Below are 72089 nucleotides of genomic sequence, written 5' to 3'. Positions count from 1 at the left end.
AGAGCAGATAAAGCTGATTTTGTCTTATCTGCTCTACTTTGTTGAGAGATATGAACAGAGAAGTCCTCAGGATCCCTGATAAAGGACATCTGAGAGAGGCATTGAAAGCAAAATGTCCTCATGGAATCAGTTCACGTCTCACACATCCTTACCCTTCTCAGCTCAGAATGCACCTGCCTGACTATGTCTGCAGTAGGATCTCTAAGAGAAATTCTAAAAAGAAAAGGGAGAGAGGGAATGTCTTTGCATCTCAGCTGAGAAGAACGATACTGTGTAATTGTGTTCTTCGGTCGTGGCTAAATCCAGGCTCTTTTTTAACTTAACAGACTTGGCTGATCTGTGTTATCTAACAGTGTGTCTGAGAAACAGGAACACTTGTTGTCCTTATTCTGTGATAGTGCCCAGATGTGCTCAAATCAAGAGTCAGTGTGGAATCCATGTCCCAAGACATGGTTTGGTTAAAAATCTAGTGAACAAAGCGGGAACAAAGGAAAGAAACTCAAATGTTCCCAACCATGTTGCTTGACTGGAGCCTGGGACTCGACGGATGAAAGAAACTTAGAACAACTTCTGTCCCTAGAAGATCAGGCACAGAGGAGCCAGTCTGTGGGATGGTCCAGCTGTTTCCAGAAAGGGGTTCTGGGCAAGTAGAGTTTTTAGAAGTGTTTTTTACAGGATGTGAAATTTCCAGGGAACTGGGCTCATTCTGTAGCAGCAGCTGTATGATGGGAAATGACCCATCCCTTTCCAAATTTGGATGCTGGAGATGAAAATTAAAGTTGTAATTTTTTAACTGAAAGAACCCCTGGGGACAGTGATGTAACAGCCAATTGATAGATGTGAGGGTTTAAATAGCCATGGCCCTAGGGAATTATAGCCATGTTGACACATTGAAAGATGCCCCTTTCTCTTTGACTCAGCATGGGTGAGCACCCTAAATACAGAGACTATTCAGCTTTACAGGAAAATCCTAACGTATGCATACTGAAGGGTAACAAGCCTTGGCAGACTGGAAAATTCTTCAAAGAGGAGAGCTTGCTAATGAAACTACTGAGGAAGAACTAAGGAGGAGAGACGAAATGAATGATTTTCCATTTTTCAAAGTGAAAAAGCAGTCAGAGGTGACTTTATACTTACACCTTTATCCCCAGTGGAGGAGGGGAAAGAACTGGGATTCATTTAGGAGACATTGCACTGAATTCCAGCTCTGCCACTTTGAGCTGTGTTCCAAAAGGCAGGTAACTCAACTTCTCTGAGCCCATTTCCAGATCACTGAAGGTAATACGGATAGTTGTTCTGACAAACAGGTGATTTATCTGGAAACACTGTGTAATTTGTAAAGAACATCAGAACGATGTTAATATGATTGTCATTATTGTTGCTTTGAATTTCCTACTTTTGATGGGTGTGCAATCAATACCTAAGTGAACCCAATCTAAAGTGATGAGCCTTGTCCAAGAGGAGGGATGTGTGTAATCTGTGTACCCAGAGAAGTAAGGGAGCTGGCTTACTATTCTCATTTAGGTTAATTGTATGTGTCAACTTGCCTGGGCTACGGGATGCCCAAATAGCTGGTAAAACATATTTTCTGAGTGTGTCAGGGAGGGTGTTTCTAGCAGAAATTAGCATTTGAATTGGTAAATATCTTCCTCATCAATGTGAGCAGGCATCATCCAATCTACTGAGGGCTTGAACAGAACACAGAAGTGGAGGCAGGGCAAATTTGCTCTCTGCTTGAGCTGGGACATTGATCTGCCCTTGCCCTTGGATGTTGGCACTCCCGGTTCTCGGACCTTTGGACTTGAACTGACATTTGTACCATTGCCCCCTATTCTCAGGCATTTGGACTGAAACTGGGACTTTCAGGGTTGACTTCCCTTGGTCTCAAGCCTTTGGGCTCAGATTGAATTTTACCACTGGGTTTCATGGGTTCTCCAGTTTGCAGATGGCAGGTTATGGGACTTCTTGGCTTCCATTATCCTGTGAACCAATTCCTACAATAAATCTCCTCTTATGTGAATCTCTATGTAACCTACTAGTTCTCTTTCTCTGGCGAACCCTGGCTGATATACTCATGTTACTAGTGACCAAGGATAGAGTTAACTAGCCTCAAATATCATTTAATCTCTGGGCAGTATTGCAAGAGGTATTGGAAACCCAGCAGAAAACCCTTTCCCCACAGCTCTCCTCTGTGTGCAGGACTGGTTTCTCTATCTAAGAGGAAGATTGCAGATGAGTTGGACAGAGAGAGAGAGAGAAATTGCGAGAGAGAGAGAGAGAGAGGAGAAGGGGAAGGAGAAGAAGAAGAGGAGGAGGGAGGAGGAGGAGGAGGAAAGAGAATAGGAGAGAAGAGAAGAGAAGAGAGAAAGTGCTACAGGGGTCAGAGGATGGAGATTTGCCTCAAACTACACAGAACAAGAATAGGACTTCAGTCTTGGGAGGGGCAGCAGGGGAGTATGATGCATGTGATTAAAGTCTTCAAACATGTGAGTAGCGTGAATTTTGTTCACCCAGTTTCATGTAGGTCTGTTTATTTGGCATGTGAAGATAGGGCAATTTTAGAGCTTGAACAAACTTTAGAACAAATCCTTAAAATATGTGCATGCACAGAACACAGATTCAGAGCCCCATCCTTCTTGCCCGCTAACTGATCTCCTTGCCAGTTACTTCTCATTTGATTCACCCTTCATGCTGTAGCCCCAGATATACCTCCAAAATGTACATCAGATCAGGCCAACCCCAACTTCAAATTACGCTTTTGTGTAAGTTTACCAAAAATTATGTATGTGGCTTTCTTGAGCTGTTTACAAAGAGAGGATGATAGAAGAAGCTGAAGACAAATATTTTGCCTCAAGTGTTTTACCACAGGGTAGAGATAAGACCGTACCAATCAATGCTTTGCTCTAACCGTGAACGTAGCTAATAAGTTACCCTAACGTCTAACCTTCACAGTGGTCCTGGGAGCTAAAGAACAGTGGAGGGAAACCTTGAGTTTCTTCTTCCCTACATTTTCTTCTTTCTCTTGTTGACCTAACGGACCTCAGAGCCAAAGCTGTGGCCATCCTGACGTTATGCCTACTTGCTTTAGAGAAAGAACCTGGATATTAGAGAAACCCACCTGTTTATGCCATCATTATCCCTGTTTCTTTGTTACCTTCCACTTAGGAGGGAGGATTTGGGGCGGGGGGGGCGGTATTTCGCTTCCTTAGGCAGTTACAAGCCTGTCTTGTTGCCCTAGAAGCTTCTGACACACATCTCTTCAGAATATCACATAACCACAAGGCCACAAAGCACTCTAGGCTGAGATTTAGCCATGATTCTATCTCTCGTTCCAAATTAGGTGCAGCCTCCTCATCTGAACAGGCTCATCGGGGAGCTGAACGGCGGGCATCAGATCACAGCATGGTCCAAGTAATACCCCGTCAGCAATGCAACATGCCTGAAATTTGCCCGAACGCTTTAACAATAATTTGAGCCCCTGCCCCACGTAAAGACATTTTACTTTTCCCAAAGAAATTGAAGCCTAACTGAATAAGTCACACCTCCATGGAGAATTTACTTTCTTAACTAGGTACAGAAATATCTTCTCTTTCTGTGTCTTAACTGCGCATTGCTGTTGTTCTGAAGCTGGACCTCGGGTTCTTGGTGAGAGCTGGTGTGAGCTCTGCCGTTTTAAACGTTCCCTACATTTGTCTTCCCCCAGCTGTCAAGTTCTAGAAGATCTGAATAAGTTTTGTTATTCTGATGAAGCCAAAACTCTGCACAAGTTATATTCATGCCTGTCCTTTGTCCCCTTCGACTCTCCTTTCATTCTCCTCTGTCAAGAGCTTCCTTCTTTCAAGCAGATTCAGCCCGCAACTCAAGCCGGCTGCCTCCACGGAACTTCTTCCTCCTCTACTGTTATGTTGGGCAATTCCTTCTATTTCCTGGGTTGGAAGGTGTTTTCTCTTTCCCACAAGTTTCGAATACAAAGCAAAACCTGTTTCTTCAAATTATTTGTTCTTCTTGGGTTTCTGATATCTCAGTTCCAAAGGTCAAATGATAATTAACATTTTCCATACTAAATCTTGAAGGCTTTCTCTTCATTTCTGAGATGTTTTTGGCTGCTGTGAACAAACTCACATTTCTATTGGTTGCCAATTTCCAATTTCTTCTTTTGCTATGTTTGAACCTGCATTTTGAGTCTCTGGAATTCACAAGCATCATTCAATGTTTATCTATTGTTCATTGTGTAAACTTAAACACGTCTGGTGCAGGGGTCTATAGAGAGACTGTGGCAAGCTACAGAAGTTTCTAGGTGACTCCTGCCTCAGGTGTTTCCTTGGCCCTGAATGGGGAAACTGATGAAGAAAATTCCTGAAGAAAGCAAAAAGAATCCAGAGTACAGGCAAATAAATTGGTATTTAATAGGAATTAGGAAATCTTCTTATTTGTAGCAGGACTGACAAAGAAGAAGATGGATTCAAATAGGTTTGTGCGTTTGGTATAGGAAATTTGAGGACATTTGTGTGCCTGCCTTATTTGTTCCAGTGATTTACGGAGATGATCATTAGTTGAGAGTGAGGAGGATTATGAGAGGCAGGAGGTGATTAAAAGACAGAGAAGAAGATATAAAGGAGTTACTTGGGTTTTTTTTTTAATTATTGAAGTATAGTCAGTTTACAATTTTGGATCAATTTCTGGTGTACAGCATAATGTTTTAGTCATACATATATGTACATATATTCATTTTTGTATTCTTTTTCATTATAGGTTACTGCAAGGTATTGAATGTAGTTCCCTGTGCTATACAGTATAAACTTGTTCATCTATTTTATATATAGTAGTTCATATCTGCAAATCTTGAACTCCCAATTTATCCCTTCCCACCTCTTTTCCCCCTGTAACCATAAGATTGTTTATCATGTCTGTGAGTCTGTTTCTGTTTTGTAGATGAGTTCATTAGTATCCTTTTTTCTTCTTTTTTTTTAAAATTAGATTCCACATATGAGTGATATCATATGGTATTTTTCTTTCTCTTTCTGGCTTACTTCACTTAGAATGATGATGTCCAGGTCCATCCATGTTGCTGCAAATGGCGTTATTGTGTTCTTTTTTTTTTTTTTTTACTGCTGAGTAGTATTCCATTGTATAAATATACCGTAATTCTTTATCCAGTCATCTGTTGATGGACATTTAGATTGCTTCCATGTCTTGGCTATTGTATATAGTGCTGCTATGAACGTTGAGGTACATACATCTAAAATTAATTTGACTTCATTCAAACAAGGACATATAACATATCTTGAGTATCTGTCTTTGTTGATTTTGAGTCATACCTGGTACTCCATGATAGAAAAGTCAAGTGTAATGAGAGGTTATAACAAAAGACCACGTTTCCAATGGGTGGTCAAGGAAGGCCTCTTTGAGAAAGTGACACTGACGGTGAAAATTGAAGAATACCTAAGAGTTAACCAGCTGAAGAGGAAGAAAAAAGTTTTCTACATTATCTTTCTCTTTCCATAATGAATTATTTTTATTAAAAAAAAATAATATCCTCAATTAGTAGAGAAAAACTTACTATGATGGCCTGGCTAAAAAATGCTACTACAATTTACTAGCTATGTAATCCAATGTAAATTACTGAAATTGGGCTTTAAAAACTTCCATTTCCTAAAATTGAGATACCAGCACCACCAATGGATTACATACAGTGTATGTGGCTGTGCATAGACCAGAGTTCAGCACATAGAGTTTTGGGGCTACTGTGAGCTCAGTCTGAAAGAATTCAAAGTGAAAGCAGCAGTCTTATCTAATTAATCTTCTTACTAGGATTTTGGATTGACGAAGTCTGTATAAATTCCTTGAATCTGTGGGGATTGTCTTCACTACCATCATTAAGGAAGCTATCAGTAAGCAAATTAGAAGGCAAGATTCAGTGACTAATCCTACAAATAATTAGTATTTTCATTTTCCAGAGCAAATTAATAAATCTAAAAAACACTCACATCTTTTCCAGGCATTCAATCAGGCTTGATGATTTAATTTAATCTGCTTGTTCATTTTTTTTTAATGAAAAAAGCAGATTTTGTATTTTTTTTTTCCTGCCACATTGAATTCATTCAGTCCTTTACTCATTCATTCAGCCAACATTTACTGAACGTCTACCATGTGCTGGGTCCTTGATCTGTCACAGTGGAGACATTGATGGTAATATCAGTCTTCCCGTTGAGATGCCCGTGTTTTGTGGGTAAGAGAGGTGCACACAAGCAGAAAATTTCAGAACAGTGTGGTAAATACCGTGGTAGAAATATGCACAAGGCATCATGGGAGCTTCAAGGAAGGGGTCCAGGAGAGAATGGGCCAAAAAACCCTCCCCGGAGACAGAGAGGTGTAGTGTGTGGGCTGAGCTTTACAGGATGAGGAAGTTTGTCAGCTGAGGAGTGTAGCTGATGCCAGAATGTGGAATGACTCCCTTGGTTTAGCTCACGAGTCAGCATCCTCACTTGGCCATGATGATGCATTGAGGATAACTACTAGTTCTTCTTCCACCCTTTCTCCTCCTCCTTCTCCTCATCTTCCTCCTCCTTTTAATTCTTCTTCTATTAAATTTATAATTATTTTGAACAGTTCCCTAGTAACCTAATTGCAAGAAATGACACACCTTTGATGTAGCTTCCCAATTATGGCCCAAGGCTTTCCAGGGCATTTTCTCACATTTTTCTCTAGAAGACATTTCTCAGATTCTTCCACTAACCCATCCACTCTTCCCAGTGGTCTCTTTGAACCCCTCATGTCTCTGCCTTTACCCTTATGATGTGATGGGACAGCTTCCCAAAGTGCAGACTTGATCACAACCCATCCTCATTCAAAACTACGCACTTGCTTCTCATTACCATAATCTGGGTCCTGAGCAAATTTCCATACCAAGTCCTCCTCCCTCTGTGGGCATGAAGAGAAGGCTCAATGTTACCTTCCACTGACAAACTTACTGCTTAAACTGTTCACTTAAAAAAAAAAAAGCTTTACTCCCTTTTCCTGTATTACACACAATAAAATATCATCCTATAAAAAAGCCCCTTGCTTTTATTCCCATTTGTCAATATATCCTGGAAATTGTTCCATATCAATTCATAGAGTCCTTTTGTATGTTGTTTCAGGCTGCTTAGTACTTCATTGTATCAATGTAATTCATTCAACCAGACCTTTAGTTATGAATATTTTAGTTTCTCATCTTGTGCTGTCACAATCAATGCCTTAATACATAATCCTGGGCATATCTGAGGAGGTGTATGTTCTGTGTACTTGGAAGTGGGCTGGATTGTCAAGGGGTGAATTCATCTGTAATCTTGCTGGACGCTCCTCCATAAAAGTTTATTTCCTTTTTCAATCCCAGCTGTCTTGTATGAGAGAGCCTCACAGACTCACCAAAATGAGTCTATTGTCACACTTAATGGCTTTTTACCAATCTTACAGTTAAGAAAAAATATCTCATGAAGTTTTCATGTATTTTTTTCTTCTTATCAATGAAGTTGAGCATCTTCTTTTGCAGTTAAGCTACATTGGCTTAACTTTTTTTTTTTGGTAAAATTTTTTTTTTCATTTTTTCTACACTGTCTTTTTTAATTTTGTCCATTTTGGTGTTTTTCTTGATTTTTAAGAGTTCTTGCTATATTTAGCAACTTAGTCTTTTGTTTGTGATACAGGTTGTAAATATTTTTACATACTGTATCATTTGCCTTTGCTTATGTGTGTTTTTTGTCTTTTAAAGATTTATCTTGTTTCTGTGTAACCAAAGGAATCAGTATTTCACCTTATAGCTTTTAGATTTTGATTCATATTTTAGAAACTTGTCCTACCTCTAGATTATAAAGAAAAATTTACACATTTTTCCCTGTAACTTGTATAGTTTCATTTTTAGATTTGGTTATACTGAGTATAGTTTGAAATTAGAGCCTAATTTTACTTTTTCTATGTGCTAGCTAGTAGTCGCAGCAACATTTCATATTTTTTTATTTTTGCAAAAGACAGCCCAGTGGAAGAATATATTAGGGACTGGATATATTAGGGTAGGGATAGGTAGCAATGCAGTGGAAGGACTCTGGATGGGAATGAGTATACACTGTGTATATAGTTTCATATTATTTTGATTTTAAATCATGTAATTGTTTCATATATTCAAAAATTAAATCAAGACAGAAAAATCAAACCCTTAAATTGAATATAAATCAAAACAAATGAACCTAACCATATCAAATTGAGAACATAATTACAGAGGAGTAATTATTTTAAGTAACTTCTGAACAGAGTGCTCTAACTGTACTTTTTTGGTTGAATGCACTTTAAAGCAAAACAAGAAGGTATGCAAACACAAAGGTAATCATGCCAAAATTACAAAAGAACCAGGTTGATGTACCTCCCACTGGCCAGACTTAGGACAAGTTGAGCATCTAAAAGAATAGTGACTCTAATTGATTAAAATCCACTGAATGAAATTACCCATGAATCTACTGTCATACAAAACCCAAAAGAGTGAAAGGGAAGAAAAGCAAATAAATCCCTTGTACCAAAATCTAAAACTAATAAATGGAAAAAATATGGTATAATCATAAAACCATTATTTTGAAAACTCCAGTGTAAGAATTTAAGGCATGTACTATCAATGCGTATTAAACCCACCACATGAAAGTGTTTTGAACAGGTTATTCATATGGTGGCAAAGGATCACCAACAGTTTACTGTTATAGTTGCATGGAATAATGAAGTGATACATAAAGGAATAAAACTCTGCATGCTTCTGTTAAATTGTTCACAAAAATGGCTCATTGCTGCCTTCCCTGTGCCTGCCTCCCTTTGCAAAGTGACTTTGCAGCAAGTGCCATCAAGAGGTTGTGTCTATTTCCCCACCCTTTGAGTCTGGAATAAATTTGTGACTTCCTGTGGGCAACAGAACACAGCAGAAGTCGTGTTCTTCAGTTCTGTGCCCAGGTCTCCAGAGGCTTGTGTGTTTCTGCTCACTTTCCTAGATTTCCACCGTGCCATGAGCACATCAGGACCAGCCTACTGGTGGATGAGAGACCACAAGGGCACAGTTGGTCCAGCTGTTGCAGACAAAGCCCCAGACATGTGAGGTCTGTATCAATAACCTGTAGCTGGCCACAGGTGCATGAGTGAACCTTGCCAAAAGGCTTGAGCTGAGCTCACCCAGAAGATCTGCCCAGCTGAAATTCACACTCCTACTTCTAAGCTAATAGATTTGGAGGTGGCTTGTTACAGAGCAAAATCTAACTGATTCAGACCTGAGCCTAGGAGTGTAGGGACATTGGCGTTAGGACAAGGTAGCTGGAAAAATGATGAGCAATTAATCAAAGCTGAAAAATTGATGAGACAATGATTATTGAAGTCTGGATAAATAAAGCTCTATGTTATGTAGTAGTGAAACCATTGTAAAGCTGTTGCCTCTAGTAGCTTGGAAGGTTAAAAAATATACCCAATGAATGTATTATTTGGCTTATTGTAGCTGCATATAATCAGGAAATTCAAGGGATACATAAGCTAAAGTAAGAACTATTTAGTCTGCAAGTAGAGTTCAGAGGGAATATAGAAGAACTGGGACTTAAAGGGTTGGAACATGAAACGATTTCTTATCTCTAGTCTTCTCAACCAGTGAAAGATTCTTGAGATAGAAAACAGACTCCGTGTATAGAGCAAATCTGGAGTATGCCCCTAAGATCCTTAATCAAGATGTCTGAAAGAATAAAGGAGACATCTAGAAGAACCTCTCCAGCTAGAAACATGATTTACAGTCATCTAAATGACATTTTCTCAAAGAGACTGCCATGCCCAGAGTGTTAGGAGTTAGTTAAGACAGGAGCATGTCTTGAAATCAATTGTGGGTGTGGCTTTTCCCAAATGGAAGAAATGGGGTATATGGAAAAACCTATACATTTTAAGAGACTTGTACCAGCAGAAACACCACTAGCTGAATTCAAAGGGACTCTGAATTTATAAATTGCACAGTGACCTTTGGGCCTCCATGTTTCCACAGGAAAGAAACAGGCTGAAAAAAGTTACTCCTCCATAAACACAGGCTATTTCTTGTATCTCCAAGGGTGAAGCCAAGAACCCAGAGGGCAAAGCCATTAGCACTGAGAATAATGAATTTGTGGGCCATTAGGATTAACAGAGGACAATGGAGTAGAGGCCAGTCCCAGGGAGCAGAACTAGGCTGTAATCAAGAAACATTTCCTGCTTCCATTTCTGAGGATCTGATAACATTTGTTCAGTGGGATTTCAGAATTGCTGTGGACCAGAGGATGCCATGTACTCCCAGTTTTTCCCTTTAAATGGAAGTATCCATTGTGGTCTGTTTGATTTTCTGTCTCATAATTATTTGTTGGCTGTGTGAAGGCAAATAACTTGTACTGGATGTATACCAAGGGAACCCAAACTTTAAGAGTGAGGGCCTGATTACATGAGGTTTTTGGAGGTGTCAGGTGGGAATGAACTTTTTTCATGTAGGGATGTTGTGAATAATTTTGATCAGAGGGGAGACTGTGGTAGATTATTTACAAAAATGGCAACAATTATTCTTCTTTTATATTCATGTACCGTTGTTTCGTTTTTCCCATCAAGATAATGAAGTTTGTTTCCCATCCTTTTGACTTTGGGCTTCTCTGTGTCTTGCTTTTCCCTGTAGAACCCACTACAATATCAATGGGCTAGTTGTGAACCCAGGTCTTATGAGGACATGCATATTTCTACTCAATCTCTTGAATCCCTGCCCACTCACGAGAACAAGCCCAAATTAGCCTACTGGGTGATTTAGAAACCACAAGGGACAGGGTGAGCCCAGGTAGTCCAGCCAAGATCCCAGACAGGTAAGAGAGCTCAGCTAAAAAAAAAAAAACAGAGCCATCCCACCTCAGTTGACCCGAAGCTGATTGCAAATGCTTGAGTGGACCCCATTGAGAATAGCTGAGCCAGGCCTGGTTTTACCAGAACATCACAACTGACCTACACATGCATGCAGTAATAAACGGTTGTTGATTGAGCCATTAACTTTTGGGAGGCTTTTTCATGCAGTAAAAATCAACTGATACAATGCTAAATGTTGTGGAACAGAAAGGCAAATAAAAATATGTGTTCCAGTTGGTATGACTGGTCAGCAGCATCAATTGCCAGCATCTACCTTCTTTGGATATTTTAGTATTTGAGACAAATAAACCTCTGTTTATTTCAGCCACTCTAAGGAGGCTTTTCTACTACTTACAGAGGAATTAATTTCAAACAGATACATCAGCTTTTTCTGTCCCGGGTGCATTTGCCTTTTTACTTGCCCTGAGCAAATGCATCTAGATTTATCTAATGTCTTTCTTAATTCATAGGACAAAATAAGATCTCAGAAAGTAGTTATTGAATGAATTGGTGAGTGATTTGCCACTTAATACTGATGATCTTGGAATCTTTGTCTTCATCAAGTAACAACTTCTGGGCTCCAGGTCAATATTTCCAATGGTCTCAGAGTCATTAAACCTTTAAAAAAAGTGCTTCTCTCAACCAGGTCGTCTCATTCAGTTATTAGTTTTCTGCCTCTTTAAAAACAGGAATTTGATGTATTAGGATACTTACAGTGCAGGTTCAGCCTTTTTGTTTTCTTGAATAAAACTGCAAGCAAATTTGTCATTGCTATTAGCATCAGCACATGTGAGTGGATGAAGTATTTGAGTAGAACTCTACATTGTGTTCTGTCAGAGTTACTGGTTTCACTTCGTTACATTCACAGGCTTTCTGGACCTCATCCATCAAATAGGAGTATTATATATTAATACACTGGGACCAAAGGGGTTAGCTCCAGAATTCTGAGTGCTTGAGGAATTAGAGCCATGTAATGCGTTGTCTCATTGTTACTTTCTATTTCTTATGTTCCCACTACAGCCACACACTAGGATGGGAGAATGTTTTATTATATCAAAAAGACTTTCAAATTAGACAAAAAACACAGAGAAATCCATCATAACCAAATTCAACTTTATTATTTCCTAAGGCGTTTTTGAACTGAGAAAGGCATCTCATTGTAATGGTGGGAGGCAGGGACATGGATTTAAAGAAACTCGGGCAAGTCACTTAAACTTACTCCCTCTCAACTTTCTCACCTGTATAATTGGGTTGATAATAATCTATTCCCTTTATGGGGACATTCTGAGAATGAAATGGACAGGGAAGTACTTTGGGGGTTATGAAAGACTATGAATGAGAAATTGTTTGGGTGTGTGTGACCTCACAAAATACATGTTCTCTACCATATGCCTTCTTACATCTCATGAAGGTCTGTGTTGAAGAAATGCCAACAGTTAATGACAAAAAGATGTCATCTTTTCCCTAGAAACTTTTTGCTATAAATATTGAACATATGAGACTTGAGATATTTGCTAATATCATGGTCATTATTATCTTAATTATCATCAATGGTTTTGTGTGTGTGTGTGTGTGTGTGTGTGTTTGCAAGTCTATCTTTTCTTCAAAGAATATATTTGCAGGACTTTAAATTCCATTTGTATGTTGCCATGCCTAATTACTAAATCATAGTATTGGATAATCCTGATGTGGTTTTAAGGGTCACCCAGGGCACATGGTCAAATTGCCTTGCCAAATGGCACATGCCTGATCTGGGGTTATGGGAAAGCCACTGGATTTGTAGTCTTACCTGAATTTAACCATACTTCTGTCACTCGGTGAGGAGATTATGGCCCTTGGATTAAAAGAGAATCTTTTTTTGTATTTAAAAATTTTTTCTTTTCCATTATGGTTTATTAAAGGATATTGAATATAGTTCCCTGTATTATACAGTAGGACCTTGTTTATCTATATTATATATAGTAGTTTGTATCTGCTAATCTCAAACTCCTAATTTATCCCTCTCTCACCCCCTTTCTCCTTTGGTAACCATAAATTTGTTTTCTATGTCTGTGAGTCTGTTTTGTAAATAAATTCATTTGTGTTATATTTTAGATTACACATATAAGTGATATCATATGGTGTTTTTTTTTTCTCTGACTTACTTCACTTAGTATGATAATCTCTTGTCCATCCATGTTGCTGCAAATGGCACTATTTCATTCTTTCTTATGGCTGAGTAGTATTCCACTGAATATGTTTATACTATAGCTTCTTTATCCAGTCATCTGTTGATGGATATTTAGGTTGATTCTAAGTCATGGGTATTGTAAATAGTGCTGCTGTGAACACTGGGGTGCATGTATCTTTTCAAATTAAGAGTTTCCTCTGGATATATGCCCAGGAGTGGGATTGCTGGATCATATGGCAACTCTATTTTTAGTTTTTTAAGGAACCTCTATACTGTTTCCATTGTGGCTGCACCGAGTTAAATTCCCACCAACAGTGTAGGAGGTTTCCTTTTTCTCCACACCCTCTCCAGCATTTGTTGTTTGTAGACTTTTTTAAAGCTGGTATAGGGTTTATTGACAGAGGCAGAATTTCTTCAGGCAGGTACATAAGGCAGTGGTGGTTCTTTCTTAGGCATCTTCAATGACATTTCATAGGTTGGCAAAATATACGATGGAGGTGCTTCCAAGGCAGCGTACACAGCAATCTCTGGCATATTTCTGTTATTGATGTATTTATAATAGTTCCAAACACAATTGATTAGATAAGCCTTAAAAATGATGGACAAGGCAAAGAACACAAGAACGATGAACTGGAGGCAGCTGGATGTAGACTTTTTAATGATGGTCATTCTGACTGGTGTGAGGTGGTACCTCATTGTAGTTTGATTTGCATTTCTCTGATAATTAGTGATATTGAGCATCTTTTCATGAGCCTGTTGGCCATCTGTATGTCTTCTTTGGAGAAAAGTCTATTTAGGTCTCCTGCCCATTTTTTGATTGAGTTGTTTGTTTGTTTTTGTTATTGAGAAGGGAACCTTTATTTATGTGAATGGGGAAAATAGAAGTTTTAAGAAGAGAAGTGGGACTTCAATGAAATGCAGGTGGCAAGGAGGTGATGGTGAGATGTGGATCAAGTATCCAAAGTAGAGACAAATATTGAGATAGTAAGATAATTGAACCCCCCCCCCCCCATCTTCAAGGTCTAGTTGAGATGGAGGAATAAAGATGAGGTTGTATTTGCATGCTGGGGAAGATGGGTTGTGGGTGAGAAAACTTTATGTATCAGAGAGGGAAGGTTTTGGCTTTTATATCATGACTTTTTTGCTCCCTGGAATGTGATTTCAACTACAATTGCTGAAAAATGATTGTCAAAAGATGATGTTAGATGCATTAGGGTCCATGGGGGCTGTTTCAGATGCTGAGCATTTGGGACACCGGGGGGCCTTGTTATGGAGGCAGGTGAGGTGGTCCAGTCTGCTGGGATGATGGCAACAGGCTCTACTTTAAGGGGAGAGAAGAGATTCCATCTGCCCCACGGAAACTCAGTTTTTGTACATTTAAGACTTAGGTAAGAGATATTCTCGCCAGCTAACAAAAGGTAATTTATAGCTCACAATAACTCACACTTGTAAGTACTTGATGAAAAATGCCCCTTTGTCCTTATTGCTGAAGAAATTGATAGAGAGTTGTTTCCCCTTCTGTTTTGTGATCTGAGCCTGGTTTCTTTGCTGAGGGAAGTCTTTTATTAATTTGTTTATTCACTTACTCATTGTTGAGTAGGTGTTTTGTGTCAGGGTGTTGGCGGTGTTGTGGCAAAAAAGACAAAATATCTCTGCCCTCACAAAATCTATAATTTAATTTAGAGGGGGGGTTAACGAGCAAACAAAGAATAAGGTCAAACAAAGAATAGTGATGCGTGTTATTCATGGTAAGAGGTTGTACATGACGGTGGGACGGGACATTTTTAAGGAATCAGAGAATTTCTCTCTGAGGAGGGATGTATGATTTCTGAGTGATGCATAGACATTCTAGAAAAGTGAATTAATAGCATCTCAGATCACTGGCACTTTATTTTCTATTTTGTACATATACAACATATCCAGAAGTAGGCAGTTTAGGACCAATGTATTAGTTCAATGCCAATATCAAGAACAGAAACTCTTCTTATTCTGATCTTTTGTTTTTAATATGTTGGATTTTCTCCTCATGATTTCAAAATGACTACTGTACCTCTAGGTACCATATGTGCATTCAAGTTAGAACGGAAAGGAAATGATTGTGTCTTTCAGAGCTGGCTATATAATTGACAGGGGCAGTGAGAAGTGAAACTGTGGGGTCTTTATTCACAAAGCAGGAAAAAAGTCATGTTTAAAAGGACTAACAAAATATAAAGTTTTTTCATTTAAAAATATTTTGTTACTTACAAAAGATAACAGTGATACATGAGGAACAGCATAAACTTACCAATGGCAAAAAAATTGGTGCCATAAATTCATATAAAACAATAAATACTAATAAGTAATGTGATATCTTAAATCATCATACTATTTTTTTTCTGGCTTGCTTTTCTGCAATTTCATTTATTAGGTCATCAGAATTTATCCTAAAAGTAGGTTCATTTTCAGTCAATATAATTGAAAGCAGCACCATTCACTCTTGGCAAATGCCAGAGTGCAGATCATTTTTCATAATTTTTTTAATTTTGAGAAGTATCTTTCTGCTGATGCAACAACTGTCATGCGAGATGCTAAGGGTATTTTATAGACTACGACAACGTGGAAAAGTTTTCTGATAAATTATTTTGAAATAAAAATTTTAGTACATCCGATGTTGATTCTCATGAAACAGTTTTCCTAAAATCACTTTTGTATAAATCTAAATTTTATTTTAACTGTAAATTTAGACCATGGCATTTTAACGTCTCCTCTGACATTTTCTGTAGTGTACGGAGGTTGAACGAGAAACTGAAACTGGCTTCGTGCTTTGTCTATAATTCAAAATGCCTGTCTATGCAGTCCATCATTGTATTTTCAATTAAAAAGGAAACATTAATTTTGAAATTGTCTTCCTCATTAATAACCGGTTCAACTGAAGCTTCATTTTGAAACTTATGTCCTTTTCCGTGGCATGCCACATCTTTAAATTTCATTTCTATCTGCTTTGTAATATTTCTGTAGTTTTCCAAACTGGAGGATCTAAATTCTTTGAAGACTCCAAATAACTCTCTGATAGATTTTATTGCACATGCTGTTATTTTGCAAAAATTTATTGACAAAACTTATTGCCTGAGCCCTGGCATTCCTATCCTGGTGCTGAAGGCAGAGCTAATACTTACGCAGAGGCCCCAGGAAAGGGCTCCAGGGAAGATGGCAAGCTGGCCCCTCAATGCGTCGCAGCGCACAGCTCCTAAGTCGGCTGCCATACTGGGCCCAGGTCCCCGCGCCACCACCTCTGGGCCTTGTGGTATCCCAGCTGCCCAAGGCAAGTGGACTCAGCAGCCAAGTCAGTTGCTCCAGTGTCTCACTGTCTGCCTTGTCTGCTGTGCCTGGACTGCCCTCTGGAGAATCTGCTGCTCATGATCCTGCTCTGCTGTCTCACTGGACTTCACTTTGAACAACAACAACAACAACAAAAAAAATCAAAGATTAATTTATTAAGAATTTCGAAGGCCAGTAGCCTTCGGATATTGCACTAAGTGGGAAGGTGTGGGAGGGCCCTCTGGGAGGAGAACTCTCTGTGACCACACAGGTTGCAGCCTTGAAGCTAGCCTTGGTGTCTGTAACAGATGTCTTTTTTTTTCCTTCTTTTTTTTAAATCAGGAAAGCAAAAATGTTCCCAGAAGTCTCTGCTTATGACTTACTGCCTCTAACTCTGTCCCATGGCCACTGCGTGCTGCAAGGCACTCTGGGAGAGGAATCACTTTCCAGTGCAGGCAGGCAAGGGAGAGAGGGCTTGGGAATGAGTGTTGATTTAGCCAGTGAAGAGTCTGCGATAGCCAACTGCAAGGCCCTTCGTGGCTAAAATGTACCAGGCTGGACTGGCAGTGAGCGTGGCATCCTGAGGTGGATACAAGCTTGAGGGGGTGGTGGTGGCGCTTGGAGGGCAGCAAGAAGCCCAGTGTGCTTGGATCGGAATGAGAGAAGGGGAGGGGAATTAGATAGGATCTCCAGGTTTTCTGTAATCTCCAATTTCCCTTGGTTCTGCCAAGGATTTTCATCCCAAGGCACAATAGCTGTCCCTTAATGATTTGAGCAGAAATAAAATATTTGGAAGGATATTGGGAAGTTCACATACTCGTCAAAAAGCCTAGAGAAAGAGCTTAGATATAGGACAGAAACAAACCGGTGGGACTGTATCTTACATGTGGGGAAGCTCTTCTACCGGAACAACCACCAAAATCAGGCCAGAATTACTCTAGTGGCATTACCGCCGTGTCCACCGATGAGCACCAGGTGCCTCTGTGTGCCTGGGCAAGGCTCTAAAGGTCTCCAGGCTGCCCCTAGAAACTCTTAAGTTACAGACACTATTGAGGCTTCCAGAAAAAATGCTTTCCTATCCCGGTTTCCTCACGGCACTGGTTCTTCATCAAAATCTGAGATGCAAGAGCCTGAGTGGACAAACCTGGGCCACATGCTTGTGTCCTAAATGAAAGCGAGGCTCGAAGGGAATACTTTTTTGCAGATTCTATGGTTGGAAGAGGACTCTTGTCTCTGGCCAGACTTTATATGGGTGTTCCTTGCTTTCTCCCCCAGATGGCAACTATTCATTACTGCCCTCCCATTTGGTGAACTCTATCCATTCTTTTATTTTTTTTTTTTTAAATTTTTTATTGATTTATAATCAGTTTACAATGTTGTGTCAAATTCCAGTGTTCAGCACAGTTTTTCAGTCATTCATGGACATATATCCATTCCTAACTTGATCCCCATGTTTATGAACCCTTTCCCAAATACATTCCCAGTTCTGTAAAGCAACTGTGGCCCGTCAACTAAAATTTTCCTCGTTCTCCAAGAGAGGCAATGCCAAATATTCCCCAGTTACTGTCACTAGGATCAAGCCCCGTGTTTATTTCTCCTCCTGTTCTGTATGATTCCGTATCAATATAGTGCAATCCACACACTAAATTTTAAAGTTAACTACCACTAATAGATCCCATACATAAAGAAGACGAAGATTATTTAAAGCATAAGAAATGTGACATAGGAAGTAAAATGTCTAAAATTTTATTTCGTCAATGGTGATAGGACACTACCTAATATTAATGACTTCTGTTAATTATTCCATGTTCTCCTTTCCTCCAGAGAGTCTTTTAGCTGGTCAAGATTCTTTGATGTTACTCCAGTTTTTATTCTTGAGGGATCTGGTCCTCAGTGGTCCTACAAGCATTTGACTGTGGTTATATTCCATTAAGTTTTACTAAGGACATGGTAATATAAGAAACATCCCTAGGGAATCCTTGAGTTTCATACATACTCATCCAGCCATGTTTCTGTCTTCTCATTGATAACAGTATTGATTTTCTTTGACAAAAATGTATGTCTTTTTAAAACGTTTACCCAGGGCACGAGGAGTCAAAAGCTGGGCAAGAATTGGTTTTAATTTCAAATTCAATGGAAATAACTTTGTGCTTCTTAAAGGAGACATTCCTTCCTTGAGTCTTAAAATTTCTAATCAAGGCATGGTCCTAGAAGTGCAAAAATTTTGTGAATGAGGAATTAGTTGTGAAAGTGAGATATACTATTCCAAATTCTATTCCAAATTCCACATTTTGTTCCTCTGCCCATTTATTTAAGTTATGGGAGAAAAAGCAACTATATATATATATATATATAAAATATATATATATATATATATATATATATATATATATATATATATATATATATATATATTTTTTTTTTTTTTTTTTTTTTGCTGGCAAGAACATAGTCACTCTTCAGGACAGAGTCCAAGCTGTTAAATTATTATATCCCAATCTGGTGTCATATCTGAGTCTTTCATAAGTCATACCACGGGGGAGGAGGTACACAGTAATAACAATGAACCCCAAGTGGGCTTATAAGAATTGTTTCCCTTATTTCACTGAAAAATGAATCTTTCTTGAAAATGCGGTGTTGTGTGTAAAATCATGATGGAGAATAAGGCCATCTGTAAGTTCAAGGATGATAGTGCTAACAGAAGAATAGCAGGTGCTAAGAAAGGAAAACAAAAATCAAGGGAACAATAACCAGGTTAGCCTGGTGAAGAAAAGTTCATTTCTCAAATTTTTGCATAACTTCTATATCTGTTACCTTGGGCATTTTGTTAATGAGTCCATCCCAGCACTACATAGCTGAAGAAAGAAGGTTACTGACTCACAGAGAGTGGGTAAAGAATACCTAGGGGATGACTAAGATCCTTCTCAATAGTGGGTTTTTTCTTTTATGAAATTCACAAGGGACACTGATATTCTCACACCGCGAGCCTGTTTTGGGAGATCTAGTCATATATCTCTTCTACAAATGTCCTTATTGCAAGTCATGCAATTTCACTCCTTCCAAGTCCCTGACCCCCAGCCTAATTGTTAACCACCTACAAGTTTCTCTCTTTTTCCAGGCAGAGTAAATAAAATGTACCATCCACAGTTCTAACCACGGGGAGAATGTTTCTTCTTCACTGTCTTGAGCCCTTGAGTGGAGCTGTGATGCTACAGAACTTCAGTTTTGGCTGGTGCCAATACACTGTGTAGAGACCCTTAGATCCTGGTTCTCACTGACCCCTTCTCAGTGAACTAGGCATCGGGTATCCTCAGTGAAGCTGTGGGTGTGGGTGGAGGGTGGAGTACCAGAACGAAAGGGGAAGGCACTCTGGCAGTGTGGGAGACTCGCTCCTAGAACTTGCGTCCAACTTATTGGAGCTTAGTGCTTTATATTCCATTGCTATTTGGTGGGGGTGTGCTGCCAGGAATGTCTGACTTTATGCCGTGGTGGATCAGATAGTTCTCAGTTCACGATGGAAAGCCCTGGCTTCCTCATCATCTGGTGCTTTATGATTGAGTATTGAGTTTCTACCAAAACCCAGTAACAAGTCAAAAACTATTATTCAAAAATAGAACAGGCATGGATTTGCTCCAAACCCTGACATTTCTGATGTTCTTCTCTGAGTGTGGATTGACTTGGGCTCTGTGAAGAATCCTGATCTTCCACAAACACTTGAAGCATCATTGAATCCACTGGATAAAGCTTGACTGACAGCCTGGACCATCTGGAAACCCGGCTTTGCTCTAGGTCTTCCTTTAAACTAACAATTTCTATACTCTAGATAAATTCATCAAAATGGCACACCCAGATGTGTATGGGTCACTCACTGGATGGTGTCGCCTCTGAATTGTGATAGGAAAGATAGTCTCCAGATCAGTAACTGAATATCAGGATTCAGGAATTATATTGCTGTGTTCTGGAAAATACCCACATCTGAAACAGAGAGCTACAGTTGTGGTCACTATCTGATAATGGTTGGTATTGTCATTCTTTATGACCTGTCCCTTTTGTGGGACAACCTATATCATTACCTCCCACGTGTCCCAAGTGTTCAGTAGTGAAACACATTTCTGCCCCCCCCCCCCCCCAGGATATGGCTTTGGATTTGACATTATATTACAGTCTGATGCTTCCACATGGCCCTTACTTAATGTGTCAAGAAGCTAATATGTGGGTTTTACTAGCTAATGAGACTAGCCATTCCCAGTAAGTACTCTGTACCTGGCATATGTATAGGATCTTACGGGTTCTATACTAGAGTATATACAGAGAATTTTAGAATGAAATAATAGAGAATAATGGATCCAGGTCTATTTTCTGAATGGTGGAAAGTAGTGCTAGTAAGCAACCAAAGAATGAGTGTTGCCCCAGGCACCAGTGTTTAAAAAATTCTGAAGAGTGTGGGCACTTCCTCTTCCCCACTGCACAGTTATCCTGCAAAATGGCCACAGACCCCTTTATGAGCGTTTTAGAGTAAGAATCAGAGTTCTCTCTGCTCGTGTTATTGGAGACCCTTTTTCAAGGTTACCCAACCTCCTCTTTATTCAATAAACCCTGGAGATTTTTTTTTAATGGCTCAGATTAAGGTATTAGATGAAGATGATAACTCTCTTTTGGTTGCCCTGTGTTCGTAAGACTTTTAGTTTGTTTGTTTTGTTTTTGCCCTAGTTATGTGTGAAGAACTTAGTAAGATGCCCATTTATTTATTTAAAAAATTTTTTGAGGTACAGTCAGTTACAAAGTGTCAATTTCTCGTGTACAGCACAACGTCCCAGTCATGCGTATGCATACATACATTCGCTTTCAGCAATTTATTTGTTAATCATTCCCCATAAAGGGTATTTCACTACAGATCATTCTGATCCCTAATGCTGCGTTTTTTGCTCCTGCCTCCCCCCGTCTCTGGTAACCGCTGCCTGGCCTCAGCCACTGATGATTGTGCTACTCTCACTGAAATTAAGGAAACTATTTCTGACACAGTAGCTCCTACCAGCATCCCTGACCTTGAGCGAAGAGCTTACTTGGGACAGGGGATTTTGCACCTGTTAAATCCACTCCAATATTTATATCTCCCTAAGTCTCCGTAGTCCTTCTTCAATAGCACATTAAGAAATTGCTAGCATCTTAACTTCGTTTACTGCCAGCCTTTGTTGAACCCACGTTTCAGTTAATCAACCAAGCAACCGATTAGAACCACTCCCTGCTGCTTGTGCTAACACATTGAATTCAGAAACGCTTCAAAGTACGTCACAGATATATTAAGTGGAATTTAAAGTTGAGCAATTTTCCCTTGGCCTGGCATTTTCACAATCCGTTCCTACACATATTACTAGAATTTTGCAGCTAGAGGTAAACGAAGCCCTTCAATTCTTTGGGAGGCTAAGTTTTCTCTCTTAGGTCTAACATGGCTATCAGCCTTGGGGGATGCTGACATCTGATTTTACGCCTGGGTTTGCAGACGCTAAAGCATACTAGATGGGATGGCATGAGAAGGCAGGACATACAACAAGAAGCAATGAAAACAACACGTGAGTGAGGATGTTTACAGGCCCTTTAAGCATGTCAAGAATAACTCATCAGACAGGATGGCAAAGGGAGCTCAGTCTAAGGAGCTTGAGTCTTCTGGATTGATTGACACTATACCATCTCCTCGGTCTGATTTTTAGGATTCCATGCTGTCTCAACTAAAATACTAATTTCCATGCAAAAGACCTGGTGAGGTTGTAAGCTTAACTGATATTGTAATTTGCAACCCCTTCTTTGAAAATCTAAGTTTAATTTCAGTTATTTCAGTCCTAACTGTAAATGTGGCTTTTCGAGTATACTCATAGCAAGTCCAAAATTTTCAGTACGTGCTTTGAGCTAAGAATTATTTTCAGACTTTTCTTCTTTATAAGACGTATCTAATGTTTCTAATAATAACCATTCCACCCCAGGATACTGGATTTTTTTAAGCCTCTCATACTGGTCTGTGGTGATGGCTATTTCAATCTCCCCAAACTTTGCCTTCACTAGATGCTTTAATTCAGATGATCACAGATTAAAATATAATTTGCTGTTTCACCAGTGTCTGCTATCAGATGATGCAGCCTGAGCCCTCTTTCCTTTCTGGATTTTCATAGTGTTAAGTCCAAAATCGTCAAATTATCTACCCAGAGTCTGGATTTAGAATTTTAGGCTCACAAAAAGTCCTGGCGAGTGAGAAAGAAGAACTGGCTTAGCTTCACTGGGATAGGACTGTTTTTTATTTTTCCCAGGACTGGGAAGAGGACAGAGATTTGTGTAATGACTGTGTGTGAGACCCTTTCCCAATCACATGCCATACTGGAGAGGCAGCAGCATCACTGACTGGGAGAATGTGCTGCCAGGGTTACTGCACAGGATACTGAGAGCCAATGGCTTTCAGGCTTCACTAAATGGCTCTTGTTTGGAATTGGTGGGGAGGGTGGGAAGCTGAGGGGGAGATGGGCAGCGGAAATCTGGCTCTGAATAAACCATGAAAATTTAGACAGTGGGTTTCTCGGTGGTAACCACCATGGGCATATAAACTAGAGTCCCTGCTCATGTTTTATAGAATGAGGTAGTTGTTTCCCCAAATATAAATAATGATAATGTCAAATTACAAATTTAAGAATGAATAAAATCCTATACATTTGCTTAATAATTATTTGCTCATTGATTAATTTTGAATAAGGGGCATAGTTTAGGAAAAACGTTTTCCTTGGGTTGATGTTAAAATGATTCCTTCCGTTCAATTTGTGTTTAGCTATAAGAAAATAAAATTTCTTGATGTCAAAATTTGTAGGATTTATTTAATAGAAACTCTTCTAAAATTCACTGGGGTTTTTATTCAGCTGTGCACTTGACATGCAGCAATCTTCTTTAAAACAAAACCAAAACCCCTACAAAATCTAGGGGTTGAGTTCAATTCTGTTACTCTATTTTTCAGTGTTGTAATTTCTATTTGCTTTAACATTGTTTTTTATAGTTCTTTGCTGAGATTTTTTTCCCCATTTGTTTCAAGAGAATTCATAACTGATGATTGGAGCATTTTTGTGATGGCTGGTTTAAAAATCTGTCAGATAATTCATCAACAGATTCATCTTGATATTGGCAGCAGTTGACTGACTTCTCATTCAAGTTGTGATTTTCTTGGTTCTTTGTAGGATGAGTAATTTGTGACTGTGATTTGGATACTTCACTGTATTAGGAGACTCTTGGTCTTATTTACACCCTTTATTTTTGCATGCAATCACCCTGTTTAATTTTAGCATGCAGGTCCTGGCATGTACGCCTACAGTTCCAATGGCAGTTTAATTTTCATGATCTTTGGAGGGCTATTTTAGTTTTCTTGGTTAATCTGCTGCCACTGGGGCTCCTACTGGTCCTGTTTGTGCAGTCCAAGAGGGTGAAAGGAGTTTTCCCAAGCCTGGATGCTGGGGTGTCTCTTGTTGAGGGATGGGAGCAGAGGGGATCCCCCTCAAGCCCTTTTCTGCAAGGTGCTTAGGTGTCTCTAGACAGCTGAGGAGCTACTTTAGAATTCATTGACCAAGAGGCTTCCCAGACCAGACCACTCATTATAGTTGGGATTGTTTAGTTCAGTTCTGCCTGCCCACCTGGGTATCTCTTCTAGAAAAAGTGGGGTTCTCAGGCTTGATGAAGAGTATTCTTCTACCTGCTGATCTTTGGTGGTGGTCCCAGTTGATCCCTTTTGCTGACAGTGTTGGGTTTCCCTGTTGTCAAAGGGATTCCCATCAATCTGGGGGAGGAATGAGCCCTCCTGGTTTGATTTCTTTTGCAAGTTTGGAGGTCATGAAACACAGCAGTCGGGTTGCCTTCTTCTCATGTGTGTCAGCTGTGAGATGCCCTACCATCGTGCTGTACCTTGAATCTTGGGGCCCCAAACAGCTTGCCTTCTCAACTACCGACCGGAGTTCTCCTCTGGTTATCTTTTCAGTCATTCTAAGGCTTATAGTTTTGCTTAGCAGGGAGGAGCTGGAAGAAATGGGTCAATATCATATTGTCTGGACCCAAACTCCTGGAGTTAAATTTATTATAACGGTGAGAAAATTTACGTAATTTCCCAAAGTCATTCAACTATATATGACAGTGTTAGGATTCAAACCCAGGTATGCCTAAATCCAAATTTTATGCTCATTCTTCTCTTCTCAAATGACATTTCTTTAGGGAGATATTAATGGAAAACATCCAATAATTAATAGGAAAAATGTCTTTCCACCCTGTACCTGCATTTACCAGTGGATCCACTTTATTTAAATAGTGTTTTTGCCCCCATCTCCGTACCCTGAGTGGTAAATAGAGATTGAGTGATAGATACAGACGTGCTTCCTGGACAGTGAAATGATATTTACCTGGACACTATTCACTAATGTCATCACCCTGTAGCTTTTCAAATGCTCCCTTTTCTGTGCCTCTTTAGGTTACATTCTTCTGCTACATAATTAACACCTTTTAAACTAGATGCCCTGTAGATAACACTAGCTTCTCAACATGACAGTGTGGTAGGTGATTTCAATGGGAAGAGAGTTGAAAAGATGGAAGAGGAGTTAGACACCTATGGCAAATTTGCCATTTAAAAATATTTTTTAAACCTCTCGCCTCTTTTCTGGCTATCAAATAACTAGAATTTATTTTTCAGTTTTGAACTTAACTTTAGAAATTATATTCTTAGCCATCCCTACCTTCCTAATTCTTAGAAGCCTCCAGGTTATTAGTAAAGTTTAAAAAGTTAGAATTTACTTATACTAGTTAATTATGAAATGACCATTTAATGAGCAAATATTTATTACTATTCCCAGCTTATCAATATTTAGCTCACAAGTAGTTTATGTGGATTGAAAATAATATTATATTTGAAATTAATTTATAAGCTCAAATTAGTATGTAATACCAGTTCTTCAATAATTACTTCCAAATTAACAATGAATGTACTCATTTTGGTTGAAAAATTATTTATTGCCCATTTTCTTCATTGGATACAATTAATGGCAAACTACAAAGAAGGTGAATCAAAGGACAGAGATTCACAACCAACTGCAGAACCATAGGATTAAAAATCTTCAAATTCTGTTTTTCCATCACAAATCTCAGTGACTACACAAGAGACTGACGCATTGCCAGGCCTTAGGAAAATTGTAAAGTGCATTAAATTTGTCTTCATCCTTGTTTAATACTCTAGTGAACTCCCTACTATTTTTCTTGTCTCACAGGCAAAAAGACTAGATGTGTTTCCTTTTGTTATTTTTTGGTTGTGATCGATAGAAATCAACTCTCTTTGGCTTAAGGAAAATAAGGGATGTTATGGGTGGGAAGCATCCCAGAGTGTCTTGTGTGATCACAACAGATCAGGATACTGAGTCATGAAGGAGAGATCAGGGCAGCTTTGGGAACTTCAGCAGCAGAAGTTCATAAACCTTTCCTGGCACTACCGTGGGTGTGACTCACCTCACATGACATAGTGTCTGTGCTCTCTAGGACTGTGTTTCTTTAAGAAAAAGTCCCCAGTCCCCAGCTTGTCCAAGAGGAAGGGCCTTGGGGCAGAGACACAATCACCTGAGGCATCTCCTTGTACCAGGTACCCTTTTCAGAGCATGGGAATGAGCCAGATAGCCACTCCAAGGGGTACCACTTCTCCAGAGAGGAAAAAGATTCTGCTAAAATTGATCACTTCTGGTTATATCTGGAAGGTTCTCTACCATTCCTTTAGCACTATCACATTTGAAACACTAAGGTATACTCTTTAGACCAATGGGAAAAAATAAGCATCGATGGAATGACTGGTAACTTTCACAGATACGGGATACAGGAAGGGATTCTATGGCCAACAGAAACATAATTGATGGAAGAAAAGAAACATGGTCATAAGAACCAATAAATGGAGTTAAGTGGACCTTCCCTTGGTGCCACTTGAGAAACCTCTTGGGATTCTCCTATTCCTGAGAGTCTGGGGTAAAGACAAGTGAAAAATAAGATTTACTACTTGATCCTAGAAAATGAAGCACTCCTAGCCCAAGCCATCTGAGTAATCATGTCTCTGCTGATGCAGAGGATGGTGATATGAATTTACACTCCTGTGCACTTAGTAGAACACCATCCTAGACCTATGCTTGTTCAGTCTTCACAATTGCCCTCGACTATTATTGTCTTGGTTTTAACTCATGTAGAGCTGAAAGGGAGTTTCTAGCCGGTTTCGCTATTCAGCATGTCCCAGGAGAAGTAAACAGTGGAAGAATGTATTCCTACATCTCATTTACCTATTCTGGAGAAGACTTTGGCATCAGGATTTGTGGGTCAGGAGAATCAGTTTCCCACCCTACGTTCACTCTGGAATACTCAGTATTTATTAAGATGTAAAAAATGTTAAGGGCCTTTTTCTATTAGATATACATCTTTACCTATATATCTGACAAGATTATTTGTTTTGTATTTCAAGTAGTATTCCTAAGAATAAAGGAAATGGAGGAAAATGGCACCAGAAATGGTCTACAAAATAATTACAAGGGTTGTACAATATAAATGTACAATTACAAGTTTATATGCTAATACCATCTGTTATCATATACATGTATGATGAAAACATAAAATCTGTTGATTTTGGAATAACTCCGTGACTTTGCAGAGTAAGGATTATTAGCCTCACTCACAGAGGAAGAGCCCAGGATTGCTCAGCTGGAAGGACGAAGGTCCCTTATTAGGACTGGCTCATCCAATTCCAAGCAATACTAATGTATTAGTGACATCTTAAGATTAAGATGCCCCTCTCCCTCCCTGCTTAGTTTGTGCTAGAGGAGGCCTAGTGGAGAGTTATAACTTTTACCACTGCCCAGAGGTAACAAAGCCATTCTCCCTCCCTGTCTTGGTGGAGGTACGTGGGAAACACTGTGACACTCCTGTCCCTCCCAAGGAGATGTCAGCCATGCTGAGTGGGAGACAGAACTCTCACCCTGACAACAGGAACAAGTAGCCCCTCTCATCCTTGGGTGTCAGCAAATAAGGTTCTTTGAAAAGGTCAGTAAAGTAGACAAATCTCTAGCAAAACCAACAGAAAAGAAAGGAGAGAAGACACAAATTACTAGTATCAGAAATGACAGGGGATATCATGACAGTTCCTACATATATCAAAATGACAATAGAGGATTATTATGAATAACCCCGCATACATAAATTTGATATCTTAAATGAAATAGTCTAATTCCTCAGAAAAAACCCAACTATTATAACCCACCTAATACAAAAAAAATTTTAATTGCCCTGTAAGTATTGAGAAAACTAAATTTGTAATGGAAAAAAATCGCTTAAGAAATCTCCAGGATTATTCCTGGAGATTTCACTGCTAATTCTATCAATAATATAAAGAAGAATAATCCCAGTTCTACACAACCTCTTCCATAAAATAGAAGAGGAAGGAATAATTCTCAACTCACTTTATGATGTTACTATTACCTTGCTACCAAAACCAAACCAAAATGGTACAAAATAAAAAAACAACGAATCAATATTCTTCAATAATATGGTCACAAAAGTCTCTAACAAAATATTAGCAAATATTACCTATATGTATATGCAAATATTATTCATATATATACACACACTCATACATATATGAATATTATATATATAAATATATAACTATGTATATATATATAAGAATAAATTCCTATCTTGGAATAGGATTTATTCCAAGAATATAAAGCCAGTTCAGTATTAAAAAAAAAATCAATGTAATCTACCATATTAACAGGCTAAAGAAGAAAGATTACATAATCATATAAATTGATGCATAAAAAGCATTTGAGAAAATTTAACACTTATTCATTATAAAAACTCTCAGAAAAATGGGGATGGAGGAGAATTTCATCTATTTGATATAGAGCATCTACAAAATACCTACAACTATATTATACATAATGATAAAAGAGTGAGTGCTTTACCCATAAGATTAAGAACAAGGCAAGGAAGTCTCTTTCACACTCTGACTCAGCTCAGCATAGTGCTGGGTATTGTAGCCAGTGCACTAAGGCAAGAAAAATATATGAAAAATACAGATTGAAAAGAAAAAAAAATAAAACTGTCCTTATTTGTAGATGACATGATGGCCTACATAGAAAACCACAAGGAATCTATAATAACATTTCTAGAACTGCTATATGAATTCAGCAAACACACAAGATACAGGATAAACCTACAAAAATCTAGTATTTTCCTGTATACTAGCAATGAACACATGTGCATCAAAATTAAAAATACAGTACCATACAAAATTGCTCAAAAAATGAAATACTAGATGTAAATCCATCAGATATGTGTGAGGCTTGTGTGCAGAAAACTGCAAAATGCTTAAGAAAGAAGTTAAAGAAAACATCCTGTTCATGGATTAGAAAATGCAGCATATTAAATACATCAGTTCTTTCCAATTATTATAAGAGTTTAGTGCACATTCTCTCAAATCCCAACAATATTTTTGTAGATACAGACAGAATGACTCTAACGTTTATATGGAAAGGAAAAAGAACTAGAATAAAATAATTTCGAAAGGACTCTTTGTACCCAATTTTAAGATATTATATAGCTATAGTAATCAAGACTGTGTGATACTGGTGAAGAGATGGATATAGAGCTAATGAAACAGAACAGAGAACCAGAAATATACCCACATAAATATGCTGAATTGATTTCTGGCAAAGGTGCAAAAGCAGTTCAGTGGAGGAAAGACAACCTTTTCCACAAATGGTGCAGGAAGAGTTGGACATCCATAGGCATAAAAGTAAACCTTTATATAAGTTTCATACCATATACAAAAATTAATTCAAAACTGATCATGAACCAAAATGTTAACTGCACCAGTCTTAGGCAGCTGGGGTGTAGAGGGTGGTCACCGCGGGCACAGTGGGCAGTGGCTGGGCAGAATATTGGCTACCAGAGTATTTAGCCTAATTGGCGGGCAATCAGTTTCCACCTCGGTGTGTGTAGGAGCACACGGAGTTGTTGTGAAGAGTGAAGACTACGCTCTCCCGAATGACGTCGACTTGGGTGACTACCCCTTGCCCCATGTGGCCCACGTCAAGACCCTCTCTGCCAGCCAGAAGGCCTTGAAGGAGAAGGAGAAGGCCTCCTGGATCAGCCTCTCTACTGATGAAAAAGTTGAACCATACCGCCTTAAGTTCAAGGAGAGCTTGGCAGAAATGAACAGGAGCATCAACGCGTGGAAGAGGGTTGTGGGCGTGGCCAAGTTCTTTATGAGCTTCACAGCTCTCATTCTCATCTGAGAGAAGCCCTGCATGTACCGCCCCATCCTGCACAGCTTTGAGGAGGAGTAGGTGGTCAAGTCAACCAAAAGGATGCTGGACATGAAGGTCAGCCCGGTCTAGCGCTTCTCGGCCAAGTGGGACTACGGCAACAGTGAGCAGAAAAAGATCCTGCTGTTCATGCACCTGAACGTCACCTCATTCTGTCACCTCCATGCAGCTCAGCATAGTTACTGGAAACCTTTGTGTCAGTACCAGTGCTAATAAATGAGCAGTTTATGTGGGGAAAAAAATGCTACCTGCTAGAATATAAAACTTTGAAGAAATAGAAAATTATCAAGTTTTAGAGTGAGGCAGAGAGTTTTTTAAGACTTGATAATGACAGCATAATCCAGAAAAGGAAATATTGATAAATTTGAAGTAATCAAAATTAAAAATTTTGCTCTATGAAATATTCCATTAGGATAAAAAGACAAGCTATAATGTGGAGAAAGTATTTACAAACAAAATATGCAACATACCCAATAGTATCTAGACTGTATAAACAACTCATAGCTCAACAACAACAACAACAAAAAACAATTAGAAAATGGCAAAATAAGACACATTCCATTGAAGAATATAAAGATGACATATGAAAAGATGTTCAACATCATTAGCCATTAGGGAAATGACAATCAAAATCATGATATCACTACACATCTACCAGAATGTCTAAAAAATATATATATATATATATATATATATATATATTTTAAGTGACAACACCAAATGCTGACAAGAGTGCCAAGAAACTGGATTGCTGCTGGGAATTTAGAATGATATAGCCACTTTGGAGAGCAGTTTGACAGTTTCTCATAAAAGTAAACACCCAAATGCTATGTGACCCAGAAAGTACATTGCTACACATTCATTTTAAAAATTGAAAACTTTGCTTACACAAATACCTGTGTGTGGATGTTTATAGCAGCTTTATTCATAATAGCCCCAAAGTGGAAATAATTCAGATGTCCTTCAACAGAAGAATAGTTAAACAAACTGTTATATCTCCATAACATGGAATACTACTCAGCAATGAAAAAGAACAAAATATTGATGCATGTAACAATGGGGGTGAATCTCTAAAGAATTATGCTGAGTGAAAAAAAAGCCAGTCCCCCAAATTTTCCATACTCTATGCTTCTATTTGTATAACATTCTTGAAATGACAGAATTATAGAAATAGGGAATAGATTAGTGGTTGCCAAGAGTTAAGGAGAGGGTAGGGGCAAGAGGGAAATGGATTTGGTTACAAAAGGGCAACATATGGGATCCTTGTGGGATGGAAATAACCCATATTTTGACTATCAATTTCAATATCCTGGCTATTATATTATACTACAGTTTTACAAGATGTTATTATTGGGGAAATTGGGTAATGTGTTACGGGATAGTAATGGGATTTCTCTGTATTATTTCCTATACCTTCATATAAATTTATAATTATCCCGTAAAATATATTTAATTAAAAAACAGCAGACTGGCTCTGTGGTTCTTTACCACAAGGAAATAAATCATACAAATGAAGATTTCACTGTCCTGAAATTAAGTTAGGAGAGTCATTTAGGGAGGAATCAGAACTTTCTGGTATTTCCCAAACTCTTTCTTTTTAAAAATTGGGGTGAAAAATAGATACCATAACTTTTATTATTTTAACCATTTTTAAGTGTATGGTCCAATGGCATTAAACTCATTCACATTGTTATGCAACCCATCACCAACATCCAGCTCTAGAACTTTTTCGTCATCCCAAACTGAAACTCTAGACCCAGTCTAGACTCATTCTTCAAAATATGAGCTGCTTCAAGACTTTTCATGGCCTTGTGCAAGCGCCAGGCTCATCTCTGTATTGTTCCAATTTTGTATGTGTACTGCCAGAGTACCTAAATCCTTTCTTTAGATGGATATTTTTTTCTACCTACATGTGATAGCAATTAGGTGATAACCCAGAGGCATCATTCCTGGCAGCCCTGTCATTTCCTTAACACGCTGTGGTTAACAGAGTCAATTGTTTGGTTCTTTGGCCATAAGACAATTTCACAGATATCTTGAAGATTATGTTTGTAAGTAAATTAATCCAATTTAGAAACATCCATTACCTCTCTCCACTTTCCTTATTGTCTACTCTGAATACTATCCTTAGGTAACTAGGGTACTCATTTTATGTAACCTAAAATTTTGTGTGCCTGTGGTATATGGACCTGGAGAAATTCTGAGGGAAGGAATATTCTTTTATAGTTCAAGAAATTAGCTATTTCCATAAATTATTCTTAGTAATCTTTGTTTCTCTCTCTCTTCTTAAAAATACTCAGGATTCTAAACCTTCTGTATTTAAAGCTTTCCCTTATGTATATAGTTCTTTTCAAGAGTACCTTGAATTCTGGAAATATTTAGCCGAATGTGTTCTATTTAATTTCTTCGATTCAGTTGGGATCTATTTTCTAAAACTTGTGTCAGAAATTACAACACTCTTCTCTGATATTGAAGTATTTTGAGTGTTTGAGAGTTTCCCTTAGTGTGGAAATTGGCTGCCTTTCATTTTTTAAATAGGCTTTATTTTTTAGAAGAGTTTTAGATTTATAGAAAAGTTGAGAAGACAGTACGGAGAATTCTTATATATCTTGCACTCAGTTTCCTTTATATTAGTATTACAATTAATAAGTCAACATTGATAGGTTATTATTAACTAAAAGTTCATAGTTTATTCAGATTTCCTTATTTTTTACCTAATGTCCTTGTCTATTTCAAGACATTCACACTGCCTTTAGTTGCTATATTCCCTTTGGCTCCTCTTGGCTGTGGAGTTTCTCAGAGTTTCCCTGTTTTTTTATTATCCTGACAGTTCTGAGGATTACTGGTTACATGTTTGTAAGGACATCCCGCAATTGGACTTTGTATAATGTCTTTTTCATCAACACAGAAATCAAGTGCCATTTTCACCTGCTCAGTGTGTGAGAGTTAAAGGAGATATTTGGGGATAAGCACTCTGGACTTCTTGGTTTACATATCAAATGCATGCTTTCAGACAAGTTGCCTGCTATCTCTAGGAATTAGCTCATTTGGGGAGAGGCAATATCCCCTTGCATCCTTGTGGCTACAAGGCCCCAAGATGTCAAAGTATCATAAAATCTAGAAAATAAAAAGCATGATTTATACACAACAACTGATTATTTTACTGTTTCCATGGTTGTACTTTTTCCAGGATGTCATGTAATTGGAATCATACAATATGTAGACTTTTCAGATTGATTTCTTTCCCTTAGGAAGATGTATTTAAAGTTCCTTTATATCTTGATAGCTCATTTATTTTAAATTGATGTGCCACTATTTGTTCATCCATTAACCTGCTGAGGGACATCTTCCTTCCAGTTGCTTCCAGTTTTTGGTAATTATGAATCAAGCTGCTATAAACGTTCATGTGCAGATTTTTGTGCAGACATATGTTTTCAAATCAATTGGAAAAATATCTGGGAGTACAATTGCTGGATCATATGGTAAGTCTATGTTTAGCTTTGTAAGAAACTGCCAAAGTAGCTTCCAAAGTGGCTGTGCCATTTTGCATTCCCACCAACAGTGAATGAACATTTCTGTTCCATGTCCTCACCAGCATTTGGTGGTTTCAGTTTTTTGGATGTTAGCCATTCCAATAAGTTTGTAGTAGTATCTCATTTTTTGATCAGTAATTACCTAATAACTGATACTGAGAATTTTTTCATATGCTTATTTTTCAGCTGCATATTGTCTTTGGTAAGGTATCTGCTCAGATTTTTCACCCATTTCCTAATTGAGTTGTTTGTTTTCTTATTGTTGAGCTTTAAAATTTTTTGGTGTATTTTAGATAAAAATCTTTTATCAATTCTGTGGCTTGCCAATATTTTCTTTCAGTAGGTGGCTTGTCTTTTGTTTCCTTTAAACGTGTCTTTTACAGAGTAGAAGTTTTTCAATATTTAATTTCAATAAAGTTGAATAAATCATTTTTTAATGAATTTTACTTCAGTTGTACCTAAAAACATATTGCTAAACCCAGAGTCACATAGATTTTCCCCCATGTTTTCTTTCAGAAGTTTTATGTTTAAGTCTATGATCCATTTTTAGTTTAATTTTTGTGAAATGAGTAAGACTATTATTATTATTTTGCACATAGATGTCTAATTTTTCTAGCACTATTTGTTATGAAGATTATCCTTTCTCCGTTGAATTGTCTTTGCTCCTTTGTCAGAGATCAGTTGACTGTATCTTTGTGGATCAATTTCTGGACTCTCTTTGTTTCCATTGATGTGCATGTCTATGCATTTGCCAGTATCACACTGTCTTGATTACTGTATCTTTATTAAAAATAAATATTTCAGCAGGCCCCAGCTTTGGTCATTTAAACTTTTCAGGAAGAAGGCTAGAGGACCGAGAGTTTTAGTTTCCGATTAAGCTGCTGGTGCACCTGGAATGACTGTATCCATCAATCTTATCGCCTCAATGCCTACACTTCCTAGCTAAAATTTTTACAAGATAATGTGGCAGAGCTTCTAGGTAAACAGAATGTCAAATGTCTTATTAGCTTAGGAAAAATGTTTTCAACATATAAAATTGACAAAAGGTTGGTATCCAGGATATGTAAAGAACTCCTATAAGTCAATATGGAAATATAATTAAACAAATTTTAAAAGCAGATAAGGGATATGAATGGGCAATACACAGAAGAAATTAAAATAGCCAACAAGACAAAAGAAAGAAAAAAAAGAAAAAAAATTTTATCTCCTAACTTCTCGGGAGGTAAGAGGTACAAATTAAAACAACAATAGCATTTCACATCCAATCAGATTTACAGAAATTTAAAAGCTGGATAATATCATGTGTTATTATGGTACGACAGAAAATTCATTAATTCTGTTGTTGCAGAATTAATTAGTATGACCATTCTAGGGAGTATTTTGAAAATATGTAATAATATTAAATATTTGTGTTCCCTATGAAAACAGCAGCATTTCACCTCAAAGCATGTATTTTAAAGAAATTGTCGAACAAAGAGAGATTTAAAATGTACTAGATTTTTCTGTTTTCTATATTCATCCTTACTGGGTGGTTTACCTCGGAAAGTCTAAGGAAAGTAATTCTTCCAATCCCTTCCCTTTTCTGAATCTGAAACCCTTGTTCTAGGTTTAAACGTCTGGGCAGGCAAGTCAGAAGCAGCGTAATTGAAACAGCAAGCATCATAGCCAAAGTCACATCTGGGCAATTTTTCTGTTAACTACGCTGAGGGAGAAAATGGCAGATAACTTCAGAAGATGCTCAGAAATTGCTGTTTTCTTGCGGCACATCATCCACATCATTTGGCAAATGTATGATAGGATTTTTATCGTTATCAGCACGCAATCTTTATGATTGTATTAAAAACTTGTACTAAGGCACCATGAAAATTAGAGACACCAGGTATTTTCATGCTATATTAATGCTCAAGGGACTTACAGTGACAAACTAAACTTGAATAAAAGCTTGGGATTTATCATGCTTTGCTTCAGAGACACATTTTAAAAATTCATGGTTTAGCAAAAATACCTCTGTGGTGTTTGAAACCAGACATTTCTGGATATTTTAGCCTTTTAAAAATTTAACCTTCTTGAGATAAAATTTCATTATATATACAAAGGACCTAAATGATAACCATTTTATAGAGTCTTATGAGAAATATGTAAAATTATAAATGAAGGCTTTTAGCATCATGATTGGCATAAGGCTCAGTGAACGTTAATTCTCCTTTTTTCCAATTTACTTAAAATAATTCCAACATGCAGAGTCATAGAGAGTAAAACAAACCCCATTTAAAAAAATCACAGTACCTTGTCAAATTGTCTCAAGTGATTTTTAAAGAAATAAAAATTTACAGGCACAGTTAAAGCTCCCTGTGTTCCATCGCTGACTACATTCATCTGCCTTCCCCAGAAGTAGCTATTAGCCTTATTTATTCATAATTTTTGTGCATTTCTATATGTTTTAGTTGTGTATATTTATATACATTTAACAAAGTATGTAGTGTAAAAAATTAAAAAAACAGAAGCCTCGATTAGATAGAGTCAGGAAACCAGAAGGGGGAGCTCACATGCCCTACAAAGATAGCAGAGCCCAAGGGGAAGAAGAAAGACTTCTTTCCTGGCAAGGACTCAGCCACTGAAAAACTATGGACTCTGATTTCGATAGCCCTCCCAACTTCCTTTTCCCCTCTGCAGAAGAGTTCTTCCCCCGCCATGCGGGAACTTGCAAATGGCTCGTCTCGTGGTTGCAGACCCCAAACTGCAATTCTTGAATAAACTTATCTTTGCTGGAGAAATAACTGACAGTCTGTTTGTTTAAGGCCAACAATAGATACGGTGTTTTTAAACTTTATATAAATGACAGTGTTTTATTTATTTATTTTTTTTATTGAGGTATAGTCAGTTTACAATGTTGTGTCAATTTCTGGTGTACAGCACAATGCTTCAGTCATACATGAAAATACATACATTCATTTTCATATTCTTTTTCACCACAGGCTACTACGAGATTATTTTTATGAATTGAGTAAATTTAAAATCAAATTCATTGTTTTCCCATGTAGATAACAAATTGTCCCAGATCAGTATAGTAAATAGTTCATTCTTACTGATTTGTAATGCCACCCTAATCACATGTCAAGTTTACTTATAGGTCTTACAGGTGTGTGTTTGATTTTGAATTCCCTTCTCTTAGTGTCATTATACATCCCTGTGTCAGTACGACATTGCCTTGTTCAAAACTGCTTTACCACAAACTTCGTATTTTGTTAAGGCAATTCTTTCTAATTCTTTTAAATTATAGAAACTTTTTATTTTCCATATTAATTAGAATATGATTGTTAAGTTATACATGCACACATTTCAGACTTTCATTGGGATGGTACTGAAATTTTGGAAAAATCTGGACAGAACTGCTTTTATTACAATAATTCACATACATAATAGATCGATGTATTCTGTTAACAAGAAACAAAGCCAGGCACTTGTTAAAGGCAGTAAGATAGATTTCACTTAGTAATTACTGTAGTAGGGAAGAGAATCCAGCTTCAGTTGAGCTCAACTTCAGTCTTTGAAGAGGTTACTGGGCATATTAAAGGGAGAGTGAAGCTGAGGAAATGATGGGGGCTCCCGCAGAGTTAGGAAAGTTGAAAGTCACAGAAAGTGGATAGGAAGGTCGGTCAGTGAGATTAGGCCTTCTGGGTTTGCTAATTGGTTCATTTTGAAGTTAGGCTCTTAGGCTCTGACAGACACTGCGAGGCAGCCTCTCTGTCTTCAGGTTTTAGCTGGGACAATCAGTAAATTATTTTTCACAGCTTTGAGCTTTCTCAGGCAGGAATTTAAGGGGACCTGGACCATCCCAGGGACATGGTTTTGAGCTGTTGGAAACCATGCTAGAGTTTGTTCAGATCTCTAGAGTAGGGGATGGACAACATTGTGCTGAGAGCCCACAGGCTTTATAGGCCAAAGTTGAGGCCTAGGTGAGAAGGGAGCTCAGAGGAGCCTGAGTTTGGTCAAGGAGAGAGTCTGTCAATTCACTTTTTTAATATTCTTTACTAATGTTTTGTGATTTTTTTTTAAATCCCATGGTGAATTTGTAGAGGGCTAAATATCCAGTAACGTTAATAGAAAGTCAATCAGTCATGTTCAAAATCAATAAATCGAGAAAACATGTGACCATATACAGAATAAATTATCGATTCTAGGCAGACTGAAAGACTTAAGCCAGTATGAGGTCACCTATACAAAAAAGTTACATTTTTGTATATCTGAATTTTGGATGTTTAAATTCCTTCCCTGCTTTATACACAGATAAATAGATAGACAGATCGATGGTTAGATAGATGACGGTTAGATAGATAAAAAGAAAGAATATTTATTTAAGGAAAAAGCAACTGACAACCTTTTAGAAGTTGAAAAATACATGAGACAGAAATTGCCTAAATCATCACAGAAAGAGTTCAGGCACATAATTCTGGACAGAATCCAGGATGTTGTAGACAACATGTTCTCTTTTATGAAGGACTTCAAAAAGGAGATACAGGGGTTTGAAAGGAGATGAAAAATGGGAGAAAAACAAAATCTATTAGAGAGATGAAAGCCATATTAGATGTAATATGAATTAGAATATAATCTAAAAAGCATTCATTATAGTAAAGACCATAGATATGGATGAGAGAAGAGATAGAATGTGTATATAATAGATATCCTTGGAAAAGGCCAAAGACAATATAAAATGTGATGAAATACATAAACTCAAGGGAAATTTCTTCTAAAATGAGGAATATTTTTGTCTGCAGAGCAAAAGGGCACATTAATCCTGAGAAGATTTTTGATACAGAAAAATTAACACCAATTTATATCTTAAGAATATTGAGTTTAGAAAGTAAAAAGAAGATTCCTGTGGGTAGTCTCTGAGGCAGACAAAGCAAATTACGTGGAGTTTGGGCTTCAGACTTTCTATATTAACATTTATTCCTTTAGATGGAAAATAAATTCTGAGGAAATTCTGTGGGAAATAAATTGTGACTTAATACTCAGATCTTCAGTCCTGTTGTCAATTCAAGCATAAATATAACAAAGGGACAATTACAGATATTGAAGAATTTTAGGACTGAAGAATCTGAGCTCCTGCTACCAGAATCAACAAGCAATCAAGCCAACTCTAATGAATGACAAAATCCATCCAAACAGGAGAAGAAACAAGACATAACTCAAGACACTAAAGACGTAGAAACCATGTTGAAAGCACCTGTGGTGGGCATTTGATCCATTTAGTTAGAGATGTAAAATGTAACAACTGGGAAAAGTACATTTATAAAAAAGAAGATACCTTGACATAGGCATGGATGTAAAAATAGTAAGATGGGTAACAAGAATTTTGGAAGAATTTGAAGAAACAGAAAGATCTCAATTTTCTCATACTTATTAGCAGAGAATTATGAAATAGAAACGAACATTGAAATGTATGGTTTAAAAAATACAAAATCTCAACCTGCTAATTTAATAGACTATTTTTTTTTTAATGAGCAGCTCTAGGTTCATGGCAAAACAGTGTACAGAAAGTTCCCATATAAGCCTTGTCCTCCCTTCAACCTCCCCACCATCAACAACCTACATCACAATGGTACATTTACAGTCAACAAACTTATATTAAGACATCATGATCCCCCATCGCCTAGTTTAATTTAGGGTTCACTCTTGGTGCTGCCCATTCTATGGGTTTTGACAAATGTATAATGACGTGTACCCATTATTATAGTTCAGCCTGTTAATTTTTAATATTGTTTTCTAAACTCTAGAGGCATGTTTTAGGAACTGAAAATTTCTTATGTGGAATATTATTCAGGACTGGCTGGGATATGTTACATAAACAGATGCCTCCAAAATCTCAGTGGCTGAATATAAGGAGGCTTTATGTCTTGTTGCAAAGTGGGCTACAGGTCCAGGCACCTGCAGCCTTCCGATTTGACCGTCATGTAGCTGCACCATCTGGATTATGTAGCCTCCCTGGAGAACATGGTAGGGGAGGAGAGTGTTAGAGAGGCGTATATGGCCACTGAATGCTTTGGCCTGGGAGTCACTATTGTTCCATCCCAACTCATTGGCTAGAGACAGTCACATGATCCCACTTAGCAACAAAAGGACACCTGGAGCGCAGTCTCCTGGAGTAGAGAGCAGTGTGCGATCTGGAGTACAAAAGGGGAGGAAACTCAGGGTGGGGGCTAGAAAGCTCTGCCAAAGGAAGACAGATAATTCTCTGTTCAGTAGCTCCTTTAGTGTTATATTAATGCTCTCTTGCTCTCTCGCCACTGCCCCCCCCCTTTTTGTTTCACTTAACTTCAACTGAATTCCAAGTTATTTATCATAAATACAGTTATATACTTTTTATACATTTATTTTTTCATTTATTTTTCTCTTCCTCTTTCCCTCCTTCCCTCCCTCTCTCTTTCTGTTCCTTTCCATTCCTTTTGTCTCCCTTCCTTCCTTCCTTTCTTCCTTTTTCTTTCTTTTTCTTTCTTCCTTCCTTTCTTCCTTTTTCTTTCTTTTTCTTTCTTTCTTCCTTTCTTCCTTTCTTCCTTTCTTTCTTTCTTTCTTCCTTCCTTTCTTTCTTTCTTTCTTTCTTTCTTTCTTTCTTTCTTTCTTTCTTTCTTTCTTTCTTTCTTTCTTTTTCTTTCTTTCTTTCTTCCTTCCTTTCTTTCTTTCTTCCTTCCTTTCTTTCTTTCTTTCTTTCTTTCTTCCTTCCTTCCTTCCTTCCTTCCTTCCTTCCTTTCTTTCTTCCTTTCTTTCTTTCCTTCTTTCTTTTTCTTTCTTTTCTTCTCTTTCTTTCTTTTCTTCTCTTTCTTTCTTCCTTCCTTCCTTCCGTCCTTCCTTCCTTCCTTCCTTTCTTCCTTTCTTTCTTCCTTTCTTTCTTTCTTTCCTTCTTTCTTTTCCTTTCTTTTCTTTCTTCTCTTTCTTTCTTTCCTTTTTCTTTTTTCTTTTTCTTTCTTTCTTCTTTTTCTTTCTCTCTCTTTCTGTCTATGCATAAATATGAGAAATGACCACAATAACATGTAGGTAAAAATTAATAAACTGAAGCCTCAATTACATAGAGTAGGGAGACCAGAAAGGGGTCTGTGATGATAGCAGAGCCCAACAGGAAGAAGGAAGACTCCTCTTCTTTCCTGGCAAGAACTCAGCCAATGAAAAGTCACGGACTCTGCTTATTATAACCCTCCCTGCTTCCTTTTCCTCTCTCTGAAGGCATTCTCCTTCCCTTGCTGTGCCAGGACTTGCACATGGCTCGCCACGATTACAGACCCCAAATGGCAATTCTCTGCAGATCCTGAATAAACCTATTTTTTCTGGAGAAATATCTGCTGGTCTATTTGTTTCAGTTCAACACTTACCAAATGTTAGTGGTGATTTGTGAATGTCAAGGCTATATTATTATTTAAAATTTTCTTTTTAACACCAGGATATAGTATTTTTCACCAAAAATGGTACATTTAAAAATGATGTAATAATACTATGTACAGTTTAAAAATCCTGAAGAGAGTAAGTTTTATACGTAGAAGCTCAGTGCATGAGTTAGATTCAATGCTAGTTTCTAGCATCACCCCCTTGTATTTGTAGCATATTTCCTACTTCATATACTGCTTCCCATAATTAATAATGATAATAATTATGATAATAGCACCACAGTTTACAGGATTTCCTTCCTATTTGCTGCTTCCAGACACATCAGTATCTTGTTAAGTATTAATTCCTGTCTGACAAAATACAATGTTCTTTATGCTAGCCTAATTCACCCATTTGTCACAAACCCATGGACAACCTAAATTCATTAAGTCAGTCCTCCCAGATCATCCCCATTTATTTCTAACCTGCTCCTATTTAGGTCAAGTTCATATATAGTTTTGAAACTTGGCTTTCGGTCACGGGACATCTATTCCCCATCTTGTTTACACAACTGCTATCTTTGACTTCCTTTCAAGGGCTTTGTTTGAACTTTTCCTCCTCACCTTTTTACTGCTTCAGGAAACAAACTCTGTCCACGATGACCCCTCAGGAGCCCAACTCCCTGACCCAGGCCACCAGCTGGGAGCCTAGCATGCTGAATTCAAGGAAGCTTGAGTCAGAGGCCACACAGGATAGCGGTTAAGTGCCTAGTGTTTGGAGTGATCTAGCCTTGGTCCTAAACTAAATTCTGGCTTTTACTGGTAGATGACCTGGGAATCCCCTAATTCTCAGTTTCCTGGTCTGTTTAATGGAGATCAGCACACCTTCTTTTTAAGGTGGTTGTAAGGATAAAATGAGATAATTTACACAGAGTACTTACTATAATGTGAGCTGTAGGGCAAATGTTCACTGAGAGTGACTTTCATGTATTATAACTCAGCAAAAGCAAAGACTGTTCTAGGAAACATAAAGTAGGGCAGATTCTGAGGTGAAAATTGCTCTTTCCAGGCTAATGAATTTAAAATATACTTTTATGTCCATGAGAAGTGGTGGATGGAGCTTCCTGTTTTGAGTGTCTACCTATGTCTCCAATTGCGTTTTCCTGCCTCTGAAAGGTATTTCAAATTGCCCCGTAGGCAATTCTCATTCCTCAGAAACCTCTTTTTTTTCTTCTCTTTTTCCATGAGACATTTCCTCTTCATCCCTAAAATGTGGATGAAGAAGCTTTCCCAGCGCAGAGAAACACAAGTCGACCGCAAATAGGAAGACGCTGTTTACGGAGCATATTTCTTTTGGGAGAATCATTGTCACATATCTGACTCAACACTTATTTCTAGAAGAACAAGTTGTTCAGGAAGGAAATCTATTTCCATATCTAAAATGAAAGTTTTATTTAAGAAGTGCAATTGGAATAAATCGCACAAGAGAAAGCGGTTAGAGCGCACAGCTGCTGGTTTCAAATTTAACACTGTTTGTATTTGAAAAAGTAACTGGGAAAGTTTCACTTTCAGTTCTAGCCCCGCTGGGTAGCTTCAGGGCACATGAACGTGTTCTTGATTCCTAGCTCTGTTTGTAAGCGTCTTTGTGCAGAAGCTCTGTGGCTTTTCATCAAGCAACCACCTTCCATCGAACACCCATGGTGCTTCTTGGGCTGGGATTTTGAGATTTGACTGTGAGAGTTCTCTTGGCAAAGGGAGTGAGGTGTTTGTTGCTGCTGGTGTTGAGTGAAAGCAGACAAGACAGGAATGCTTATCTGAGGGGGTCTAGAACTGGATGGAGATTGAGATATCAGATCCAAGTTCAGGTGGACTCCTGGACAGAGACCCACAGTCTGATGCCTTTAATGAAATCTGTAGTGTTTGATTACTTTATTATCATTTTCAGGATTCTCCGCCTAGATTTTATTGCTTGCTGTCTCACTCTATTTCCCTCCGCCTTTCACATTCTTTCCCTTTTCTGTTTCCCATTTCTTCCATCTTCCCCTTTTCATTTTTCCTCCATGTATCTTCTCAGGTACTATTTTTCTCCAAGATGTCTGCAGCCTCCATCTCTTCTCTTCCCTAATTATTTCTCCCCACTTTCCCATCCTTTCATTACATTTTCCTATTGCTCTTTCTCTTTATTTCCTATTTTCTCTTCTTTTTGTCACAAATTGAATGAGGAGTAGAAAATACGCCAAACTGTGATTGCACTGCATTTGGCACATCTTCATGAAATCTGATCTTACTTTGCAGTCGAAAGTGATCTGCTGCTTGCTTCCCTGGATTCTCCTAATACTCCATTGGTCTCTGATTTGTCCTTGCCTCCCTCCTTCCAGCAGTCTGAGCATCTGTCCACTCTCCTGCATCACAGTGGAAGCTCCTTGTGCAAAAGGATAATGTCTTTTCCATCGTTGTCTCCTCCATAAAACTTAGCATACTATCTTGCAATTGGTAGACACATTTATTCTATAAATATTCCTGAATATACACATAAAATGACCAATAAGGTAATTTAATATGTGATCGGAAGTTTCAAGGTTTTATCTGCTAAGAGAGTTCTGCAAATAGCTGTCTCTATTGTGCTAAAAAGAGATTCATTTTAAAGATAAATTTCCAAGGAAATGTTTCAGAAAAGACTTATTATTTAGATGAGTTTAGAACCAGAGTAGCCACTGCTTTTATCATTAAGCACACAGGGCTTTGAATGAACGTACTGGGTGGGGCTAGGGAGAAGAGAATGAGCCAAACCATGGTCCTGGGAACCAGGAGGAATGTTCGGAACCTAAGTCACCCCATGTGTATAGTCCAAATGATAATATTTGAGAGACTTTGATGAATTCACTTTGTTGTTTGATTTCAAACTTTCAAAACGAGTTCAATGTATATCTCTTCTCCACTTCCTCTTCTTTAAATGGTCAAGGGAGACGACAAATTAGATCGAAATGGCAAGTATTTTGGCTTTTACTGTGACAAGCAAAGATGTAAACTTACCCTGGGTATGTGGGATTTTGTGCGATGCCACTCATAGTTAAAGCCAAGTACCAAATGTGACCTTAGAGGCCTTAGAGGATCTTTGCCATATCTCCTTCTTCCCAACCCCTCTAGGTCTTTGATCTCATACTTTTCTACTGTCTCCCTCTATCCCAGCCATAATTCTTCAGTAGGCTGGGCAAAGGTACACTCCCTGGTTGGGGTTTCGCATCCTCTGCCAAGAATACTTTCCCTCTATGGCTCATTCCCTCTCTTCTTTCAGATCATTAGTTAGAAGTCATTTTCTCAGAAAGGCCTTTCCTCTTCACCTTCCCTAAAAATTTGAAACTTCTTTATATCATTCTTTTTTACTCTCCTTTTTAATTTTTTACACTTACTACAGACACTCTAATATTGCATATCAGCTTACAAAGGACCAGTTTCATGGCCCCAAGCTTGGTTTTATGCTCTGCTAGCACTATCTTGAAATTCTTAATAACTTTTGAACAAGGGCCCACATTTTCAGTTTGACATTGGGCCCTGCAGATTATGTAGACAGTTCTGAGTTTTCCTATTTTTAATATTGCCTGTCTCGCCTCTAGAATATAAGCTGGTTGGAGGCTGTGATTTATGTTTTTTGAACACATTATACATGTTTGAAAAATATTATTATATTTTAATAAAATATTTATTATAAAATAAATTAATTAGTGAAGCGATGAGTATAGTAGATGTAGATTAAGTTGAATTCTTCCTTTTCTTTTTTTTCTCACTTTTTTTTTTGCTATGCATAAAATATGTGTTAGAAGACAGGTTTGTGCTGCCATTTAAATAGTAAAAGTTGACCAAGGTTGGGGAAATAAAAAAGCCAAAGCATTGTGAGGTTTTAGAAATATATGTTGGAAATTAATCATATATATATATAAATAAAATTTACCACTTTAGCCATTTTAAAGTGTGCATTAAGTACATTCACACTGCTGTATAACTATAATTACCATCCATCTCCAGAATGTCTTCCTCTTCCTAACTGCAATTATAGCCACTAAACAGCAATTCCTAATTCTCCCTTTACCCGAGACCCTGGCAACCACCATTTGACTTTCTGTCTCTATGAATTTGACTATTCATGCTACTTCATATGATTAGAATCATACAATATATGTCCTTCTGAGCTTCCAGATACATCCACATTTTAACATGTGTCAGAATGTCCTTTTTTAAGGCTGAATAATATTCCATTGGCTGAATAGGCCACGTTTTGTTTATTGGTTCACACATTGATGAATACTTGAGTTGCTTCCAGCTTTTGGCTGTTGTGAATAATGCTGCTATGAACATAGTTGGACGAATATTCGAGTCCCTGCTTTAAATTCTTTTTGGGTTTCATCCTAGAGGTGGAATTCTCATATCATATGGTGATTCTACATTTAATTTTTTGAAGAATTTTCTTACTGTTTTCCATAGCAGCTGTACCATTTTACATTCCCATCAGCAATACACAAGATTTTCAATTTCTCCATATTCTCACATTGTTTTTTAAAAAATAATTTCCTTCATAACTGAGAGTTTAATTGTCATTTCAATAATAATCGGTAATATTGAACATTCCTTCATGTGCTCATTGGCTATTTGCATATCTTCTTTGGAGTCATTATCTATTCAAGTCCTTTGCCCATTTTAAAATCAGATTGTTGTTGTTACTGAGTTTTAGGGGTTATTTTTATATTCTGGATATTAATCTCTTATCAAATGCATAATTTACAAATATTTTCTACCATTCCATCGGTTGCCTTTTCACTTGCTGATAGTTTCTTTTGATGCACAAAGTTTTAAATTTTGAGGTAGCCCAATTTATGTTTTTATTTTGCATCCTGTACAAAGCCAATGTCATGAAACTCTTCCCCTGTGTTTCTTCTTTAAGTTTTATGGTTTTAGCTATTACATTTAGGTCTTTGATTCATTTTGAGTTAACTTTTGTGTATAAAGTAAGAATACCACTTCATTCTTTTTCATATGGTACCCAGTTTTCCCCAGCACTATTCATTGACAAGACTATCTGTTCCCCATTGAAAGATGTTGGCCCTGTATATATGAGGGTTTATTCCTGGGATCTCTATTTTATTTCCTAGGTCTATATGTCTGTCTTTATGTCATTTCCAATCCTGTTTTGATTATTGAAGCTTTGTGGTAAGTTTTGAAATCAGAAAGTGTGAGACCTTCACCTTTGTCCCTCTTTTTCCAGATTGTTTTGGCTGTTTGGGGTTCCTCGAAATTCCAGGGGACATGGGGCCTTGAAGTAAATGTAATTGATTTCTGGCTCTAATTCAATTCAGACTTTTGTGGACAACAGCTAAACTGCTCTTCTCACTGGTCCAGGGAGATAAAAGGGGCTTTGATAGGTATCGGGAGAGCAGCTCCACAAAGGCAGACATCCCTGGAAATTGGGAGGAGGACTACCATGTCTGATATTAACTACAAGTACTGGGAGATCCTCCTTACTCCCTCCTCATTCGTCTGTCTCTTTCCATAGGTGTGAGTCAATTTCCACCGACAATCATTTCCCATATTTAGGTTCTGTCATGGAAGGAGGAACTGAAGTTGTTTCAGTAGGGAGCTTTAGTTGACTTTATCATAGTTAATAGGATGCTTTTCAGTTTAGCTTAATTATTTTATGATGTGGACTGGCCTCCTGGTGCTGTCTTTTTTGTTTAGTTCCCCCTGACACCTAAAGAATGAAAATTCAGGAATAAAAAAAGTATGCTGCAGATTTCCACACACTGGCTATCTAACCACAGCAGAATTGTTAATCAGATAAATCAAATCTCCCAGCTGAGACCTGGTATGACTTGAAATAGACTCGTTGGAGTAAATCCAAGCACCACCTACCACTGAATTGTTGCTCAAATAAAAAGTTCACGCTAAGTAATCATCTTTCCTGAATATGTATATATAAAATATATCTGGACAGATAAAAGAACCTGATAATATAATTCTTCCAGGGAAGGAAACTGGGAGCAGCAACTGGGATGGGAGAGAAATGTTTCATTATATACTGGTTTATACTTGAATTTTGAATCATGGTGATTGTCCTAGTTATTCAGAATTAAGTAGAATAAAAGTGAAAGTATAGGAAGCTATCCCCTACTAATTCTGACACATCTTATTCCTTTCCAGTACAATGTTGGAGAGTAGTGCTGAAAGTAGACATCTTTGTCTAGCATGACGCTGACAATGTCCCCTAGAAGTTCTATGTAGTATTTTTACATAGGCTTATAATTTGGAAATTTTCCTCTCATTCATAATAGATTCCTTCTGAAAATTCCTAAAATGCTTTCATTATTGCTAAAAGTAAACTGAATGATAAATCAGGTAAAGTACTAACAGACATCCAACTTTCTTGGGGAAAATATATTAATAGTCCTGGTTTGTTTGTTTAATTGTTTTAGATAATAAGGAGGAAAACTGCCTAGCCCTGAAAACATTAAACAACTAAGAGAACAAGTCAATGACCTCTTTAAATGAAATTTGCTAAGTTTTTATATCCAGCCCATTTCATTGCCTCTACAAGGTAAGCCCCACCATCCTGGCTTCTGGTTATGGCTTATTTGTCTCTGGTAGATGGATTTGTAAGGTCAGGTTCTTCCTAAAGACTTACTTTGGGGGGAAAAAAGAGGCATGGCTGAGGTCTTTGGCTTATACCATATTTTACCAAATAACTTTCATAAGAGAGCATTGTATTAAAATGTGAAGTGCTTTTTCAATGCTGAATAAATTAGTCCTTTGTTTCTCATTGGCTATTATTGCCTGTGGGTAGCGTGTCCAAGATCCCTAAAGAGAAGAAGGATGAGTTTGGGTAATAATATTCATTCCAAATTCATAACAGTTAAGCCCTGTTACACCAAGAAAATAATACATAGAAAACACTTTCTTTTTTCCCCCCCAGTGCTTTCATTATAGTAGTTGGGGTTAATCAAGACCCAGAGAATTATAAAAACTGAGAATTGCAAGCTTTGGGGGAACACTACTTGCAAAAGACCCTAACACTTCTATTTGGATTCCTGAGGGCTCAGGGATCACTAGAGATAGTGAAATACAGAGAAAAAAGAAGTATAGGGATTTGTGGAGCCAGCCAAAAGAAAATATTGGAGTCTGTAAACCAAGAGAGAGCCTATGTTCCTCCAATCAGTATTGGAGTCCTGGGCTAGTAGAGGAAATGGAAAGAAAAATGTTAATATTATGCATATATGTACATATATATACAAAACACAAAACGAAAAAAACCAGACATTAGAAAAACTGGAAATACAACATAACTATTGCAACTCTTTTTTTTTTTAAAGAAATAATTTTTAATCAATTGACTTTCAAAAAAGTCCTTTACCTTGACTTCATATTGCAATTCTTATATGGCCCAATTTTGAATACCTCTTTGCAAGAGAAGAGAGAGTTTATATGAGAGGTAACTCCATGCCCAGTTCCCATTTCTGGGTCCCAAAAAGGTATGGAAAACTTAGTATGACAATTCACCTTTGATTATGACTTTCTGCCAATTGAGGTTTTAAAATAGGCTTTTTATTTTAAGATAATCTTAGATTCATATACAGTTATAATAAGACAGATCCTTTGTACACTTTACCTAGTTTCCATCAATGATAACGTCTTGAAAAACTATAGTCCAATATCACAACCAGGATATTGAAATTGATATAGTCAATATTCAGAACATTTCCATCATCACAAGAGTCCCTCATGTTGCCCTTTTATGGCCACACCTGCTTCCCTCTACCCCCACCCCCATTTTTTAATCCATGGCAATAACTAAACTTCCCCATTGCTATAATTTTGTGATTTCTAGGTGTGTGTATGTATATATATATATCTTCAGTGCCAGGGTGTGTGTGTATGTGTGTGTATGTGTGTGTGTGTATATATATATTTTCAATTTATTTATATATATGTCATCACAAAGTATGTAACCATTTGGAATTTTTTTTTCACTCAGCATGATCGTCTGACAAATCCTCCAGATTATTGCATGTTTCACTAGTTTATTCCTTTTTATACTACGGTTTGTTTAACCATTCATCTATTGAAGGACATCTGGGGTATTTCCAGTCTTGGGCTACTACAAATAAAGCCTCTATAAACGTTGACATACAGGTTTTTGTATGAGTATAAATGTTTATTTTTTTCTCAGATAAATGCCTCGTAGTGCACTTGCTGGGGTGCGTGTTATTTGCACGAACAGTTTGATAAGAATATGTGAAACTGTTTTCAAGAGTGGCTGTACCATAGTCTACTCCAAAGAACGATGAATGGGTGTTGACCTAATTTCTCCACATCCTTGCCAGCATTTGATGTTGTCACTACTTTTTGTTTTGCCATTCTGGGAGGTTTGTAGTGATAGCTCAATTTGGTTTTCATTTGCATTTCCTTCATGGCAAACTCTGTTGAACATCTTTTCCTGTGCTTAATTTTTTATTTACCTTTTTCAGTTAAATGTCTCTTGATGTCTTTTGCCTTTGCTCTATTTGCATTATTTTTTATTTTATTTTATTTCTTAGTGTTTACTTTTGAGAGTTTTAAAATACTCTAGATGCAAGTCCTTTGTTGGTTATGTAGTTTGCAAATATTTCCCCTCATTCTTTAGCTTATGTTTTCATTGACTTAATAGGGCCTTTCATAGATCTAAAGTGTTAATTATTATTATGAAGTGAAGTTTTATACTTTTATGGATCATGCTTTTGGTTGCAAGTAGAAAAAATACTTCTATAGCCTTTTATCCTAGAGATTTTCTCCTTTTTATTCCTAAAAGTTTTATAGTTTTACATTTTCATATAAGTTAACGATCCATTTTGAGTTAATTTTTTATAAGCTGTGAGATTTAAATTGAGGTTTGTTTTTTGGCTTATGCTTGTCTGCTGGATCCAGCACCATTTGTTGAAAAGTCTATCTTTCTTTCACTGAATTACTTCTCTACTTTTTTTTCAAAAGAAGTTAGGCATAATTGTGTGGGTGTATTTCTGTGTTCTTTATTACCGCAGCTATAGAATAAGTCTTGAAATTGGGTAGACTGACTCCTTTCACTTTATTATTCTTTTCAGAATTGTTTTAGTTATTCTAAGGCCTCAGGCTTTCTATATAAGTTTTAGAATAATTTGGTGTATATCTAAGAAAAAAAATCTTGCTGGGAACTTGATAAGGATTGCATCAAATCAGTATATCAAGACGAGGAAAAATTGACATTGTTACTATGTGGAGTCTTCCAATCCATGAACACAGCATGACTCTCTCTTTATTTCGACATTTGGTGAATTCTTCCATCAGGATGTTGTGGTTTTCAGCACACAAGTCCTGAAGATGACTTGATATATCTACACCGAGGTATTTCATACTTCGTAGAGATTATAAATAGTATATTTTTTATTTCAATGTCCACATGCTTATTACTGTATATAGAAATGCAGTTGATTTTGTATGTTTATCCTGTGATCTTAGTGAACTCACGTTACTTTTAGGAGTTTTAACTTACTATTTTTAGGAGTTTTTTGTAGATTCCTTGGGATTTTCTGTGTAGACAACCATGTCATCTGCTAATAGGAACAGCTTTATTTGTTCTTTTCCAACTCATATGCCTTTTATTTTCTTTTCCTTGTCCTATTGCACTGGCTAGAAATTCAAGCAATAAGTTGAATGAGTTGTGAGAGTATCCTTGCTTTAAGGCGAAACATTCAGTCTCTCACCATTAGATAAAATGTTAGCTGAAACTTCTTTGTAGATGCCCTTTATGAAGTTGAGAAAATTACCCTATATTTCTATTTTTCTGAGAGATTTTTTATCATGAATGGGTATTCAATTTTGTCAAATGTTTTTTCTGCATTGATTATAATTTTTTAAAAATGTTGAGCTTCATGGTTTTATTAAGGCAAATACAATATGCGCATGAGCTGTCTACTCATTTTCTTCGCTGCACAGCCTGGCGTTGGGACTGGTGACTCTGATGGCCAGCTGGGCTGCTCTTTCCACATGGCTTTGTGGTTCTTGGAGGAGACATTGTGAGCAATCTCAGCACAGTAAGATTTGTTGCACATCAGCAGCACTTCGAGCTCCTTGACATTGTGGACCAGGAACTTGAGGAAGCCGCTGGGCAGCATGTGCTGTATTTTCTTGTTGCTCCTGTAACCGATGTTGGGCATCAAGATCTGGCCCTTGAACTCCTGTGCACCCTGTTGTTAATGGCCCTTGGTTTCTGCCAGTTCCGCTTAATTTTGACATATCGGTCTGACTGGTGCTAGATGAACTTCTGGGTCCTCTTCTTGGTAATCTTGGGTTTCACGAGGGGTCTGAAGGTGGCCATGATGCTGACTAGGAGATGGCTCGATTATAATTCTAGGTTCTAATATTTTGTTAAGGACTTTTGCATCTATATTCATGAGAATTATTCATCTTTCTCCTTTTTTTGTATTGTCCTTGTCTGGTTTTGATATTAATGTAATACTAACTTCATAAAATAAATTAAGAAGTATTCTTTCCTTTCTATTTTCTAGAAGAGATTGTTTAGAACTGACATTAATTCTTTAAACATTTTGTAGAAATCTCCAACAAAACCATTTGATCACGGAGAGCTCTCTCTTATTTATTTATTATTTATTTATTTATTATTTATTTATTATTTATTTATTTATTTAATATCTTAAATTATAAATTCAATTTTTTTAATTGCCATAGGGTTATTAAAAAGATCTATTCATATTAGGGGTCTTGTGGTAGCTTGTGTTTTTTTAAGGGAATTGGTCAATTTCTTTAAGTTGTCAAATTAACATGTGTAGAGGTGATACTGAGATGCTTCACTGCAATCTTGCAAGTGTGGACATCTAGACTTTCCACTCAGCCTTTGCTGCAAGGGCAAGAGAGGGGCTATAGTTTTTTTTCTTACCGTGTTTGGTAGCTGGAGTTGAGCAGTTGTTCGTTAAAAGGTTTCTGCCTTACTGTGTGCTTCCTTTCCTGGTCCTTCAGCTAGAGAGTAGACTGCTGTTGGGGTCCCCGGGTTGCCTGGATTCTTTAGCTCCAGGTATAGGCTTTTGAAACAAAAGCAACAAACAAACAAACAAACAACCCCCCCATGCTTCAAACAAACAAAAAAAACCCCAAAAAACAAAAAACCCAGAAGCAAACCAGAGAAAACCATCCTGTTGTTTTTTGGTCCTGAGGTTCTTAGCTAGTCTGCATTCTTGCTTCCATCTTTTAGAGTCTTTTTGTGTTGTTTTGTGTATGTCTAAGGGTTTTAGTTGTATTTAGTGAGAGAAATAGGGAAAAGCATATATATCCTATCTTCCCACCAGCTGAAGTTTGTGATATATTTTTAAATGGAAAATAATATTAAAGAACAATTTGTATGATGTGAACCTGTTTTTGAGTAGATAAAAAAAAAAGAAATTACCATATTATATTAGTTATAATATAAAAAGATATAAATGTGTACTATATAATACTATATAAATTAAACATATAAATATCTAGTCATTACAAAATTGCTCTTAAAATGGAGAAGTAAAGTTGTGACATATTTTTATTTTCTACTTTTATACTGCTGTATTGATTTTTTTTTCCTGCAAGTTACCCTTTTTTCCTCCTCCCTCATTCTTTTTTTTTAAAATTAATTAAATGTTAGTTGGCCAACTTTATAAAAAGACTTTTAAGCCTTGCTTACAAAACTCTGAAAGTTTGTAGACATGTTGTTTTGATTGTCTTCTCCCTCTGCAGAAAAACCCTTTTCAATCAGCCTTATGCAGTCCTCAATACATACTTGTTCTCATGGATTAAAGAGCTTCAATTTTGACTAGTCTTCTGTACTCTGTGATCATAGCACCCAGTTTCTCAATTTCACCTATTTTCTCAGCAACTTGAAAGACCTTTCAGATGATGTCCTTAACAATCAGAGCAATTTTGGTGTATTTCTTAGATATAAGGTTTATCAGTAGTGTATAAATGTGCATCTATGGACGAAATAATGTAGTCTGTTCAAATGTTCTTTCCACTTGAAAATTATTGTCATTCTTAGCATTTCCTGTTAAACGTTGTTGGGGAAAGGGATCATAACTGACAACCTGCTGGATCTGATCTTGACAGCCAGCTGTGGTATTAGACATCTACCCAGCTTCCTGCTGGTCATTAGTTTTTCTGTTAATTGACTGTAAGTACTCTAGGTTCTGTTGAATCCAACACACCCTGAATTTGTTCACTGGCCTCTGTGGCAATGTTTCCTGTGACTCAGACATTCCATAGGTCCCAGGAGCTCAGTGACAGTGAACAACCTTTCTTTTCAGATCTATTTCAGTTTCTTTGTTTAGATCACTATTTGTGGAAATTACTGGGTACCTATTTTTTTTGCAAAAAAATAAAGAAAGAAAAAATTTAAAAGTGATTATTTGATATAGGAAAATTAAAAAGAGGACATTGCTTAAGAGTTTCCTAATGGGCGATCAATAATTCTGTCACACACACACACACAAAACTTTTAAAAATGTCCAGGTAAAACCATAATTACGTTCTCATTATTTATGTATAAGGAAATACCATTAAAGCTGAGAAGGGATCTATTAACACACACTTGATAACCAAGTCAGAATCTTGGACTGCAACGTTTCTTAGAGTCCACATTGTTTGTTCATTGACGTGAGCTTGAGGAGATGCCCACGGAACAGAGAATGCTGTCAGAGCATCCTCTACAGCCTTGTTTTGATCTGGCAGTCCAGAAGCGGCCTTGGTAAGTGTGTGAGTGAATTTAAGCAGAATACCAGATGTATACCAGGTGATCCTGCCCCAAACATACATACACTCACACATATTTTAAAATCAAACCAGTCTAGTTTATACTTTTAATGGAGAGGGTGATGGGGCTGTTTTCCTTAGAAAAAAGTTTCCTGGCAGCTTGGATATCTTGGACTTGGCCTTACCGATTGTTACTATTCATTCTGCTGACAAGATCAGCAAGAGACCAAGAGACCAGTTGCCTTTGTTCATTCAATTTCTTGCAGTGACAAATAGTATCATCAAGAAAAGAGCTTACCTTTCTACTTTTAGGAAGCAACTGCTCAACCTCCTGGGCTTTTCTTAGTTCCACAGTCTGTTCCATGTGCTTCTGCCTCTAACTGCATAGTCTGCCCCTGATGCTTCAAAACTTGACACGAGGAGTTGAGGAACAGGTGGTTCCAGCTGCAGGAACTCAGGCATCAACCCGAAGAACCATACGCTGTAGCATCACTTCACCTGCATTTTGGCATGAGTAGAGTTCTACGAGCAATACTCATATGTTTTTATTGAGAAAATAAAGATATGTCCATTTTGAAAAAGAAGAATCTTACAGTTGGGGAGAGGAAAAATTCCTCCCTTAGCCTTCTTGAGTTCTCTTGGCTAGTACAGTAATGAAATTCACATGAAACAGATGAACAGAAGGAACAAAAGAAGTAATTCTTAGGTACAGAAGTCTCATATAAGTAGGACCTACGAAGTGACCAAAACAGGCAACTTGATACTTTTTAGACAAAGAAACAATAAATTTGTGAGGAATTGACAGGACAAAGAAAAAGATTTGGGTACTTAATTAGTGGAAAATCTAAGCAGAATTTGGGCTTGGGGTAGTAAATTAGTGAAGTAACAAAGATTGTTTATGAGAACCTTCTTGACCCTGAGTTCTGTATCTCTGAAGATAAGGATGCCTCTCTGCCTCCTGGTATAAGAGGGTAACTTTCACATGGAAGATTAATTTCCTGTTTTCAGGGAGACAGAATGGAGGGTCAGAGTGTCCTTGTGCTGGCTCTTTCTTAAGTAACTTTAATTCAAAATAATCAATAGGCCACTTTGGCATATTTTGGGGGCAGCCTGCCCTGAGCCCGAATACTGTTCTTTAAAGAAATATTCATTTATTGGTATGATTTTGGAGTAAACCAAATTTCTTTTACATACTTATAAATTTGATATGATTTCTTTTCTTTAAACTACTGATGTATGCTGTGGGATAATCATTAATTTTTTCACACTACATTAGGCCTTGAATTTCCAGTTTGATTTATTACCATCCTATTGTACTGCTTAATTTACAGTAGTCTATTTAGAGTTTCATATTTATATCAAACTATGATCAGTTCATTTCTGGTTTTGTGAAAATCTTATCATCTTTGGGGACTGAGGTTTTCATTAGTTTGTAGAGTTATCTTGAGTAATTTTCCTCTGCTCCATGTCATGGAATAGGTGATACATGGTGAAATTTTCAAAGAAAAAAGTGGAAAAGCCTTCTTCAGTGATGACCTTTATTGTTGTGGATAATCTTTAGCAATTCTCCTTATTTTCTCTATTGCTTTATTCAGGTTTTCTATGTTTTAACTGCATCGATTCTGGTGTTAGTTTGGCTGTTACCATACCATCAATATTTCTAAATTTATTACAAAACTATGACAGTAATGCATTATAATTTAATCATTCACTCATTATATCCTCTTTCTAAATTTGACTTCTTATCTTGTTTTTATTAAACTTAACAATATTTTTTATGTTTTATTAGATTTTTTAAGCAATGTATTTTGAATTTATTCTTAAATTTTACTAACTTTTAGTTCTACATTTTTCCCCCTAAATTTCCAAAGACTGTTTTTTTCCTTCAGATTTTCTTTGGGTTGCTTTTTTTCTCATTTTCTGAAATCTTAGGTAATTTGCATTTCAGAAAATAAGGTTTTAGTGATCATTTTCCATTGTAGAAAACTGATTTTATATATTTGTTGGAAAAATGCTCACTCCCTCTGGGACATTTGGATTTAACTGAGACATGATTGAAAGGATGTGAAGTGGCTAGGCCAGCTATGCTTAGGTCCCCACTGCCTTGCAATGCAGGAGATTCTGGTGTATGCATGACTGGTCGTCATTACATTGTGATAACGTGACCACACATGTGTAATGCATGGCTATTGCATAGAATCTGTGGACAGTACAAGCAAGATGATGCCAGAAGTGACAGTCAGAAACTGTGCCAGAGCTTGGTACTAGTTTTTGGTAGCATAGCTTAGCAAAAGAGTTCAGGGTAATATGGACAAGAGTCCTCACCTTGGAGTTCTTACCTACTGGTAGGACTTCACCTTGGAAAAGTGGCAGAGCTGAATAGCCAGCACCTGAGTCCCTCTCCTGTGAGGATGCTCTGAGAAACTATGGTTCTTTACCTTCCCCTTCCTGATGCCTTTTGAGATCCTTTGTTGCAATGTATCTTTGAGCCGACTACAGGAAGATCTAACTACTAGTTATACATTTATGTCACAGAGTGATCATTTTCACCCAGCTTCATGCCCAGTCCTTGGCAAAACTATTTCAAGTGAGTTCTTCAGTGAACAGTGTTAAAGTAGATGTTTCAGAAATGCAAAAACCATGATTCTCAGGCAACTACAAAATGAGCACATGTCAAATTTTAACTCATTAATTAATGAGGTAACCAGTAATATGTTGTGATTAGCTCAGAGAGCATTTCAGAAGCAAGAGTTCATAGGCAATTAAACAAAGAAATGTTTAGATGATTATTGTGTTAGATATAAACTGTTTAATGTCTAATAGACTATAAATTTGTGGGGGTAATCTGTTTGACAGAAATTATTTGCATCACTATAGGGCAAAAATACATATGTTAACAAGGAACTTCATTAAGTCTGCAACTTTTAATTAGTCTTAAACAATGAGATGAACTATGTATATTCTCCTAAACAATCCTTGAGTGGTCTTTGCCCCATGTGCTATTAAAAAGACGTGATGCTCACATTTTTATTTTCAAGTTTCAGATCATTTTTCCAACAATGGCAAGTCTCCTAAAACAGTTGGTGAGAACGCCCACTGTAAAGCCTTTGATGATTAAATCTTACCATCCCTAACACTAGAAAAATGATTGGAAGGAAAAGCATGTTTCCTTTGAAAGTCTGAAAAATTATTTCAACCTATTTGGTGAGAAACACTCTTTTTCAATTTTTACCAAGCTATGTGGAAAATTATTTAGGCAGCTAAGCATGGTAGAGCCCAGGCAGAAATTCATTCTTACTATAGAAGAAGAAAAAGAGTTTTGATGCCTGAAGAATTACAAATCTGCAAAGGTGGACAGACAAGAAGAAGGCTTCAGTGTGTTAGTTTTTACTAAGTCTAAGAGCAGTTCTCAAGCTTTAGCTTATGCTGAGAATCACCTGGGGAACAAGGTTTGCTAACACAGCTGCTAGGTCCCATCCCTAGAAGTTAATATCAAAATGTGGTCCCCCAGACCAGCAGAATCAGCTTTACTTAAGGATGTATGTTTAGAAATGCAAATTCTCAGGTCCTGCTCTATTCAGAACCTCTGGGGGTGGGGCCTAAAATGTTTTCAAGCCGTCAAGGTGATTCCAACATACACTCAAGTTTGAGAACTCCTCCCTCAGAGTGAGCCAGAAGTCTTCAGATTGGGAACAATCAAGGATAACTGAGAAGCATTACTGAAACTGGAAGGAAGGGGACAGGGCACAGCCATTCAAGGAATGACCCAGCAATTAACACTGAAATGGCAGAAGATTCACCCCCCAGTAGGCTTTGAGGCTCAAGATGGTGAGAGATTTGACTTCTAGTAGAACTTGAGCTTCATTATATATTCATTGTAATATATTAGCATGGTAAATGACATGCCCACAGGTGCCATGACAGTTCCAAGGCTAACCCTAAAAGGTCAAAGAGTGGGCAGTGGCCAAATGCCTGGGAATCCCAGCCCCTTCCCCAGGGTAGTTGGAGTGGTCATCCCTTGTTAGCATATGAAGCTACCAAGCCCATAGAAATTGGTAACATCGCACCTCGTGGACACCTCTCTCACTCCCTTGTCTTGGCCTGCAGTCTGTCTATGGAGTGTATGTCTACTTTTACTTTAACCTGAGCACTCAACCCCCACAACTTGTGGCTTTTCTTTTGCCTTTTGAAACAGCCTACACTCTGTATAGTATGTATCTCTCTAAATAAATCTACCTTTACTCAACTCACTCTTAAGTGACTTGCTCTTGAATTCTTTCCTGTGCAAAGCCAAGGACTCACACCTGGCAGGACACATCCTAGTGACTCAACCGAGACCTGGGACATGGCCCTCCTCACGCTCCATACCCGTTTTTCCTGCATCATTACCAAAGCTCACATGTGGTAATGCCAGAAAACGTCCTAAGCAATTTATAGGTTCTCGTAACAAAACTCGTAGCATCTGGGAAGATGCTACCATCCTCTCCACTGATGGATGAATCAAGTGGGCTGTAGAGTGATGAGGTCGTCAGCATGAGTCACATACAGGGAAGTGGTGAAGCCAGGATCTGCCCCAAAGTCTGTATTTCTTTTCTTTTTGTATATATATATTTTTACTGAATTAGAGTCAGTTTACAATGTTGCGTCAATTTCTGGTGTACAGCATAATGCTTCAGTCATACATGAACATGCATATATTCATTTTCATATTATTTTTCACCATAAGTCACTACAAGGTATTGAATATAGTTCCCTGTGCTGTACAGTATGAACTTGTTGTTTATCTACTTTATATATATTAGTTAATATCTGCAAATCTCAAATTCCCAATTTATTCCTTCCACCCCTTTCCCCCTGTGGTAACAATAAGTTTGTTTTCTTTGTCTGTGAGTCTGTTTCTGTTTTGTAAATAAATTCGATTGCCTTTTTTTTTTTTAGATTTCACATATAATTGATATCACATTATATTTGTCTTTCCCTTTCTGGCTTACTTCACTTAGAATGACAATTTCCAGGTCCATCCATGTTGCTGCAAATGGCATCATTTTATTCTTTTCTTATAGCTGAGTAGCATTCCACTGTATAAATATACCAAAACTTCTTTGTCCAGTCATCTGTCAGTGGACATTTAGGTTGTTTCCATGTCTTGGCTATTGTAAATAGTGGTGCTCTGAACATTGGGGTGCATGTATCTTTTTGAATTAGAGTTTTCTCTGGATATATGCCCAGGAGTGGGATTGCTGGCTCATAGGGTAAGTCTGTTTTTAGTGAATCTCCATATTGTTTTCTCATGGTGGCTCATGGTGTATTTCTTGATGCTTTCATCCACACATAAACATTTATACTATATTGACCCATTTATTCTGCCTTCCCATCTAGTACCATGAATACACTGCCCATGCCCCTGACTAAGGCCAACCAGCCTCTTATGCACTGGATTTCATCAACTCTTCCTTGCTCAAGAGCATCATTTCAGCAAAATATTAGTTGTCTCCCTCTACTTGAAATTAGAGACAACACCTTAATTATTCTTGTTTATTATGTTTCTCCAATGCTTAGAACAGAGCCTTGCAAAAGGTGAACATTCAGGAAATATTTGTTGAGTGAACACATTTTTATCACTCTTTGTTGTGCTGATTACTCATTGTTTGGCCCTAAATCCATCTGTGTCATTCTTTGGCTCTGCACTATACCCAAGGAGTCTGGCTTCTGAAGGATGCTTGATCTGGGTTTTCTGGCCCTCTGGCTTTTTGTTTGGTTCCACTTAAGTTAGGCAGGAAATCAAAGGGTGGGGGAGAGGTCAAGATGTATCTTTCCAGCTACAATCTGCTATAGCTATGTCTGTGCCTGACCCTCCTCCCACCAGGCGTTCCTCCTCCCTCACCTCTGCCCCTCTCAGTGAGCTCCAGTAACATGGTTTTCTACCCCCTCTGCTCTAGTTTAAGGGGTGGCCATGGATCCCCACTGTTACTTGTCCCAAGTATGTCAACATTCTTTGTTGGCTCCTTCAGTACTGCTCACGCCTCTACTGCTAGTCTCTTCATTAAAGTCTCTTTGTATGACCATCTGGAGAGAATTAAGTGTCTCTCAGGACCTTGATAGACAGAGTTGCTTGAATAATCACTTGTGCGTTTATTTTTAAAAATATCATTGGTGACCTTGGTGAATGTTGAAGGAATTATGCTGAGTGTAGAAAGCTAATCCCCAAAGGGTACATACTGTATGATTCCATTCATACAACATTCTTGAAATGGCAAAATTATAGAAATGGAGAACAGATTCGTGATTACCAGGAACTAGGGATGGTCGCGTGTGTTGGGGGGGGGAGGGGGAGATGGAAGTTGGCATGGTTGTTAACGGGCAATCGAAGGGATCCTTGCGGTGGTGGAAATGTCCTGGATCTTGACTATATCAATATCAATACCCTAGTTGTGATACTGTACCTAAGTTTTACAAGATGCTACCACTGGGGGAAATTGGGTAAAAGGTATACGACGACTCTACATATTGTCTTACAACTTTATGTGATGCTACAATTATAATAAAATAGAAAGTTTAATTAAAAATATATTTACATGAAAGAGAATAGTTTTAAAAATTCCATTCACCTTCCTTGCAAAGATATATGGAGACTCTTACTGTTCAGATCATGCAGCCATCCTGGAACCATCACTGTCCATCTGTGCTAGGGTTTGCCATTCTAGGCACAAGCAGGGGATGAAGTTCCAAAGTAAGCCCAAACCCAGAAAAAGACATTGGCATCTTTGGGGTGACTTCTAAGGCCATCCACTGCACACAGTGTTTCATCTATTAATATATGTGATTTATTTAGCACTTGAAATTTCTCTTTAAGAATAGTATAATTATTACTCCCATTGTTTTATTGAGGTGAAATAAAACACATAACATAAAATTTAACATTTTAACCATTTTAACCAGTTTTGTACCATTAAGCACATTTATATTACATTGATCTACAACCATCACCCCTCCCTACCTCCAGAACTTTTTCATCTTTCTAAACTGAAACTCCTGCTCCCTCTTTGCTCCCAGCAACTATCATCCTACCTGTGTCTAGTTACTTCAATATAAGTGGAATCATACAATATTAGTCTTTCTGCCTTGCTTTTTATACTTAACATAATGTCTCTAAGGTCCAACCATATTGTAACACGTATCAGAATCTCCTCCCTTTTTAAGGCTAAATAATATTCCATTGTCCATCTATCTGTCTATCTGTCTATCTATCTATCTGTTTCACATTTTATTCCATTTATCTGTTGTTGGTGGACATCTTAGTTGCTACCACATTTTAGCTCTTATGAAAAACACTGCTCTGAACATGGGTGTACAAATACCTTTCAAGTCCCTGCTTCCAATTCTTTTGTATATATACCCAGAATTGGGATTACTGAATCATATGGTAATTTTATGTTCAATTTTTTGAGGGACTGCCATACTGTTTTCCACAGGGACTGCACCATTACTTCTCCCACTATTTAAATAAGGAAAATAAGGCTCAGAGAGGTTAAAAGACTTGCATAGCTTTGTCCACTTGGGTAAATGGTAAGATCAGGATTCTCATTTGTGCCTCTTTTACGCTGGAGCTCCATTATAGCATATTATGAGCTACGCTGGCAAACAGCCCAGGCAAAGGGCATGCTTTTTTTTTGGTTATTGTTGTTCAATTGGCTTTAAAAATAAAAATCAGTCTCCCCACTTATATGTGGAGATCTACTCCTGCACACACTTCCAGGTCTTCTTCATTTTAGGTTTCTCTTCCCAAGCAAAGACTGAAGGCTTGTACTTTTCTTGAGGATACAGAGAAGCCCAGCTGTTTAAATATTTATATAACAGTATCTCAAAATGCATGCCTAGCCAGGAAGCCTATTTTTTTTTTTTTTTGCGTGTAGACATAATTAAACAGGCAGATGAGCCCATGAAATATTTAAGGTTCCCATATAAAATCTTTAAGGAATTCTTTCTATACCAATAAGATGTTAAGAGAGGCTCCGTGCCCAGTATAAGAGAAAAAGATCTGGAAGAATCGGAATGTTCATAGCAGGAGCTGCTATGACCACATCAGCACGAGTCTGAGCGCACAGCGACACCCAGAGGAATAAGCCTCCGAGAGTGGCCTCCCTTTAGGCTGGCAAGAGGCCTCCAGCCTCTACACCCCAGAGGCCTGGGCTCATTTAGATTGCAAATAGCACTTTGCATGGGTTCCAGGGAATGAATTATATGAAATCCTTCTTGAAAGTCAGTGTAACAAGATCTGACTACTATGTCATCTGTTGGTCAGATACTTCCAATGCCATCAGCTCTCTCTTGGATGGTAATGGGGTCTAATTATTGAGGTTATTCACAAACTCATCTTTTTTGCTGTGTACTTTGCTATAATAGGGCTCTGATTACTTGCATTTAATTTTTAAAATAGATAATAAAAATGGCTTTAATAAAAGCAATGCCCAGGATGCAGTAATAGTAACAACAAATATAGTCTGAATAATGATGACTCCTATTATTGAGCTCTTAAAATGTGCTTAGTACCATGCTAACTTCTTTTACATAAGTTTTGGTCTATGGTCCTCACCCTGACAAAAAAAAAAACCATAGGAATTTACCATAATTTTCCTATGAGGAAACTAAAGCTCAAACTCATATAGAAGGTAATTGACAACGTTGAACTTTATTCTCTCCCTGTGCTCTCAGAAAAGAGCAACGATTAAGTAATTAATCTCCCCATTTTTTTGTGTTCCCGAAAGTGGTTTACCGCAAAGAACACCCTTTGCCCTAACTTAGGTAAAACTCTTAAGATGCCTCCCCTGGTTTACCTATGACAAGATCAGACACAGACCCTCCAAATTCCCATTCTTTGTCCCATAAATGATTAGCTGAGCTATTTGTACCCAGCATGGACAAGATATTGCTACCATGACTTGAACAAACTTTAGTTAAGTGTCCCTCCTTCTCCCATACCCTTGAACTTTGAGAGACCCTCAACCTGAGGTAGCACACAGACCTCATTGCTGGCCACTCCCAGGATTAGACTGACCACAGGGTAAAACACTCTCTCGTTATCTGCCAGATCTCCCAACCTGCCACCTCATTTACGCATCTCAATTCCCCACACCTTGTTCTTTCTGTCCCACAAGTACTTCCTGGCCAGGGCGATTTGTCTCTCAGTCACGCCTCCAGCCCTGACCCCGCTCTTTCTCATCTTTCATCAACTTCCTGTGCATTTCAGGGTGCAGAGGCCAGAAAGCGTCCAAAGAGCTTCTGTGGGAGTGACAGAGGGGTGAAAACTGATCTATAGACCTCACCATGAAGGACTCACAACCTCACACTAGGGCCCTGGCTTCCTACCAGGAATTACTCTTTGGGTCAAGTAATGTTAATGGAAGTTGGTCAAAGGTCCACTCTCTCTGCCTTTCCCCCCTCTACACACACACACACACACACACACTGGGTTACCATGATTGGATTAAAGAGTGCTGTAAGGTTGGGAACGCTTACCTCTGGGAAAGGCCACATCGTGGTGTTCCTGGAGCCAGGTTGCTGCAGGGTAGTCTGTGCTTCGTACTGGGGTGGCAATCGATCACCCCCAAACACTAAATGTGGACAGAGAAATTCAGGAAGATAGCTTGGTAGCAGGGAGCTGAGGGATGAGCAGCAAAGGACCAGCCTCCTGCCTGACAAATTGATGCCAGAAAGTCCAGTCACAGGGATGAAGAAAAAGCCAATTAAAGGGCACGTCTGAAGCATGAAACAGACCTGAGAAGCCGCTGAGCTGAGGTCTTGGAAGGGCCTGGGTGAGACGTAAGGGACACAGACACTACCCAGGAGGTCTTGGAGAACCAGGCATTCCCCAGGGGGCTTTAGGGCACAGCTGACAGCTGCTCTAGAAGACAAGGGGCATCACCAAATATAAAGTCCAACAGGAGGGGTCATAAGGCCCTGGTTGGTCTGAATCAAGTTTAACACCCTCCTCTCTTTGCTTTTCTCAGTGGGGATTCTCAAAGCACAAAGTGTTCCACTAACAATACACATCCACTTACATCTCAGCCTTCTGGGCTCGGAGAGGCCTCCACATCTTATGAAATTACGAAGAATTGAGAACCACCCCCCTCAACCCCAAGCTTAGTGGTCTGCACTGTAATTTCAGAATGAATGTCTCCAGCAACTGACAGTGCACCATAACATTTCAGCCTGGGAGGAGGAATTTTCACCGGTCAGAGTGCAATGATACCGTTCTCTATCCAGTTTTCAAGTTATCAGTCAGTCGCCTATCAGAGCAAGAGGAACAATAATGATAGTGAGCCTAAACAGGTTTACTCAGAGATCTTAATAAATAAAAGTTGGCTGGTTCAAAACATACCAGTGCAGGTTTGGAGTCAGTTATGACAGATCATTTGTTTCCGTGAAATATCAGATGTGCATTAGAAACTTAAGACCGCTAAAGCCAGCAGAGAATAACTGTGGCTTAACAGTGACATTTATCTGAATTCAAATCCCAAACCTACCCTTCGTGAGCTGTATGATTTGGGGAGGATCATTTCATCTCTTTGTTCCTCAGCGTATTGATTTGTAATGTGGGTGTAATACTAATACTTATATCTTAGAGTGGTTCTGCAAGGGAGAGCCCCTATGCCTGTGTGAAGAATGAGTCATATCTGTAGAGAGAGCTCATTCAAAGAATTTATGTCCTGCTCAAGATCTTTCCAGGCAGAAGTGGGATGGAAATGTGCAGGCTCTCAGCACGAAGTGGACATTGATAATGGAATGTTCTCCTGGGCATGAGGGAAGTCAGAGTATTAGGACAAAGGCTTTATGTGTGAGCTGGGGCTTTGCTTATGCAAGTGGGGCTGGAACCTAGAAGGAAAGAACACAGGGAGTACAGGTGATTCCTGGGGACCAAGGTTTACATCTTAGAAGACAGAGTGGGATCATGAAGGGCCCGTGAGCCTGTGGCAGGAGCAAGCTGAGACAGGGTTAAGAAAGTCTGGTAGGATGAGCCAGAGGGTTGGGGTACTTTGTCCATGCTTAATTTTTGATCACCTTTAGAATTTAAGAGAGTCCTGTGCAGACAGCAGACTATCTTATCTCTGCTAAAGGGCTCCTCCATCCCTTGACTTAGAGCTCTGAAGGCAAAGCTGTGCCTTCAGGAAGCAAAGAGTGGTGGCGACATCACTCCCAGGGAGAGAACCCCTCCCCGCAAGTGTGAGGTGAACACCACGAGGACAGAGGTCACCCCGTGCCCCTTCTCCCTAGAGACTTTCCTTCCGGGGCTCGAACGTGGAGTGTATGGATGGTATTCACCTGAGGCCTCTTAGAGCTGAGACGTGGGATGTTTCCAGTGAGGGCCTTCACCTGCAAATCACACCGTGTGCAGCCGAGGAATCAACCCTGCAACTGTCCTTCAGTTCTAGAATGCTCTTCAGAAAAGCACAACAAAATGAAAATATAAACAATCCTCCATGCACAGTACACTCTTCCTTCCAAAACAGGAGTTACGCTGGGCTTTTTTAAAATTTTCTAGATCTCTGCCAAGACTCCCATTGGTAGACAGTTAGACGGTGCTCAAACAACTTTTGAGCTTTTCAAAAAAAAATTTTGGGGGGTATACTTGACATACAGCAACATTATACTAATTTCAGGCGTAAAACATAATGATTTAATATTTGTATATATTGCAAAACAACCACTGCAATAAGTCTACTTAACATCTGTCATCATACATTGTTACAGAATTGTTTTTCTTGTGATGAGAACTTTTAAGATCTATTCTCTCAGCAGCTTTCAAACATGCAATATAGAACGATTGACAATAGTCTCCATGCTTTACATTATATTTCCATGACTTATTTATTTATAACTGGGAGTTTTTACAAAAAACTGTTTTGATAACCGTGATTTCAACAATCAATTGACTTGAGGGGAAGGTATAGCTCAGTGGTAGAGCGCATGCCTAGCATGCATGAGGTCCTGCGTTCAATCCCCAGGACCTCCATTAAATAAATAGACAAATCTAATTACTCCTCCCTAAAACAAACAACAACAACAACAACAAAAAATCAATTGACTAACTCGTACCAGACTGACATTCTCCACTTTTAGTTGTTGAAGCTAAAATCTGCCTTCTCCAGTTTTCAATTTGTGAAGGACGGTGCTATATGACCACCACTTCATTCCCCAGAAATGTTAACCTGCTCTGTTTCCCTCACTTTCCCCCACACATTTTACTCTCTTGGTTGTGGGGTGGTTGTTTGTTGAATCACAGGGGTCCTAACTTCTGGGAAATCCACAGAAAATCACAGAAATTCAAGTCACAGAAAATCAAACCAGTGATTCCCTAGCTATTTCGTTAGGCGGGTAAAAAGCCACAGAAAAGTAATGAAGAAGACCAGGAATGACCATAAATGTCCGAAGATCAAGGTGAGTTGGATTTAGCCCCCCAGATTCTTTGAGAAGTTTCACTAGGTACTCTAGGGAGCCTTGAGTGAAAGAAACTAGCAGCTGCCAAGGGATGGGGGGAGGCTGAGGTGAGGGAGGAGAGAGGGAATCAGGAGGAAGCTGGAGAACCCTCTGAGAGTGAGGTGGGTCAACAACCCTGGACAAAAGCCAGCCTTCTGGGCGTATTTCCTGCCCTGCTGCTGTGGACTGGGAGGGGGCGGACTTTGGTGTGGGCAGAACACTGAAGAGGTCTGTGAAGTGGTCATTCTCCTCCGTCTGAGAATTCCTCCAAAACATACACGTCTACAGGGTTTTACAGTTTATAAAACTTTGAACAGATCTTAAATCATCTGGGATGGAGTGATGCTGGGAATTATGGTAAAAAGATGCTGGAGATTTGGAGTTCTCAGTTCAAATGCTGGTTCTACCACTCCTTCTCGTGTGATGCCACTGTGAATGCAGTAGAAATAAAGATTTGTCCTCTCCCAGAGGAAAGGGTCTGGAAACTCATGTGAACTGGATGGGGATAGTGACAGAGCAGAGTCTGGGCCGTGTGCTCCACCACTGAGGCATGCGCTCCCTCCATGTGGGCTGATGGTGGTCTGAGGATGCTTGCTTCTTTCTGTTGTGTGAGAAAGCCCTGGGTGCCCGGACACCTCCCCTGGCATGCAGAGTCAGCCCTGTCGATGTTAAGGACCGCCAGCTTCAAGCTCGCATGCACGGCTTCTGCATTAATTCAGCTGGGCGTGGACACACTTGCTACCAGTGCTCTTAACCAACCACGAGCTCAGCTGCTCTCCGCGTGCTTTCTGACTGCTGACCCTGTTTGGCCACTTGCTGGCCCTGTACTCGTCTTAGCTTCCAACGTGATTCTCCAGCCTTTACACCAGGCCTCCTCTCTGCCCACCTCTGATTACACTCAGCCTGGGGATTCTCCGACAGCCCTCACCTAAAGCCTGGGAGTGGAAACTTAGCAGATGCCCCACTGTCCAATGAATGGATAAAGGAATGGTTCTCACTGAGCCCTCAAAACCTGAACACCGAAGTCAGACTGCCTGCCTTGATCCCAGCTCCAACACCCAGGGGCAAATGACTCAGACTCTCTGAGCTAGTTTGTTCATCAGTAACACAGGGAAAATAATAGTGCTTTTCCTCATGTTGTGCTATATGCTATCAGCGCTGTGCTAGACGTGCGTTAAATGGTCAATAAATGCTCGTCTATTATTAATACTATTTTCTTTGTGATGCTCTCTTTTTTTTCCTGCTTAAACTAGACCACAAAAATTAAAGTCATGCAGGTGCCATGTGACCCAGAATCCATCTTTATCCTTCTGGCCAACCACGTATTCCCAGGGGAAAAAAAAAAATTGCAGAACATTCATATCTCTATCTATTTGAATTTCCCCAGACAAGAGCCTAAAAGTACTTACTCACTACAAACTATTTTGCTGAGGTCAGTGTAAATTTAGCCATATTGATTCCTTGGTGAATCTGTAATTGCTGCCTAGGAGATCGATCTCCATCACATAAACCTGGTTTTGAAAGGCAAGTCTGCACACAAATGTGTACACTTCCTCTATTGCTGTCTGGGATGCTCACAAATGCTTCCTCTCCTTCCTCTGCCACAGGGAGGTGGCCAGAACGCTTGCTCTTTTGGGGATGAGAATTACTGGCAGATCTTCCCACAAAATACTAGAATATAACTTGGTGCTGTCCTTTCCCCTCCTTTGCAGTGTAAGATGCTTTCAAATGAAAACATTAAATTGCAAGGAGAATAAAGTCAATAAACAACAACAAAAAAGACGATTTTCATCATCCTGAAGAACGATTATGAAACAAAAGTAAATAAATGCCTTGGTCTTATTTGTTTCCAGAGGGAAACTGCAAAACAGAGGGCATTTGTGTCCCTTGTCCATTCTCCACCCATCTCCATCCTCCTCTGAAGTCCAGATGCTGACCTGTATAGACTTTATCAATGTCTCCAAATGGCTAATGAACCAGCTAAGTGCACCAGATTAGGTGCCCCTCCCTTTCAGCTCTCCCAAATTGCAGATTAGTGAGCAAAATAAATAAACGTAGTTATTGTAACCACTACATTTTGAGGTGGTTTATTATTCTCTGTTAGCTAACTAGAACACCCTCCTCCTTGCTACTACACTTACGCCCTGACTTCCTTCAGCCTCATCTGTTAACCTGTGATACAGAACGCGAATACATCCTGGTGTAGGTCCTGACCTGTCAAACCACAGAAATCTCCATGAAAAATAATCCTGGGGAACCCCAGCCCTGGTCCTCCCAGAGTCAGACGTGAGAATAAGATAAGGACAAAAATTGTTGGCCAGGAGAGCCAGGATCAAGTAGATCCTTGCTTGAGGACCAGGACAAGGTGAGCAGTTCACAGCCAGGAAGATTTGTAGGATTTGTTTGGTAGGTATTCAGTGCATGTATGAGGTTGGATGCAGCTGCTTAAAGGAGTGGGGCAGGACTGGCCAGGAGGCAGGTGTGGAGAGTGCGATGGTGGTGTAATGCTTGTGCTGACCTTGAGGCATGGCCCAGTTCTGAAGTTGAGCAAATTCCTCAATATGATTTTCTTACATTGGCCTACATTTGTGCTCCTACAGCTGTTTAGAAAACTGCCAGTCTCCAAAATAAACGAGGCTGTTAACGGGGATTGCAGCTATTCAGAGTCCTCGATGAACATGAAGTTGTGCCTTTAAAAGCAAGGTACATTCCTTTCTATCAGCCTGTTTGCTTAGAATCACAGTTTAATCACAGTTCTCTGTGGTGGACAGCAAATGGCGCATATGACCTGTTGACTAGTGTTAATCTTGTGTTTTATGTCTTCGCAATAAAACACCCTCCTGAACACTATTGGCAAATGAAAGGCAGCTACGATGCTTCTCAGACACTATGTATGAATCATGACTAAAAACAACAAGTATGAATATAAGAGAAATTTTCCATAGAATTAGATTGTGGGAAAAGAGTTCATCTTCCTTTGACAGTTTCATACTGCCTGCGAACATATGGCCCCTTAACCACCCTGCATATTTTGGGAGCAATGACTGAAGTGTCATTCAACCAACTGATGTCTCAACTGATAAATAACTCCAAAAATATATAAAAAAGATGAAGAGAGATCAAAAGCAAGTTCATGATCTTTGTAATTTGACACAATGTTGTCTTCTAATTTTCTGCAGAGAGCTTTACCCCTCAGATAGGAATTTGGCTGCCTTGAAAATGACCGGCAATGAGAAGTATGAACCAGTGTCAACCAGTGTGACCTCCACGCCACTTCAGTGTAGTCAAGAGTGAGGGAAGGATGCGAAGAAAAGGAGAGAAGGGGGAACTAAGAAAGACCAAGAAGGAAATGATAAGGGAAAGTAAGAGAAGACGCTGCCCTTTGAGGGAAGCAGTGTGGGAGGATGGAAACGGATGTGAGTGTTTTTATTCAGAGAGTCATGGGTGCGAATCTGCTCTCACCTTTTACCAACTAAGTAACCTTGGGAAAGTCGCTTTTAACCCTGTGATTCTGAGCTCTGTACCTATAGAATGGGGTCCAGGGCATCTTGCAAGGTCGATGGGACAGAAGCACACAGAGCAGTGCCTGACCTCCCCTGTGGGCTGAATAAATGTTGGCTTCTTTCCACTGTTTCCCTGTGTTTATTTCTCTAAACTCCCGACTCTAGAGAAGGAAAACAAACTAAGCAAGGTGCCTAGTGTTTTTAGCAGAGGTTCCAAAGAGAAGCTCTCTAGTAGCAAAAAGTGGCAACGGAAAGCTTTCCTTCTGAGAAGACTGTGTGGGAGTCTGTGGGAGGGAAGGTGGATCAGCCTCTCAATGGCCAGTGTGGACCATCGGGGAGGCTACCCAGGCTAAGATCCCACCCATCAAATCGAGTTGGCTTAGTTTCTCAAACAGCTCAGAGATTTGCCTAATTTCTGTTTCACACTGGGCCATGTCAGTACAGTTTAAGAGTGTATGCGAAGATTTTCTCTCCCACGTGTTATACAGAGTTCCTAAGTCTCAATGTCTGGTACTGAAATACAATTCACTAGGAACTAATGTTTTTAAGCAGCCAGTTCCCCAGTTGATTCTCTTTGATTGCCAAGTCTGGCTATCTGGGTGATTGCGAATAAGCCTCTCTGTGGTAGAGATTCGATCTCTCTTCAGGAGTGGAGGCTGTATTTCATCTCAAAGCTTGGAAGAGCTGCAGAATTTTAAATCTTGCAGAGAAGTCTTTTGTTCTTTCCCCTCGTTAGCGATCTCCTTGGCCTGAGGTTAGGGAGACTTCCTGTAGTCACATAACTCCAAGGTTCTAATCTGGAGTCCGCGAGTCACAACTCCCTTAGCCCACACTCACAGTTCCGTCTTGTGTCACTCTTTCCCCAGCCCAGCTGTGAGCTCTTCGAGGGTCAAGTCTATGATTTGTAGTTTTCTGTATTTATTCCCCTTCATACATAGCGGGTGTTTGTAAGTTTACCACATAATTAAGCCGCCTAAGGAAAGAACATTCAAGTGCCTTTGCTGAGTAAATGCTGATTTTCCTGCTCTTCACTAGGAGCTTTTATGTGTGGAAATTAGATTTGTGGAAAGAAAATAGTACCTTGTACTAAAAACAGAGAAGTGGATTGTCTTCTCCTTTGTGAAGGAAGAAGGAGAAGGGAAAGGGAACTGATTTTGTTGAGCATCTACTATATGCCAGCTAAAGTAGTAGGAACGTCAAATAGGTGAATTTTGTTAAATTCTCATAGTACTAGGGATCTATGGTTGAAAATGGAGATTAGATGGAAAAGAGAGACAAAGATACAGATAAAAAGAAATCTGTGCTTTGAGTCTCTGGAACATGGTAGTTATTCATTCAGAACGGCCTGGTGTTTCACAGATTGTTTGTGTGTCGACCGTGGGCTGGACCCACACAGACCTTGCATCCCAGACATGACTTCAACCCCTGCCAGAAGAGAGCCTTTCTCACCCCCTTGAGAAATGAAGAATTGGGTCAGGTTGCTGAAGGTGTCCAGGATGCACACCCTGGTTATTCATGGTCTAAAGGCGATTTTCTTTTCATCATGCCCTCCTGCCTCCTTACAGCCTAACAGAGAAGGTGAGGATTAGATTGGAAAAGGATAGCATGTATATTTTCTGTGTTGTCTGAATAGCGACCAAATCTAAGTAGTGAGAAAACGAAAGAAATTCAGTTTCTAGGAGCTGAGGGCTATAGAAGTGAAATGCCACGGGCAACATTTGTTCTTTCCTCTGCTTCCCTAGATATGTATTTTTCGAAGACCAGCAACCCTGAGAACAGGTTACATCGACAAATACCTTATAGACTTAGAAAAAATCCCAGACATGATACTGGCCAGCTGTCACAGGCAGCTTTTGATGCTGTGTATACTTTTACACAAGTGTAATGCTCTGTGCTGAGCATCATACGTCTGTGTGCCTATTAGACAACTACACAGAGAGAAATATTGCTGGTTTTGCAATTAGATGGTCCCAGGCCCATACAGTGGCTCAGACACTTACTAAGTCTGTGACCGCAGGCCAAGTTCTTACCTCTGTAAAATGAGGAAGTGTCAGCCACTCCACGGAATAGCTGGGAAGATGAAATGAGATTACTTATGTTAAATGACTAGAGCAAAGCTTGGCTAGGTAATGTAATTCATGCTTTTTCTTTTTCCTTTTTTAATTAAAATTTCTTTTTTCTTTTTTTTTTTTTGGCTTTTAGGTTGAGAATTTTGACTGGACTGATTGATCAGCTCTATGCAAACTGTGGACTTGTGTGGTCCCAGGTTAGAATGCCCAAGATATGTGGACAAAAAAGGGGAAGAATCAATACCACACAACTTACGGTATGGGATGGAGAAACACCATGTGCCTGGATGTTGCTGCCATCTGTAAAAGGTATTGACTCACTAAGCAACTTTAATTAAAGGAAAAAGGGTTTCTCTCCCTCTGTCTCTCTCTCTCTCTTTTTTTTTTCCCCAGAGTTAAAATCAAGGAATCTGTTTTCAAGGGAAGACAGAGTGGATATCATATGGTATCAAATAGAAAAGAGATTGAAAAAAGGAACAAAAGTGCAGGGAATAATATTTTTGTGTTTTGAGTTTCCCAAATGTGATCGTTGCTCATTTGGGAGGGCAAGAGCATGTTGGGTAAGGTGGTCCTGACATGCACAGACCTCACATCACAGGCTTGATTTCAACCCTTGCCCACTGAAGGCCCAGAATTTCATGCCCAGGT

The 72089-nt window shown here is 38.5% G+C and overlaps 3 pseudogenes; 1 reads left to right on the top strand and 2 right to left on the bottom strand.

Moving 5' to 3' along the window:
- Positions 1-29253: 29253 nt before the first annotated feature.
- LOC105075404 (cytochrome c oxidase subunit 4 isoform 1, mitochondrial pseudogene) lies at positions 29254-29934 on the top strand (annotated as a pseudogene).
- A 1562-nt stretch (positions 29935-31496) lies between these two features.
- LOC123619198 (U6 spliceosomal RNA) lies at positions 31497-31592 on the bottom strand (annotated as a pseudogene).
- Positions 31593-50575: 18983 nt separating this feature from the next.
- LOC123619196 (large ribosomal subunit protein eL32-like) lies at positions 50576-50981 on the bottom strand (annotated as a pseudogene).
- Positions 50982-72089: the final 21108 nt, after the last annotated feature.

Source organism: Camelus bactrianus, chromosome 11 (genome assembly GCF_048773025.1).
Source record: "Camelus bactrianus isolate YW-2024 breed Bactrian camel chromosome 11, ASM4877302v1, whole genome shotgun sequence".
Taxonomy (NCBI): Eukaryota; Metazoa; Chordata; class Mammalia; order Artiodactyla; family Camelidae; genus Camelus; species Camelus bactrianus.
This window is presented reverse-complemented; position numbering and strand designations above follow the sequence as displayed.